The following is a 72089-nucleotide window of genomic DNA, read 5'->3' as shown; positions in this document are numbered from 1 at the left end:
TCGAGGGGAAAAATATGTATAAAAAAATCAAGTTTTAAAGCTGTCGATTTTGTGATTTCAAATAGTCTATATTAGAATTTTTAAGTATCCACATCTGATAAGAAATAATTTTAAGACTATTTGTTTTGATCCATAGGTTGCACCTTCTCATTCCAGAGTTTTACCAAAAAGAACTAAGGAATACGGAAGATAAATGATAAAATAGATATAAAATTAAAAACACAAATCAATCGTCTGAAAAATTTATATTGCAAATTAGGCTGAATGCTGAATAAAGAATAACCTAATCATGACGGGCTATTTTAAAAGATGGAAAAGAAAAAAAAAACAAATGTAGGATAACTGTGAAACGTCTCTAATTATGAACAAAAGAAAGGTGCTTGCAACCTGGAAGACAGATGGTATTCAAAGATCTCCCGAAGGAATGCTCAAAAAGCAATTGAAATGAGTAAAACAATCTTCAAATTCTGAGAATTTTGGCCGATTTTTGTCAGTTGTATTCAGTTGCATTCGTCTCCGGATCTGTATTTCTCGAATGCTTTTTTGTAAGATATTTTGAGCATTAACTAAGAAACAGATGGTTTACAATGGTAACATAAGATCACTTATTGACAAAACATGCAATTCATTTTTAAACATACAATGCTAATTTTAGAAATTCTGATTCGAAATGTTGCAAACATTGTGATATTGTATAACATTTACCTTTTAGAGCTATGGGATATAGGAGTAGGCATTGGACGGGATACTGCTCATCAACTGTTCTGCGGCTGAAGGACAAGATGCGATATCTCTGTATTTACTTGATTGTGAGTAGTAACCTTGATTCACTTTTAGTTTCAATTCTTGTCTTTTTCTCTATCCTTATAGTATGAATATAAAGCAGTTTAAGAATCATATCAAAAAAAAAAAAAAAAAAAAAGAGAGAGAGACTATGCACAAGTTACAATACTTCTGTTTAGCATAGCTTCTTGACGACTTATAATTGTCTTAGTGCTGTTTAAAGATAGTAGCCTTAGAACATGTTTACTGATATTCTGAAATAATTCTACTTTTGAGTTTTACAGTTAACATTTAGCGTATAATTAAATTAGACACGCACATTTATGAAGCTATAATTGTGCTGCTTTGCAAAATGATGCCTTTAAACCCAACTGTTGATGTCCTCTTTTTATCATCAACATGTTTTTCTATAGTTTGTTGTATAAAGCGTAAACTGTCCCTAGTTATGTCGTATCATATTCATATAAAAGTTAAATTAAAAAATTAAATTACCTTTATTTCTTATGTATATATCTAGGTAATTCAAAGTCAATATCACACAGGTTAAAATAATAATTATAAAAAAGAAAATTCATTTTCCAAATTTCATTTAACACAATCGCTTTCTGGATTTCATAATCCGTCTTCAGGTGAACATATTTGAACTTATTCGAATCTTGTCTGTTTCTCTACACGTATAGTATGAATGTAAAGCAGTATATCTATATGTGTATGTTTATATCTTTAGATCTATATGTGTATGTTTGTATCTTTAGATCTATATGTGTATGTTTATATCTTTACATATATATGTGTATGTCTATATCTTTACATAAGTAAGACTCCAAGGTCCGATGGTGACGCCAAAGTCCGATGGTCTCGCCAAACCCCGATGGTCTGCTCCAAATCCCAATAGTTTGTTGTCGGTACGGACGCCAAAGTCTGATGGTCACGCCAAAGTCCGATGGCTCGTTTCCTATGAGACACGCTGCGCTAAAGTGCGATGGCCTGACACACCAAAATCCGATGGTGTGGAGAAACAATCGACTCTTATTACGTCATAATAATTCGACGTCAATCCTTGGCGCCGTTTTCCTGCATTCAAACGCCATCATTTCCGAATTTATCCTTGCATGCGCTTTTATTTATTTTGTGTATTGCTTACATGTTTTAGATAGGATAAGTCCTCGCACAGCACTCAACTGACTAGGGTTAGTCCTTTTAATTTAATTGATTTAGGGTTAGTCCTCGCACACTAGTCGAGTTATAAGGGTTAGTATCGCACCCACCCAAGATATCTAGATATCTATTTACATGTAATTGTTAGGCCTACACACTTTTCGAGCGATTAGGTTAAGTTTCGCACCTATTCGAGAGATAAGGGTGAGTTTTCGCATAATGATAATTAAAAATACTTATTTAAAATCTTGGCGTGGTGCGGCATTATAGTTTGATGCATTAGTATTATGACGTCATAAACGTTAATTGTTTTTAGCACCATCGGGGTTTGGCGTGTCAAACTATCGGGGTTTGGCGTAGTCCATCGGACTTTAAGGTGACCATCGGACTTTGGAGTTCCATCGCACTTTGGAGTCCTACACATATATATGAGTATGTCTATATCTTTAGAACTATATATGTTTATATCTATAGATTTATATGTGTATGTTTATATCTTTACATCTATATGTGTAAGTTTATATCTATAGATCTATATGTGTATGTTTATATCTTTACATGTATATGTGTATGTCTATATCTTTAGATCTATATGTGTATATTTATATCGTTAGATCTTTATGTGTTTGTTTATACGAGGGTTGATCCAAAAGTAATGTCACAGTGTCCATATCTTTAATATTTTGCGTCATATTATCAAATACAATATACCAAAAGATGCACAAATATAAATCTAATTAACATTGAAATTCAAATTTTATAATGTTTATTTGAATTTATTTTATAGATGTTTAAAACATAGAGCATAGGGGGTATCGCCGCGTCACGTTTTAAAGTGTATTTTTCTTAGAATGAAAAAGAAAAAAGCATTAAAAAGATTCTAGAAAAAGCTCGTAATCTCCCATTTTTTTAAAAGACACAATTCTCGTCATTTTCTAGTCTTTAATTGAAAATAATTAAATGACGGCATTGATATTTGTGATCATAAACATTGTTGTTTTACTCTGTTGAATTGAACAAAGGGATTGTCGAAATGGGGAAAAAGGCTCGACGAGTTGTAATGCATTTTTGTTTCAAAATAGGGGAATCATCACTTGCGAAATTTTCGTTAATCAATCAGACTTACAGAAATAAAGAATGTAAATAAGAGACATCTTAATAGATGGTTTCAGCAATTTTAGGTGGGTGATTGGTAACTGAATGATTAGCAGAAGACAAGAAGACCGAAAGATAGGAGATCGGACGGAAACATTCAATGGCGTCTGAAGTTGTCAAAAAAAGACAGACGTATAGAGTAACATGTGAATTTTTAGTTTGTCGTATGCTAATATGTTAAAAAAAATTGACAGAGGGATAAATTATGAAAAGAGTTAGTGTATAATGGTTTAAAGAAAGTGGAATTGGTGAAAGTGTTTGCGAATCATAAATATTTTTTAATGAAATAAAAGGGAAACGCTTAAAAGTATGACGACGTGTATCCGTCATATGACGTTATATTTAGGTGCGGCGACTACCATAAACGCGCATTGTTTAAAATCCGATATTTTGAAAAGCATACATCATATTCCTTTGAATTTTTCAGGTTTGATTTAGAATAAATAAAGCTTGTATCATGTTTAATTTTGTTGTCTTATGTCGATTTATAGCAATTTTATCAAAGTTGTGACATTACTTTTGGATCAACCCTCGTATCTTTACATCTATATGTGTATGTTTATATATTAACATGTATATGTGTATTTCTATATCTTTAGATCAATATGTGTGTGTCTAAATCTTTAGCTCTATATGTGTATGCTTATATCATTAGATCTATATGTGTATGTTTATCTCTTTAGATCTATATGTGTATGTTTATTTCTTTAGATCTATATGTGTATGTTTATATCTTTAGATCTATACATGTATATCTTTAGATTTATATGTGTATGTTTATATCTTTAGATCTATATGTGTATGTTTATATCTGTATATCTAAATATGTTTATATCTTTAGATTTATACGCTACTGTGTCTGTCATTCTCCACGGCATGGTTTCGTTTAAATCAGCCTGTTTATATACCGAAATCTAAAACCAAGCGCGGGAATCCACTGGGTAAATATTATTTGAAAGCATTCCTCGCCTCTTTTGTCTGTTCTCTTTCTTTCTATAATTTATTTTAAAAAAAATGTGTGGAATTTCGCTTTTCCAATTTTAAATTTGACATTTTATTTCATCACAGTGTGTGTTTTAATGTCAGTAAATCTATGTTAACTATTCAAATGCTATAAAATTCCACTATAATAAGCAGATCCGAATTTTACATTAATCAAAAAAGAATAACTGTAATTATAATAGCACAAAAGACAGTCTTATATTTAGAGAGTTACTGTATATATATTAAAACAGAAAAAAATATACCAAAATTACAAAATTTTAAAAAAAATTAGCGGATCCAAATTTCAAATTTGAATAACTGTTGTTAATAAGAGCACAATAAGACAGTCTTATATTCGGAGAGTTCAAATACATGTTTATATATTAAATAGAAAAAAAATATTTCTAATGAAATATATTTGTTGAAGAAAGTTGTCACCGGTAGAAATATTGAAATAACATTTGATACAGACTACTTAATGTTAATTATGCTGTGTTCTACATTTGTTTTGATATATATTAGATCCTCCCAATTTCTTTCCTGGATCAACAAACATTTGTATTGATATTAATTAGGCCCCCTTTCTTTGTTGGATCAACAGACATTTGTGTTGGTATCAATTAGATCTTCCCCATTTCATTTATGGATCAACACACATTTGTGTCGATGTTGATATTTATTAGATCCTCACCATATCTTGTCAGGATCAACACACATTTGTGTTAATATGAACTCGATCCTTCCCCTTTCTTTCCCGTATCAACACTAGGCTGTGGATATTAATCAATCTCCAGTCTTTCATCTATCAATTATTTTTAATTCAGTCTAAGAATTAAATCAAACAGTAACAACTCCTTAAAACTTGTAAACAAACTGATTTAGTTTTGTTTGTATACCAATGATAAGGATAGAAATAGAAACAAATTAAGGGTACTTAAAATTAGCAAAAAGATTGATGCACGAATTTATACATATTTCTTGACTGATTTTGATTTAAATTGATATAACAAAAAATTCTAGAAATATAAAGAAATCGCACGTTTTGCTTGGTGCCTATATAAAAGACTGATTTCCATGTAATTCCATACAAAATTCTGCACATATTTTTCATTTAAACACAAAATCTTATAATACTATCCCACTATATTTGATACACATTCATGCGGTTACCAATATAAATGGAAATCTATGTGAAACATTGATTATTTCCAAAAAAAAAAATGTCCTGTTTGTGTTATTTATCCTGAAAACTGTAGAAGTACTTTTTCCGCGAAGAATTAATTTACTCTATGTACGCAATACAATTTTTCCGCGGAATTTTTTCCAAGCATAGTTAATATAAATGTAATTTAAGGCATATAGTGACAGTCTAAGAAATTCGCGTAATTTTCTACCTGCGGATTAATCAGAAATACAGATATCCCGCGAAATTATGACCCTGTTGAAAAAAAGTACGTCTACAGTATTAACAAGACGTTAAAACTTGGAATCAAACTGATTTAGCATTCACTTGTATTTCAATGATGATGATGTTTTACAGTAAATGAGAACCAACTTCCAGAAGGAGTGATAGCCGTGAAGTCTTTGGAGTAAGGATATATCATATAGGCATGCTATGTTTTCAGTTCATGGAATAACATTCGATCAACAAAATATCATAAGTTACTTTTTATATCATTTTTTATTGTCATTTATCACGTACTGCCAATCAGAATTAACTTTACTACTTATATCATTCATTTACTGCCAATCAGAATGCAATTTACAACTTATATTATTCACTTATTGCCAATCAGAATGCAATTTACTACTTATATAATTCACGTATTGCCAATCAAAATGCACAACTTATATCATTCACGTATTGCCAATCAGAATGCACTTTACAACATTATTATATCATTATTTATGATTTATAGCCAATCAGAATGCACTTTACATCTTATATCATTAATCACCGCTTCTTGCATATTTTAACCTACCCCGGTATATCATTTTTAGCACTTATTGCCAATAAAAATGCACTTTATAATATTATATAATTATTTATCATTTGTAGCCAATCAGAACGCATTTTACAACCTATATCATTATTTATCATTTATAACCAATCAGGATTCACTTTACTTATTATATACTTTCACAGGAAGAGGGGATACTACTTTAGTGGAAGAGACGGGCAGCTCTATTACCGAGAGTGACCGGAGGACATCTGAATAGACAAGGAACAGAAACCAATGCTAATGGAAACCAAGCTTTGATGTATTTGGTTGTCTGTTACTACATTTATAAAATTAAATTTCTCAAGCTTAGGAATTTATTCATTTTTTTTCTAAATTCATATGTTATGATCCAAAATTCCACACATGAATGACATTAATTAATTTTTCATTGCCTCATTCTTAAAAGAAAATACGATATTAGCTATTATGATTAAACTATTATCTTTTAGTAAAAGCATAGCAGAGGTATATGGAGATAACGAACAGTATTTAATATCAAAATAAAAAAAAAAATCAAATATAAAATCGGAATTAAGCAAACAAAATTCTCCAAAACATGAGAGGTGGGATCAGGTGCCATGGAGGAGTGAGCATCCTCTGTCGACCGGTCACACCCGCTGTGTGCTCTTTGTCAAGATCTGGAAATAAGGGAAACTGTTTTTCACGATAGTTCCTCATTTTGTTATATAAAGGCAAACATTAGCTGTATACATTTAAATTGTAATTGCCTCACCCTAACAAGGAAATACGATAGAAAACTATTATAATTAAGTTCCTTGCTGTATTTTTACTGTTACTGAGTTGTCCATTATGAACATCAATGGTGTTCAATTCAGACATATTAAATCTTATAAAAAAAATCTTGGATGAAGATTTATGATATATCAAAACATCAAATTTACAAAGTATCCAATACAGATGACTACAATTAATAATAACTGACTTACTATTCTATATTATTTATAAACTGGAGTAAATTTGAGTTTAATGATGGCACATTTTCAATCGGTTATAATCTCACGCACGCTGTCTCGTTCCATACATCAATTGGTAATACTTATAATCCAAATAAAAGCTAATTTCTTGGTATTACACATATTTCATTACTAGTATGTCATCTCTCTATACAATATATACCTCCATATATGTGATTGGGACAACATACAATTAAATATATCTGACTGTGGACTAACGTAACGAAAACAGCATTTATTCATAAAGAACAAAATATTATGTATACCGACACATGTTACTCTTGGACTAGTAGATAACTTTAAAGAAGAAGTATTTGGCTAATGCTGAGCGTCTTTGATACCAAAGTACCTGGGCTAATTACAGAATAGTGCAACATCAGTGTGTTAAGTAGGATTTATTTGATTGCAGAAATTGAAATTCTATGTTGATCTCTGTGGTTTTATTAGGGTATTTGGAATTCTATTTTCACTTTAACAATGCGGTTTGATTTTTTATAAGAGAGGTTCCTTCATAACAGCGCCAAATATTGCAGCCTGTTTCATACTGTAACAATAATTGTAAACTGTTTGCAATTAAATGTGGATCAATGAAGGATATGAAAATAACTAAGAGTCTTCAATATCAAATCCACAAAATCATACAAAATAGGAGCAGAGCAAATACAGACTTCGGAAACATCAGAAGTGGGATCAAGTGCTATGGAGGAGTGTATGTACCTTCTAAAACAGAAGGTCAAGATTTTCAAAAAAAAAAAAAAAAAAAAAAAAAATCAGTGAAAAATTCTCCAGAGGGACTTTAAATAACATACAATCAATCAATCAAACTGCAAAATCTCACTATTTGATATCAATTCTGCCAGGTATTTTGAAAACAGAACAAATGGGTACCAATTTTTTTCAGAAAAAGGATGTAATCTACTTTTCATCTGTATCAATTCTTCTATCAGAAAAGAACCAGATGCTCTAGCACCCTGTTATTTCTACATTCATCATATAAATTTAATTTTTACACCAGTCACATGACATAGAGGTAATGTTGTAAACAATGAAACTGGCATAAAGTAGTAAGCAACCCTATGCATTACTTGTAACTATATACAATTAGGGACTTGTAGGGGTGGCCCATAAATATTTACATTTAGAATATCTCAACAACGAATAGAAATCTCTGAATAGGTGTTGAACAAAAAATCGTCAAATTCACAAGACCATTCATTTGGTATCAAGGAATAGTGGCTGACCCCTCAAATTAGGGGTCAGAGTCTTTTATCTATAACTCTTTATTGATCAATATTTTGTGATACATTACTGAAGCAAAAGTATTTATCTTAACGATTTGCAACAATATATGAAAAAAATCGAATCATATGTTACGTAATTAGGGGTCACAAGGGGCCAGAATGTCAAATCTTCGACGATTTATATCTCAAAAAGGAGGAATATTTTGATAAGCAATATTGAACAAAAGATACCCAGAATAATGTTCTATAAAATAATCATCCTTTGAATTTATGTAAAACGGTCCCATTAAGGACTTGTAGGGGTGGCCCCTAAATATTTCCATTTCGCATATCTCAACAACGAATAGAAATCTCTGAATAAGTGTTCAACAAAAAAAACTTCAAAATCGCAAGACCTTTCAGCTGATATCAGGAAAAAGGGCTGGCCCCTACATATGTGGACTCAGAGGGGCCAAATGTACATCTTTAATAATCAATATTTGTGATACATTACAGAAGCAAAGGTATTCATCTTAACGATTTGCAACAATATATGATAATTTTTTTTATGATATCTTACGTAATAAGGGGTCGCAAGGGGCCAAAATGCTATATTTTTATGCTTTACGTCTCGAAAAGGGGGAGTATTTTTATAAGCCATAATGAACAAAAGATGGTCAGAATATTGTGAAAAAAATCAGAAACTTTTAAATTTAATGAAGGAAAACTTAATGCCATTAACGAATATCTCAGTCAAAATCACATCTCATCTTATCGAGAAATTCAACGGAAGACCTACTCCTTGCTAGCAACGAGATCTCATCTAGTTATTTTTACAATAACTTGATATAAATATGTAAACAATTGATATATACAACAACATATATATAATCATGTTTCTCTATTATTATTTTTGTACTGTTTTTGTATTGTTGTTATTTAAAAATCCTGAATAAAATCTTATTAGAAAAAAACAAAACAAAACAAAAAAAAAAACTCAAGAGAATTTCTGTTACTAAAAATAGATGTGGATAGAACTACGTACTATAACTCTTGATTCCCGCCTACATTTTGCACCCATTAAATTCAATTCTAATGGCAATTTGGCAATTAAATCTTTGTTTAATACAAAGAACAATTCTATGGTAGTTGATTAATCATTTTAATTCCAGCGCTAGATAGTAAATTATCATTAATTTCAGCTCTCGAAAAAAAGGGGGTAGACGATATATATTCCGTAGTGAAATCGAACTTTCAAGAATCACCGTATTTTGAAATAGTCTTAAATATGATAAAATGTATCTCATATCTTTTCTTATGTTTTATGCAAATAAATAAAACATATATGAATTAATAAAATACAATTATTTAGTTGTAAATAGCTTTAAAATTGGTGAAAAATCGGCATTTTTTTGTTTTTTTTTGTTTATAAACATATGTTCCCCCCCCCCGTGAAACACAAAAGGCTTTGGCATGAATTTGTAAAATGACAGTCCATACTACCTGTAAAAAGGAATTTTTGCGACACGGGGGGGGGGGGGGGGGGAGATGTTTTAAAAATATTTTCCGTTTTCCATTGATTTCTATAGTGAAAACCAAAATTACAGTTTTACCAAAATTACAGAGTTACCTCTCTTTGGTATCGCAAAAAAAAATAACGTTTTATTAAAATTCATATAGATATTTATAAAAATTTTGAAAATCATTCAAATATGCTAACTTTTGAGAATTTACTTAGAGGTAGGCGGGAGAACAATACTATCGTTACGTGGTTCTTACCCTCAATGACAAATGCGTATGAAAACAAAGAGAGATAACTCTATTGTAAAAATCACCACATCACATAAGTGTAACATTTCTTTTGTAAGGAAATACAGGATTTATAACATAACTTTAGACATAGCACGGTGAACTAAATAGCTGAAGGTAGTGTATTTAATTTATACTTTTAGATAGAATTCTCATGATCAGAGGATGTAAGTTACAGTAAACTTATTGTAAGATGACCTTTACACCTCATGTGAAGTAAGCATTATTTCTAGAGTATTAGGTTTAAAATATATGTCATGATACACCTAGATTCACAATACTGATGAAGCATACATGTAAATATTTTCTTTATGAATTCATGTGAAAAAAGATTTACATGATGGTATACAGTAAAACTTGAATGAGTATATATTATCAGAATATTTGTAATACTTTGTTTATTATAATAATGAGCAGTCATAGATATTTTGATAGACACAAATATTTTTGAGTCTTGTATATTAAGGAAAATGACTGGTATTTTCATTTTATTCTAAAACTACGCGTAAGAGTTATCTTTCTTGCAACGTTGTTTATTAAGCTTTTATTATGTTACAGGGTCCTGTCATTATTTCAATTCTTCATTTATATATTATTCCAAATAAATGATGTCAGCTCGACTGGAGTTATTCGTCCATATTGAATCCGAACTGCCCTAAGATCCCGGGTTTCCTTACATTTTTGAAAAGTAGGTTAAGCTTCAAGCTCAAGGTTACAGAGTCAAAAGTCATGATTTATTTAAAAAAGTCTTCTAACAGGTAATAATATACATGCATGTATAATATTAATGCCCTTACTTTTCTCTTTCAAAATGAGGAAAATACTTAACATGTAATGTTTTTGCAAGTAGGTCAAATTTCAAGGTCACAGATTAAAAAAAATGCCATTGTCACAGGTTAATACAAATACATATGTTTAATCTGAATGCCTTGTCTCTTCTCTTGTCTACACTCCGCTGAAGTTGTTTACATTGACGTCTGCAAGGATCACGATTTACTGATTAAAACAATATTAGGTTGATAGCGACATACATTGTTCTAACTAGCGATTACTTTTTTCCTCTACACAGTCAAAATCTATCACAGAATATATGACTCTTTACATTCCATTCAACGATTTTTTTATGCGCCCGGATAGATAGATCCGAGGCGTATATTGTTTTTGTCCTGTCTGTCTGTCTGTCTGTTTGTTTGTTTGTTTGTTTGTTTGTTTGTTTGTCTCCAACTTTAACTTTAACCTTCGCCATAACTTTTGAACCATGAAAGGTAGAAACTTCATATTTAGTATGCATACTTCACTAATAAGGTGCTTTCAAATGACACCAATAACAAGAGGCCCATGGGCCACATCCCTCACCTGAGAAGCTTTGACCATTCTGTTCTTTACCAGATTTCCCCCTTGTTATACATAATGCATCCGCACCCTACCCCACTGATCATAATTTAGACATTTTGAAATCTACACTACCCCATGATCCTTCCATGGGCACATATGTTTCAGCTTTTTTGGCTCAGTGGTTCCTGAGAATAAGATTTTCAAAGATTTTTCCTATATATTGCTATGTAAAACTTTGATTCCCTATAATAACCCGGCCCTTCCCCGGGGGGATCATGATTCCGACAATTTAGAATTTACACTACCCCAGAATGCTTCCACATAAGCTTCACTTTTTCTGGCCCAGTGGCTCTTGAGAAGAAGATTTTCAAAGATTTTTCCTATATATTTCTATATTAAACTTTGATTCCCCATTGTGGCCCGCCCTTCCCCCTGGGGTCATGATTTGAACAATTTAGAATCTACATTATACCAGGATGCCTCCACATAAGTTTCAGCTTTACTGGCCCAGTGGTTCTTGAGATCTTTATATTTTTAAGACATTTTACATCATATCTTTTGAAGTATAATTATTTTGTTAAATTATACTGAACAAAATTTGTGTAGAATGACAAGATCCTTAAAACAATATCAAGACAAAAGTGCTGACTCATCACAATAAGGGCCACAAGGCTCTGAAACTCTTTAAAAGTCAACATTTTGTTATACATTACTGAAGCAAAAATATTTATCTGAACAATCTACAACTGTATATTTTAATTTTAATGTCGTATGTTACATAATTAGGGGCCACAAGGGGCCAAAATGCTAAATCTTTGACGCTTTATATCTCAAAAGTTGGAAATATTTGGTAAGTAATATTGATTAAAAGATGTTCAAAATCATGTTCTTAAGAATATGCAACCTTTCATTTTTCGCTAAACGTCCCCATTAAGGAACTTAAGGACTAGCCCCAAAATATTCCGTTTGCGAATAATGCAAAAACGAAACAGAATCTCTGAATAGTTGTTGAACAAAAAGTGTTTAAAATCATGAAAGGTTTAAGCTAAAGTCTAGATAAAGGGGCTGGACACTCAAATTAAGGGCCTAGAGGGGCCAAAAGTCTTTAATCGATATCTCAACCATGCCATCTGACTTTGGATGTTATGGTGTGGTCCGAGTTTTCTTAATACCAAGCAGCTTGCACATATCGAAGAACAACTGGCTTTCATACTGGGTCCCCTGGTCTGAATGGATGGTATATGGGACATCAAAACCTGTGATCACTTGTTCCACGATGATGTGCGCAACAGTCGCTGCTTCCATGTTGCGCATGGGGAAACATTCCGTCCATAGAGAGGTAATCTGCGACAACCAAGATATATTTGTTGCCCCTCTCTGTCACCGGTAATTTTGAAGTTCAATAGCCAGCGCAAGGAACCATGATCAGTGTGCACTGTAAATCTTTTACCATAAAGGTAGTGTTTGAAGTATTTACAAAAGTGCACAACTGCAAGAAGTTCCTTCCTCGTGACACAATACTGTCTCTCCGCGTTGGTCAAAGTTCGACTGACGTATGCAATGGGACGTTCTTTTTCATCTATGCACTGGGAGAGAACAGCTCCTATAGGAAAATTACTGGCTTCTGTGTCCAGGATAAAAGGCTGCGTAAAATCGGACATGGCTTATATTGGCGCATTACACAGATGGATCTAAAGACTGTTGAAAGCGTCTTGGCACTCTTGTGTCCAGATTAGGGGATTTCCCTCCTCCGTCAGTTTGGTTAAAGATTTTCCTTTTTCTGCAAACTTCTCTAAAAATCGCCTTTAGTACCTGCAGCTACCTAGGAACGAGCGCACCTCAGATACGTTACAGGGCTCTGGCCAATTTCTAATAACATCTACTTTCTCGGGATCAGTGGCGATTCCATCTTCCGTGATTACATGGCCCAAGTAAAGTAAAGTACTCTGCGCGAAATGAGCACACATTTCTTCGGTTTCAATTTGAGTCCGGCATCTACAATGCGGTCAAAAACTTTTGCCAGGTTTTCAATAATTTCTTCAAATGTTCGCCCTACAACAATCACATCATCCAGATAAATCAGGCAAATTTCCCATTGAAGACCAGCCATAACGGACTCCATTAACCTTTGGAAGGTAGCCCGCGCAGCTGAGTCCGAATGGCATCTTACAGAACTGGAAAATGCCTTTGCGCGCAACAAATGCTGTCTTGGGTCGGTCTTCCTTTTTCACAGATACTTGTCAGTATCCCGAGCATAAGTCCAATGTTGAAAACCACGCATTTCCAGAAAGGGTGTCCAGCGAATCATCAATTCGCGGCAATGGGTATGCGTCTTTTGCGGTCAGTCCATTGAATTTACACAGAAGCGAGTACTGCATCCTTCTTTCGGACTAAGACAACACCAGCTGCCCATGGGCTAGAAGAGCGCTCTATGACACCTTCTTGCAGCATATCATTAATATGCGTGTCTATTTCCTCGGCAGCATGGAAAGGGACACGTCGCAAAGGTCCCTTTACGGGATGAGCATTGCCAACATCTATCCTATGCTCAACCACGTCTGTGGTGCCCAAGTCAGAGCCACTAAGTGAAAACGCATGGGACTAATACGCAAAAAGTCTCTCACTTTAGATATCTGGTCCTCTGTCAGATCGGTACTACTGCGCTTCAATAGATCTTCAAGTTTTTCATGCAACACAGAGTTATTCTTCAACTATTCAACACGCATTGTAGTTTCTAAAAAGTGCTGCGATCCTGTCTAAATTCTGCAATTTCATTGTTTAAATTATACTTGTATGACCGAATGCTAAATTTTTTAATGGTCAGCGGCATGAAATATTGATATAATTTAATTGTTTTTATTAGATTTAGACAGGATCGCAGCACTTTTCAGATACCTTAATAGTTCTATAGTTGAAATGTAAAAGCTTACTTTGATCAACAGAGTGTATGCCCTTGCACTAAATCGATTTATTAAGACCCCCACATTACCCTCCGACGTGCTTGCAAACAAATATACGACAGTGTCAATTAGATACGTAATGTACCGAAAATATATTAATAAAATAATGAAGAAGACATTAAATTCAAGTTATTGGCCCATAGGATATCTGTAAATAATATTTTATTTAATTAGAGAATACATATTTTGTAGAGAAAATATTACTTGATCTGTCTCTCACTGCATACAAACTACGTCACGTTGAAATAAATGACGTCATATTGACAAGTGTATTGCGATCAGTGACTTGTTTATTACTTGTTATGTGGGATTTAACTAATGACAAAACAACACGCTGTAGTAAGTTTTTATGTTGTTTGATGATTTCTTACTGGTTAAATTAGCAGATAAACTCATTTTGTGGTATTTTAAAGAAATGTTGTATGACGTATATTGTGAATGATGTCACAGTCAAGTTTTCCCGTACAAATTAGGCTCCGCCTCCTTTTTGTAACCTTAACTGTGCTGCGCAGGTCTGCAACGACAGCATCCAATTTGCATGAGAACCCCCTTATCTATGTTGCAAAGGTTCCCTTACCGTTTATCTTGAGACACAGACGTTCATTTCAATGAATAGGCCAGCGTCCATTCCGACTGGACTTGCTCCTATGGATGCTTTCTCTCCGGTTTTGACACTTCTACTGGAGGACTTGGCTTCTTTTGCATTTGCACCTTGACTTTCTGGGCGGTCTCTTGTAGAGGACGTAAAGGGAGGTTTAGCTTTCCTTTGCGCATGAAAAGCTCTGCAATCCTTGCGTAAATGTCCCTGCTTACGGCAAAAGTAGCATATTTTCTGTGCCCCCAATGTTTGGTTTGCTTTCCATGGTCGGGATTGTTGTGAACTTTCATTGCGCTCTGCTTTCATTTCTCTGAGTTCTCTCTGCATAGATTTAAACTTCGCGCTTAATTCCTCCAACATCGAGACAGTCTTTCTTTCAACGGATTCAACGGTAGTTGGGCGCTCATAGTTCTTTTTCTCAGCTCTGTTGTAAGCTTCTAATTCGACAGCCTATTGTATAGCGTCATTAAGATGTTTAGGTCGCGCCTGTTTAATGCGGATGCGCATTTCTGAGTCGACCAATGCGTTTCCCGAATCTCAGCTGATGCAGTGGGGTGGGCTAAGTTGGCAAGTCTGCGAATAGCCTGTCGTAACTCCGGAAGAGACTCTCCAGCTTCTTGGCGTTGCTCACGCATCTGCGCCCTGTATAGCTCAGTTTGACTAGGGGGTGCAAATCTATCTTCAAGGGCTTTAACAAGTGTTTGATAATCGGGCTTTGTCCCCTTTGGCATGTTACCTAACACTCCCTGTGCACTTGCCCGAAGAGAACTGCTAAATACAATCCTTTCTGATGATATTTCCATCCACCTATTTCCGCACATGCCTCGAAATGCGCATGATAATCCAACCAGGGGCTTTATCATTTGTCTTTGCGCTGGACTTTCATTGCGCTTTGCTGGAAACTCTGCTAGCGCGTCGTCTCCGCTATGAGGACTTGCAAATCTAACTCTGGATCTCCTTCTTGTTATCCCAGGGAGAAGAGGATCGTCTAGGTCGTCTCTGTAAAGTTCTTCAGGACGAAGTCTACGCCAATGTTTGTCGTTTTGCACCGCTTCTCTATCGAATCTTGTAGGAGACTCTGAATGAGTGTAATCGCGAGGTCCCTCTCCGGCTTCTCTAAAAATGTCCCTGAGATATTGTCCTGTAGATTTTTCTTCAAGGATAGGTGCGTGCTGGGTTAGCGCACCATCATGTTCAAGCGTTAATGACTTTTCTTCTGTCTGCCGCAATTCTCCGGAGATGCAAGATTCGCCAACACCCGAGTCTCTTACTTTGTCTTTTATACGCGATGTCACTGGAGTCGACGACTTGAATTCCTGATACTTTCATCCTTCAGCTCTGCAAGCTTCTCTTCTATAAGGGATCATTCTTTGTCTACGTCTTCCATCGCGCAGCTATCTCACCAGCGCACTTCCACAAGAGACAAGCAGGGATGACCACACACTTGCCCTTGCGCAGTGACAAGCAGGGATGACCACACACTTAACACTAATACAGTTCTAGTCTAGAGATACTCCACACACCAATGCTCTACCACAAGATGCAGGCAGGGATTTCCACACACCTGATCTTGCGCAGCAACAAGCAGGGATGTCCGGACACTTGCTACTAATAAATGCCAAATACAGAGCAGGGATTACCACACACTATGTCAAGCAATAAGCAGGGATGACCACACACTTATCACAGTACAATAAAAGCAGGGAAATCCGCACACTTACATGTACCAACAAGATTTGTCGAGTTTTACCTCTAGAACCTTTTTTTGTAAAAACGCCAGTAAAAACCCTATATATCTTAACACCATCTATAATACATAGTAATTATATATTTACAAACTAATTTAAACACTAACCAAGCTTCCAATCAACAAATTTTTAGTAACCCAACTAAAGTAACATACAATGATTATAATTGGTAACTTTATTTGGAATTCAACGCTAATTAAGGAATTTATTTTTAACACACATAATAAGTAATTAAAAAAATAACTAGGGCGTTAACTTTCGCTATAATGAACATATACGAACAGCTTTCCGTTTCAATAGTCGATTTATAAGTCTGTTTCCTTATTTTTTTTTCATATCATTTTTTTTATCGAATCAAAACGGAATTTGAAATTGCAGTTTCAGTTTCTTTGCTTAGATTTCTTTTTGTTGTATTCTATATGATTAAAACAGCTACTTTCTTTCAAAAGGTGTTATAAAATTTGAGATGGTAATCATGACCAAGGGCTACATGTACGCAGCAAAATCTGTTCCAGCGTATTTGTTTTCTTTTAGACTAGAGATTTGACGAATATATAAAAAAGGAAGCTTATTTTAGAAAACGAGGAGTAAAAATAACATTATATTGATGGAAATTGACAATTTAACATCATTAATCAGCTTTTATAGTTCTAGCAGATATCATGTATTTCCTTACTACATGTTAATATACATTGTATGATTCTTTCTAGTAATATATGTAGATTGTGCTTTTTTTCTGCTAAAGTTATTCCCATAGACTGCAAGGATCTCCAAGCAAATGGCTACTTTAATACGGGTGTGTATAAAATTTATCCCTTTGGGACCACGACCATTCCTGTCCGTGCTTACTGTGATATGACAACAATGGACGGGGGTTGACGGTATGTGATATATTTCAAAATAATAGTAAATTATCTAATTTGCACTCTGCGTTTACAGCTATTCAAAAGAATATAGGGTGAAAAAATTTATGAATGTCTTGAATTAACATCAGTACATTCTGATCATAAAAATTGTTCGAAACATTAATTTTGTATTGATCCTCATGATAATATTTAAAGGCAATTCAAAAACGTGTCAATTGATCCCTGAGTTTTGACAGGGATTAGGCGGCATATAAGAATGGTTTTGGTGTCCCTGAACAGAATGTCTGGATTGGTAAGTGTAAATGTCTATTACGTAGGGACTTTCAGTCGTTTCCAAATTTGACAAAATTGCTTTATTTAGACCAAACGAAAAAACAAAAAAAGTATCAATCATGTGATTTTAATACTGGGTTATATGTTAACACCAATGTCTACAGGTTAGGAAGATAAGTTTCTTCATTAAGATAAATTCATATTTAAAATAGAATTAATTGTGTTACGTAGACTTTTCCTTTGATTTCAAATACATCTTAATGCAGAAAATGACGTAATCCATCAGCTAACAAAATAAAAGACGTCACTCCTTTATGTATCCATCACTTTAATGAATGGTACAACACTGTATGAAATGTACGATCGATTCTTGGTCACCAATGAAACAGATAATTATCAACTCTTTCTTGAAGGACCTGCCACAGGAACCTTAGGTAAGTATATTGACCCTAGATTCTTAAATCCGGGTTCCAATTAAGTGCAACTTTACATACTTTTTAAATGAAGAAGATGGAGATAAGGAACGGTATTCAATATCAAAGTCCATAAAACAATACAAAAAGGAGCATAGCAAACAGGAACCACTGAAACATCAGAGGTGGGATCAAGTGACTTGGAGGATTGAGGATCCCTTGCTGACCGGTCACAGCCGCCGTGTTTATTAAGTTGTCACGCCAAATAATTGAAATAACGAATAGTTATGTTGAATTATTTATAACTATCTGAGATTGTAAGTTCATTTGATCCGCATTGCTATTTACCTTGATTTTTAATGAATTTTTATATTTCAAATTCTAACAAAAATTTTAAAGGAACTTATATGTAAAGTCGACATACCTTAACGAGAGCTTGATGTCAAAGAAACTAATTAGATCTGGAATATTTCAAGTGATCGTTACCAAAAAAAAAAAATCATTTTTTTTTTGTTTTTTAATATTATTTTAAAGTGTAAAATTCTCGTGTTAAATAACATTTGAAAAGATGTTATATGCATTGCACGCTATATTTTTGTAAATGATTGCTTGGTTGTACATTGTTTAACGTCCCTCTAGGAAATTTTTCACTTATATGGAGATCCCACCATGCCGATGGAGAGCTTCAAAATTTAGCCTTATATTTTGCACTTGAGACTTTTGAGCAGTGATCTTTTTCGTGGCATCACCTAGTGCGATACTGAACTTCGGTTTATTAAGTCTCATTCGAAGGACTGTCTCCACATCCAACAGTTGAATTTGAACCCTTGACGTAAGGATCAACTCCTTACTTTGCGACTCTGGAGCAGACACTCTCACCATTGCACGACTCGTGCGACTATATGTTTTTTGTGTTTTTATCTTTCTTTTCCAGAAACTGCGTCAAACTTAAACGTACTTCAGTATAATTGAGAGAATTATTACAGTGTAATCTGATATGAATAAATTATTCCTATTATAAATCTTCTTTAATTTACAGGTGATCGTATGCTACACACTGGTTATACTTATGGCTTTGACCTGTCTGGGATGTACTTCAGTACCCTAGACAGGGATTACGACAGATGGAGTAGAAGTAACTGTGCTGTTGGGTTTGGAGGGGGAGGAGGCTGGTGGTATAACGCCTGCCATCATGCCTTCGTTAACGGTCCATGGCCCCCTACAGAGTGGTACAAACCTTGGTTTCCTACATTACCAATGTACGGGACCAATGTGACGGGAACACTGATGATGATTAAACGTCATAAGGTAAACATAATGAAATCTGCATAATCAGTGCATTCTGGTATTTCATTTATAATTTAAACTATTATAAAAGAAATCCTTATTAAACGCATTCTTTTATTATTATTATTTTTTGAAACACTTTGAAATAATTTAAACACATTTTCTTTCATTTTCAAACAGATCAATATGTGAAATTGTGAGAAGTCAACTGAAGACCACCAATCAGTCGTCGAAGTATTTCTTTTGAAAAGAAATTTGTAAATTTGTCTTCATCTTAGGATACAATTCATTTAAAGAATACTTTTAAAAGAAGAGGAGAAAACTTGCATTTTTGTTGTTGTTGTTGTTTTAAAGGTGGATTGCGGCTGAGCAATTTGCTGGCGCAATTAAGTTTTAATACTTTTCTTTACGGAATATATCCAAACACTGTCACATGAAGGTATCTAGAGGAAAATTAGGAGGAAGATTGATTAATTTTTAAACGTAGTAAAATGAAAATTTTTTAATCTGATAGATGTATAAACACGTCAATTTCGATTTCAAATTTCATTCTCATTTTTACTTATGTCCATCTTCTCTACGGTGTTGAAACCAACAGCGTATTTTGACAAAACATCTATCTCCTCGTAAATTCAAAAAGCCAAGATTCTTAAGAGATACTTCCTTCGTTCTCTATACATACTAGTTATTTGAACTATTGAGCAAATGTATTTCATTAATCTACAAAATATTGTTCTTTTTAAAATTTCAAGGAAAAAAAAATGCTTAATAAATGTGCGTACCCTCAAAGGTATTTGATAACTCTTTACAAAAATTGAATTATACCATTGATATATTAAAACATTTTACGAGTGGCATATAACGCAATGATGCTACATGTATGTTTGTGTCCTTTCTGGTCTACATTTTTTTTTCATGGGCATGTCATAAACTTAAAGAAAAAATATCAAAATTTCTGAAGATCAAAATGTCTTATTGCTAGAAATAATCATTTCCAAAAATTGAGATTATAATTATCCTGTCTCCCGGTCATTTTCAAAAGTATTTTGTTAAACACATTCTGATCGCACAAACAAGTATTCTGAGTTTCTGATTGACAATATCTATGTGGTGTTTGGAGACCAAGTCATCCAACAACCTATTAATGTCCCCATGGGTATCAATTGCGCTCCGTTATAAGCAAACACATTTTTGCAATCATATGAATCAGAATATGTTCAAAATCTTATGCTTGAAAAGAAGAAAACACTTGTGACCTTCAACTCGATATTTAGATATATGGATGACGTATTGTCAATTAACAATAGTAATTTTTATTCCTAAGTTGATGAAATATATCCAGGAGAGTTGGAGATAAAAGATACCACAGAGTCTGACATACATATCTGTTTCATACTTTGATATTTCACTTGAAAAAAGTTACTTGTAACTGAGGGACAGATGATACAAACACATTTTTTGTTTGAAAAAAATTAAATATCATGTCACAACTTTAGAAAAGTGGATGGTTCTTAGAATTTTTTATCCGAAGAACTCTATTATTCAGTGCTAAGAGCATCCTGAGAAATTTTATTGGAAAATCGTTCTAACACTGATCATATAAACTGTCACTTTTAAGAAAAAAACATTCTAGAAATATTTCTGAGAAAAAATTCGAAAGCAGAAATTTTCAGAATAGGAAGAAATTGAGTTATGGAAAAGCAAAAATTTCAATATTGAAATAATGCGTATTGAATTAACGAACAATATTCAGGATCAAAAGTCCATAAGTCAAACAATATTCTTTTAGTTCTGATATGTAAATTGAATAAAAATTAGACGTGATATTTCAAATGGAAAAAAGTTATTTCTTATCACAAGATAGCATTCAACAATAAACCCATTTTATCTGACTTACAAAAGCATACCACAAGCAATACTGGCAAAGGACACGATAGGCTAAGATTCCATGCTGTCCCCTTTTTCGAGTTGTCTTTTAAAATAATACAACAATATATAAATAAAAATTTGTTGTCAATCATGACACAAAAATTAGTATAAGTTTTTTTTTTGTTTTGGGATACAGATGGCACAAAAAAAGCTAAAAAAAACGTGTAAATTTCCGAATTTTCTCACTTTTTTGCAATTTTTGTCAATTTTATGTCTCATTTTGTTTAAGAAACATAAAAAACAAGCTCGCAATTTTGATTGTGTCTTTTTTACATCATATAAGGAGCAATATTCAGCCGTTTTCAAATCTTGTCTTTTAAAGAGGTAGAACACTTTGTAAAAATAAATTAGTTTATAACCAAGAAATTCAATGCAATGTCGAAGAATTTATGTTGACCGAAACCCCTATAAAAGTTTATGTATGGCATGCTTAATACTAGTAAATCAGTTATTTGACTTCTAGGGATAAACAAAATCAATGTAAAAAAAATATAGCTGTTTACATCATGATTCATCCTGAATGAGAGTAGAGGGACATTTTCAAACGTAGTATTACATAATTAATAAATAATACAGTAATAGAGAACAGGATTCTAATTAAGTGAAACTGATAATTAAACTAAATGTTTTAAGAATTGTGTCGGAAATATTCCCAACTCTGTCTCCATTTAATTGCATTTCAAATATTCATGAGAAACCCACTAAAAATTCGTAATTAGCAGGAAAAAGATATATAATATTTAAGCTGCATTCCCTTTGATTTTTAGAAAACTTTATGTTTCTATGAAAGTTTGTTTTCCTCGGGAGTGGATAAATGTCAAACAAAGTCTGAGTGAATTTGGAAAATAATCCACAATTAATAAAATTCGACAAATATTTTAATAACTTTTTTTTTAAGAAAGAGGACATGTTGACTATTTCAAGATACTTTTGTGTGCTGGTGGTGGTGGGGGTGGGTACTTACTTGGTCAGTCGTTTGTATGCCGGGTATATGTAAGAACAGGGTATAGGCAATAAGATTGTTAACAGTATCAATTACATACCAGTCACCTCATATATACATAGATTTTACTATGAATATATGAATATTTTACACAACGCGTTATCTGATTAGTTCTTGGTCATCATGTGAAAACTTCCTATTTCACGGCCGTCGACACGCTATTTGTCATATTCCAATTCTTCGGAACACCTAGGTTATTTTCATGCAGTATAGTTTGTTAAACGAAAACTCCCGTGAGTAGTAGACGTCACAATAGTCTGGTTTACGTCACACAATTGATGATAATGTGTGGACCAAAAAGTAAAGGGTTTTATGATAACTTTACGTAAAAAATGAAAGCGAATTTGAGAGCGGTGCCAAATTTGAAAGTTAATGTTTATTTCCAAGGTTTTGCTTGTTTCGATATAATAAACAATTCACTGCATGAATGTTCGGGATACACGAAGACTTATTCAGCTATGAAATATCATATTCCCCTTGGGCAAATATGATTTTTCTTGGCTGAATAAGTGTTCGCATTTCCTTCACTATCATGCAATAAATGTATAAAATAAAAAAAAATCAAAAATGATTATTTATAAATTTCATGTTTGCCATAGAAATTTTAATGGCATGAAATGTATTCCATTAAGATGTTCTTATTTTCTATGTTTCTTAGGTAATACAGGAACCATTCATAGATTTGTAGAAGAAATCTTTTAAAGCTAATGTAGAGCCTGATTTGTTCAGAACCTTAGCGCAACCCTATATATAATATATCGATAACAAATATCATTAAGTACCTACCATTTTGACTGATCTATTGAACAAACTAAAAGCTTTAAATAATATTACTTTGATTACAGAGTAAATACCTATATGATATAAGGAGAACTGACCTAATGAATTTTTATTTTATTAGTCTTTTTATATAAAAAGGAAAGGAGTTTACATCAGATAGGGTACAAAATGTGTCCTTTTAAAAATTTGAAAATGAGATAGTTTTAGTCATATTTTTTCATTCTTATTTTCTCGATCTTACCTAATGAGAGTTTGGACTTTAAGCTTTGCATTGCTATTTTCCTCTTAGATATATATATAATACATTTCAAAGGCAGGATTTTAAAATTTAGTATATTGTTTCGAATGAACTTTTTGCAAGGAAGATCATTATTTGTTACGTAATGTTCTTGCATGTTATTGACCAAAAGTTGGAATATAGACGTTTTTTTAATAAGCATCGTTTTCACGTTTGTAATATATTATATACATGTAAATATTTAAATTTTATTTTACATTGCAGTTTATGCAATAAATTTACAGCTGTTATGTATTGCTTCCATTATATCTTGATTAGTTTTAAATGAAAATCATAAAAAATAGGCATCATATATGAATCATACTGTAAATCATATGATTCACATACATGTACTCGTACGATACACAATTATGAATCATAAAGTTTTTGCAAGATCCAAATCTCGATCTCTAACAAAACTTCTTTTACAACGTAACATTCAACAAAATGGTGTTCAATATTTTCAATGTCCATCTCATATAAGGAGCATAATGGTGAATCAATTAGTGTTAATTTGTAAGGATTGCATTTTATAGAATTTATTCTATGTGAGACTGAATTCTATCCATTGAAGTTTTGATTATTTGGTAGCTCAAAATTTATTTTCCGGTATTTTTCACTAAATTCTTCCCGATTATCACCCAATTTCATATCTGAAATTATTTTGCCCTTGTTTTACTCTGAATGAGAACATTAAACATTTACACCAATTTTTCTTTTTCTTCTTCTTCATATTAATTCGAATGAAAAAACAAAACTGTAAAAAGTTTCCAATGAAGTCATAATCCATGATAAAACAAAACCAGAAATAAACAACTTTTGATCCACCTGATCCCACCTCTGATGTTTCGGAGGTCCGTGTTTGCTCTGCTCTTATTTTGTATATTGTTTAATGGACGTTGAGATTGAATACTGTTCGTTATTTCCATATCCTTCTTGATGAGAATTGAATGGTCATCGATGGTAGTGTCAGGATTATTTCATACTGTTCTTGAAGAGGAGTTAAATCAGCTATACCTTTATTCTGATTTACTATGTCGTTCAATGTTGAAGCATCGTCATGTAACGTCACAATAGTGACGTTTATTTTTACCTGTTGACTTTTGCAATTGTGATATAGGCTTAACATTGTTGACAATCAATAACGTACACAATTTAGAAAAAGAAAATATATACATCATAAATAACAGTTTTATTTGATTAATGGAGTTTGTTGATTTTAGAAATCTCTTCCTTTGGTGGATAATTTATATCAATTTCAGTTGAGAAAAATAAATCTATAATAAGCTGTAAGTTCAAAAAGGTAAGATACAATTCAGCAAGAAAATGGGCTTAAATTAGGGAAAATTAATATGTTTACTATAAATCTGGCGGTCAGCCGGGTCTCGATCGCCGGTGACCAGATAGCTCAGTTGGTAGAGCACCTGACCGGAGTTTCAGGGGGACCGTGTTCGAATCCCGGTCTGCTCCGCTACATTTTCTCCTCTCCCGTTACATTTGGTGCCGTGCCATGTCCTTGATTTGACAGGTAAGAGACTTGCCAGGGATGAACCTGGGTTGGGGTCTTTGGGGGCGAAAGACCTTTATGGAAGGGGGACGTGGCGGTCAGCCGGGTTTCGATCGCCGTTGGCCAGATAGTTCAGTTGGTAAAGCACCTGACCGGAGTTTCAGGGGGACTGGGTTTGGTCCGCTACATTTTCTTTTCTCCCGTTTCACACGTTTACCATTAATTGAATGTATTTTTTTTTGGATAAAACTAAGAAACAAATTAAGAAATATACTTGTACTTATATTTGCTTAGTACATTTAAATGAAATTGTATAAAGTCATTCCTAGATTGATTCTTATTGGAGTTTGTTTTTTTTTGTTTTGCTTTTTTTTTTTTTTTTTTTTTGTTTTTTTTTTAATTTTATTTTCAGACACAATACATTACATTTATGTTCAGAAGCAAACACTTAAATACATTTAATGACACACTCACATACAGACATACACACACTTACATACAGAGTGAGACTCACACCTATAATATTACCTTTGGAAGGGGGGTGAAATAAATATCAGTCAATATACATGTAACAATAGTATAAAACTCCTATGCTTAGTCATTACTTTGAAAAAGACATTTCCAATTAGACCATCTTTTTTTCAAATTGTTGAACATCATATACTTTTTTTTCTATAAAAAATTAATTATTGAGGTACAATAATAAATCATTAAATAGAATGATACACTTTTTTCTTGATGTTTGAAAGATGTATTTCTTTACTAATATAATAAGAAAACTCAAACCCACATCAATGTCTGCAGTACAGAGGATTACATTTTGTATATTAAATTGCAACGCTCTACCAGATTTTAAATAAATCCAATCTTCTAAGGATGACCAGATTATCTTGACAAAATCACATTCAAAAAATAAGCGTTTTAATGTTTCAGGTTCCTGTGAGCACAGTGCACACTTTTGATTATCAATAATTTTTGAAAAAAAAACAAATATCTATTCACACCAAGTATTCTGTGTAAAATTCTGTATTGAAACTAAAACAATGTTGTATCTTTTGTAAGATTTTTAAGATTAATATAAACTTGATTCCAATTAAAGTCATCTTGTAGTGATAAATCATTTGTCCATTTCTTTTCACACAAAGGTTTATGTTGTCCTTGGGACATAAACAAATCATATATTCTTGTAGAACCTTTTTTATCTTTGCACAAAATTGTTATAAACTCAAGCTGGACTGGTCTTGTTTCTAAAGAAGGATCCAGATGTTTTACTTCTGGCATTGTACATAAAATAGCATGCTTAAGACCTTCATATATGGTAAAGGGCATTTTTACATTAAAATAATCTTTTATTCTATCATAAGAAATAAAAGTGTCCTGATTAATGAGCAAGTCAGAAACTATATGGATCCTTTTCTATATATAGATTTATAAAAACACTTTGGTTTTGTATTTTTATTCTTTCATTGTACCATAATGGTTCTAATAGTGTTTTATCCTGTATTGCAGATGTACAAATATTAATAAAATCTGTAAAATATGAGAGTGTTTCTCTCCAAAAAGGATTGGAAATTAACTTTACTTTTTGCCTAATGTATTCTGACCCAAACTGACACATCTGTGTGATATTACAACCAGTAATTTCTGTAAACAACACTGCCCACTGTGTTGAGTTAGTAGAGAGTATTCTCCGAAACCAAGTAAGTTTAAGAGATTTTATAAAAATTTCAACATTAGTCATTCTGCATCCACCTTTTTTAAACTCTGACTGTAATGTTTTTCGGCTGATTTTATCAGGTTTATTGCCCCAAATAAATTTAAAAAGTAATTTTTCTAGTTTTTTAATCCACTGTACACTTGGTGTAGGCAAAACACTGAACAGGTGAGTAGGTTTGGACAGTAAAACACTTTTAACAACTGTTATTTTACCTAATGGTGTAATATGTCTTTTAGACCACTGTGTTATTTCTTTTTGAATCCCAACTAATTTGCTATCAAAGTTCAGTTGTTCCATTTCTTTTAAGATTTGCAGTGTAAGTGATACCCAATATTGTAAATCGTTGATTAATCCAACTCTGATCTGTATTATCACACAGTGTTTCATTTGAACCAAGTTTTGATCCAATCCAGATAGCTTTAGTTTTACTAATTTTAGGCTTTAAGCCAGAAAATTTTGAAAATTGAAAAAGTAGGTCAAGTGCACTTTTTAGACTTTTTTCTGAACCATCTAAGAACAGTACTGCATCGTCCGCATATTGGAGTAAACAAACTTTATCCTTTCCTATATTTATTCCTTTAATATTTTTGTTTTGTCTAATCATTATACCCATAATTTCAACACAGAGATTAAATAAATTAAATAAGTACTTGTGCTCAATCCCTTTGTAATTATATTACAATAAAATATGTTCAAATCAAATAAATAAGGGAATAAGGGATCTCCTTGGCGACAACCTCGTCCAATTAAAAAGAAATTAGAAAAAATACCATTTTGTAAAACGCACAGTCTAGCTTTGTTATATAAAACTGATACCCATTTTATTATTTCTGGGCCAAAATTAAACAATTTTAGGGTCCTATACATAAATCGCCATGAAATTGAATCAAATGCCTTTTCGAAATCAATAAGTAATAAGATACCTGGGATCTGTTTTTCAAGAGTATTATGGATTGTATCAGAAATAACACGAGTATTTTCTCCTATAAATCTGCACTGAAGAAAGCCCTTTTGATTGTCATGAATTAAGAAGTCCAAGACCTTTTTAATTCTATTAGCAATACATGAAGAAGCAAGTTTATATGATACATTTAGTAACGAAATAGGCCGCCAATTTTTAAGGTACTCTCTTGGCTTATCCCCCTTAGGGAGAATAGAAATAATACCCTGTTTCTGGGTCAAAGATAATTCCCCTGTTAAAAATCCATAATTAAGAGATCTGATTAAAAAAGTTCCCAAGTCTTTCCAAAAAAATTGAAGAATTCAACAGTAAACCCATCACTTCCAGGACTTTTATTGTTTTTCATATTTTTAAGTGCTGTAAGGGCTTCCTCTTTCGATATCAAACCTTCAAGTTCTGTAGCGGTGTTTTTATCCAATACATTAATATGTTCAGTATTAATAATGCTTTCCAATTCCACATCATGTAACTTATTGTCCACACAAGAGTATAATGCCTTATAAAATCTTTCAATTTCGGATAGGATATCTGACTGTCCAGTGACAATACCATTATCTGTGACAAGCATATTTACAGTTTTATTTATATAATTTCTTTTCTCTAGACTAAGAAAATATTTAGTAGGTTTCTCTCCATATTCTATCCATTTAAGCTTGGTTCTAGCAAATAATCCTTTAATATATTCTTTTCTAATTTCTTCGAGCTTGGTTTGTGCTTGTTTTAATTTTTCAAAAGTGTCTGAAGAATCACTATTATCATTAAGATCACTTTCTTATTTAATTATTTCTTCCTCGAGAGATTTTCTTTTATTTTCTGTAAGCTTCTTTTTTCTAGATGATAATGCAATTGTTACCCCCCTTATTTCTAATAATAGTTGTTCAAAAAATAGTTGATCATCTATAGTCAAGCATATTTCTGTTTAACCGTATTTATTGTTTCTTTGACTTTATCAACTTAGACATGATCATTAAGCAATGAGTTATTAAATTTCCAGAACCCTTTTCCTCTTTCAAATTTACTAAATGTAATGCTAAGTTCAATCATTGAATGGTCTGATCTATAGCCCGGGCTTATGTCAACTTTATTGATAAGTGCCATTAATTCATTTGACACCAAAAAATAATCTAGTCTAGCTTTTTTAGTTGGTTTATTTTTAAACCATGTTATACCTCTTCCGATTATTATACTTAATTCTCCAAGGATCAACCAGGCCAAGTGTTTCCTTTAAATTCAATACAACTTTTCTAGCTTCTGGGCTATTTACATTGTTATAGTTATAGCAGTCTAAATTTTTGTCTTGTATCAGATTAAAGTCCCCTGCCATAATAACAAATTCACCATTAAATTATGATATTATATCAAACAAAGACTCATAAAAAGATGGGCTGTCCTTATTTGGACCATACAAATTAATTAACATAAAATGATACTTATTAAAAACATTCATTTCAAGTATAAGAAGATTCCCATCATCATCATTATTTTGCTTGAGAATATTATATTCAAAATTGTTATTAAATAGTATTGCAGTGCCCCTTGCATTTGATTTTCCTGGTGAAAAATATACATCAAAGCCCCAAAAAGACCTCACTTGTTGATAATCATCTTTAGTTAAATGAGTATCTTGAAGTAAACATACCGAGAAATTCTTTTGCTTAATATAATTTAATACATCCCTTCTTTTTTCTATACCACCAATCAATCCCCCTACAATTAAAAGAAAGCACACTGAAACTCATACTGGTTTAGGAAAGAAAAAAGATTGTTCCAGCTCTGTATTGTTGCAATAAGTTTTGAACACACCCCTTCCGTAGGTAGATTGACACAGGTAAGTACGTGCACACACACACACACACACACACACACACCCTCACACACACACACACACACACACACACACACACACACACACACACACACACACACACACACACACACACACACACACACACACACACACACACACACACACACACACATTGACAAACTTTCACACAACATAACTAGGATAAAAATAAACAAAAAAGAGAGGAAAAAAAAGTTAAGTTCCTTGTGACCCTTGAACGGCACGAGATAGAGTTCAACAAGTTGTGTTTACCTTCTCAACACCGGAAGTACACATCATCTTTGTAAATGTCAAGTAGATAACGATTGGACCAAAAACTTTCCGAAAAGACAAATTACTTGTTCTGCAGTTTGCGTTCAATATTGTCAAAAATGTCAAATTTTACGCGTTTGGTTCCATATTGTCCGTAGATCGAGCCATTAAAATACCAGGCTGCTTTTATCCGGGGATCCTTGGTCAGTTCGATTATAAGATCAACGTTCGCCTTTGTTACATCATCAGTCACCTTCCAGCCCTTTCTTAAGTCTTTTATGTCTGATCTCTTTCTCATGACACGGATTTTTGAGTCAATGTTTAGAAATTTTACAATAATGGGTTTGTGTTCGTCCGGCTTTCCGGGGATTCGGTGAATGGCCACAACATCATTGCCTTGAATTTCCACCCCTACTTCTGCTAGTGCATTATTAACAATTTCCAGGGGATTTTCTCCTTCGGTCTCGGGGAGACCATGGACTTTAATATTATATTTCCGTGAATATTGCTGGTTTTGGTTAGCCTTAGCGAAAGCAGCTTTAGCCATGTTTTCATTCACCTCAAATCGATTGTGTAAATCATTTAACGCTTCATTGCTCTCGTCTAGTTCACGTTTAATTGCCCTTTTATCTGCTTCAAGCTTTTCAATACTCTCTTTCAACTGTCGATTTCCTTGTTTTAAACACTCAATTTTGTCATTGACCTTTTTTTCAATCTTATCCTGATGTTTTTGAAGCATTTCCTCGACTACATTTTTATGAGCTCCTTCACATCGTCAGCTTTCAATGTTTTATTTAAGTCACTTTTTATTTCTTTTAATTGAACTTGAATCTGTGTCCACTCACCCTCACCTCATTTTGTTGGTGTTTTCAATAATGGACTCTGCTTTGAGCTAGATTTATTTGATTTTTCGCCTCCTGTGCTCATGTTTCGTGTAAGGACACCTGCCTGACTAGTCGACATTGTCTATTTATAGTAACTCAACTCACTATTCACGACAGCTCTACACAATTCAAAAACTGGAAAACACGTCTGCACAAGCATGCAAAGTAAATTATTACGTTTGCAATAGTCCAGCAGTCACAAAGGAAGCCTTCAAAACTTTTCAGGGACCCACCTCTATTTTAAACACTCATTCCCGGCCGAAAACTCCGCACCCTACAAAACACGGCTTCCCACTTCAAGCGCCATTTTGGAACCTCCAGGGGGGACAGAGCTAAGCGAACCTGGACCTCCGAACCGGAAACATCAGATATGGAATCAGGTGTCATGGCGAAGTGAGCATCCCTTGCCGACCTTTCATATCCTTCGTGAGCTCCTTGTCATGATCGGGAAATAACCAGGGATGGGGTAATTGAAAAAAGTAATTGTAATTGACCGTAATTGATTACATTTTTTAAAGTAATTGGACGTAATTTGTAATTGAACATTTTTTCAATTACTTGTAATTGTAATTTAATTAATTACACTGAAAAAATACCATGTAATTTCAATTACTTTTTCAATTACATTCAATAACTTTATACTGTGCACATTCATGATACATTGTCACCACTACCTCCCAATTTTACTGTCTTTTATTTGCAAAACATATCCTCAGTCCTCCAATTATAAAAAAAATTAAGACAATGTTTACAAGCAACTAAATGATTGATTTGATAATAATTATCTAGTGTCTTTCTTATAAGTATATAATTTTTTTTTTGGTATAGGTTTATCTAAATTTTGTACAAGCTAGCCTTCGTGGGTCTATTCCTTATGAAACACACATTTATTATATTTCAATTTTTCTTGTTTGATCAATAATAAAGCAAAAGAATGTGTGTGTCATAATTAAATTAATTCCCTCATGTTGTGAAGAAATAATTGCCCTCCAAATCACAGCCATAAATTGCAATCAAAACAAGTCAACTCCTCTAAGAAGGTATTCATTCCATGATTCAGAAAACAAATCCAATGGAGATAATTATTTCAATCATAATGCTCTGCTAACTTAAGAAAAGAAAAACTTTTAATTTGATAATTTATTTTAACATCTAAAAAGATTTTTATATAAATAAATTTTGTATTTGAGAAAATTATGTTCTGTACAGTCATCTATGAAGTAAAAATGTTCAACATAAATAACAATTTAATTAAAATGTTTAGGTTCAGAAATATTTGATTTGAGGGGTTACAGTTGTGACTCATTTTACACTTTATTAAAGATACCTCCTTTTAATTAAATATCATAAGCAATCAGGGATGCAATTTGTGTACATGTTAATATTCCGTGGAAGAAACTGCATCAGACTGTGATCTCGGATAGTTCTTCTTTTAAATAAAAGTTATAATTCAAACCACAAAGAATTGTGCACAATGCCTACATCATATCATTTCTTGTATTGTTTGAGCAGAGGCTGAGCTTATATACAAATGAATGTAGTTCTGTATATTCATTGACAAGGATTGGAAAAAAATCAAAAAATTTAAAATGTAATTTGTAATTTAATTAATTACTTTTGCAAAGTAATTGTAATTTAATTAATTACATGTCTTAGAAAGAATGTAATTTAATTGTAATTTAATTAAAGAAAAGTTAAAGTAATTGTAATTTAATTAATTAATTTTTAAAGTAATTGACCCCATCCCTGGAAATAACCGAAAAATCTGTAGTAAATTTAGTGTATAAATACTGGACTAACAATGAGTATGAAAAACGTCATTCAGCATTTGACTCAATTGCTCAAAACATTGAATAAGAAAAAAAAATAAGATACTGATTTTAATATATATATATATATATATATATATATATATATATATATATATATATATATATATATATATATATATATATATATATATATATATATATATATATATACCTTTGCCGTAAGATGTTATACGTCTAGGTTCGCCGATTTGTATTGTGTTTTTTTTTTTTTTGAGATCAATTGCTATCCATTATCGTTATCTTATTTTTTTTTTTCATTTTATCAATTTCTCCAGCATATCATCCCCAAAATAACCAATTTTACAAAATGATATGGACAGATCTATTTTCCACAAAAGTTATGACGTTTTATCAATAATTTAACTTCAAATTACTTGTTGTGAAATTAATTTCCTTGTGTGCAGGAAATATAAATTTTACGTTGGTAAAAATGTTCATAATTTGACGTTGAATTCATCGGTGTATAAAAATTACAGTTCTATGTAATGATCGTATCAAGCATTTTGACATTTCAATCTATTTAAAAACTATGAACGAGGAAACAAAATGCATTTTTATGCGTAAAGTGAATATTTTTATTCTGAAGGGAGCAGGATTTCCTGAAAAAAAGGTCTCCTAAAGATACAAAAAAAAGGGAGATAAAGTACACTACATTTTTTTCTACTTATTCTTAAATAAAATTTTTGACTCGATTATCTCATAACACCCACAACTTGTTTTTTTAGTTCACCTGAGCCGAAGGCTCAAGTGAGCTTTTCTGATCACATTTTGTCCGGTGTCAGTCTGTCCGTCTGTCAGTCCGTTTGTCTGATTGTCCGTCTGACTGTAAACTTTTAACATTTTTGAACCGCTGGCCCACTTTAACTAAACATGCCACAGAGCACTCGTGGGTGAAGGGGGTTTAAGTTTGTTCAAATGAAGGGCCACGCCCTCATTCAATATAGCAAGATTCTTTAAAAATCTTCTTCTCAAGTACAGAAACAGAAAAGCCATAATTGCTCATATTAATATTGAAGTATCCTCAGGTAGTGTAGATTCAAGTTTGTTCAAATCATGACCCCCGGGGGTAGCGCAGGGGCACAATGGCCGACTACATTTTATTTAGAAATATATAGGAAAGTGCTTTATAAATATTCTCAAGAACAGCAAAGCCATGATTGCTAATATTTATATGGATGAATCCTTAGGTAGTGTAGGTTAAAATTTGTTAAAATCATGACCCCCTGGGGGTAGGGCGGGTTCAAATTTTTTGATTTAAACTTTTCAATAGTAAACCAATTTCTACTTTTTCCTAGCCACAATGCTCGGGTGAGCGATGTGCCCCATGGGCCTGTTGTTTTAATTTTATTACAGCAAGGACATTGAAAATACCTCACTACACCGGCACTTACTATGGATTTTATAAGAAAATATAGCTTTATCCTAAAAAACAACTAATGTAAATTGTCATTTAAATATGTGCATAGCATATTAGGAAAATGAAAAAAAGAAGAGATCAGGAAAGTTTATCAGTGTATTGCTGTTAAAAATAAATTAAGAAATAAAAATCACAATTTAAAGACTCCTTGATATAAAAAAGAAGTCCAGCTTCAAGAGTTATATGTCCTAATTTACCAAGACTCAAAACACTAAAATCCTGAACAAAGATATACATGTAAAATGCTAGAGTATACATATTTAAATCATGAAGCAAGTATATAAATCAACACCAACAATGTAAAGTATACAAGCAGATTTATTTACTTATTTTCAATTTGAAGGTTGTAGATTTTATATCAATTTTCAACTAAAGTCTTCAGGATAATGAGGAAGTTTTTATGACTAAAATTAGTACTCATTTTTTAAGTTTTTATATATGAGTATAAAGTCACTGACGACAAGGCAAATTTCTACTGGTTTAATGCTGTAATTGATTTAAATTGCATGTGATTGATGCGATGATCTTGTCAGGAAATTTAGTCTATTGTTTAGTACAATGTTTACTTAAAATATTATACAAATGTTATGCCAATTATCTCACACTAAATTGTTACATTCACATTTAGAAGCTAATGAATCAACGTTGAAATAAATTAATATATTTTAAATAATGTCTGAGAGCCAAATAATTGTTCCTTGGAACTTTTTTTTCGATATTTATAATTTTCAGTTTTTTTCAGAGTGAGGCGATAAAGAAAAAAAAAATATATTGAATTCCCATATTTCAAAGATAGCTAATGAAAACCAAAACACGAATCCGGGTCATTTCTCCCCAGTACTTGCTCCACCTAGGTTATTTCTGCCCAATTCATCTCTCTTCTGGGTCATTTCCCTCCATAACCCAGGTTGTTTCTCTCCACAACCTAGGTCATTTCACTCCAACACAAAAATTATAATGTAATAAGTTTAATTTTAATTAGTTTTATTAATTACCATCGTACCAATGTACAATATCACAACATAACATACTTTCACTCAGATAAAAACAACATAATTGTCATTGCTATATTCTAAACTGCAATCTAAAAAAAAAAACTTTTGTGAAAATTGATATTAACTTCAATAAAATCGATACTTTTATAACAGTAAAATATAGAAGATACATCACAATTAGCCAATCACTTTTCAGGCATTGATTAAGGTACTATATATATAATTGGCTGTTGAAAGACCATTTGGTATCATTTTACTGATTCACAAGAAGGCAGCAGATTTTTTCTCATAAAAGTAAAAAAAAAAATGAGCAGTCAGTTGATTATTTCTTTAATTGTCGGCTTCATAGCTTTATCAAAAGCTACAAATAATCTTAAAGAATATACCGTGAAACTTGAATTAAATGATAAGAAACTTATTTATGGACTTTTAGGAGAGCATGATTCTCGTTCAATAGCCAGATGCGCCATGATGTGTAAAAGGGAGTGCGTCTTCTTTGGTTTTAATACTCAGTTGAAGAAATGCCGTATCCACAAGGAACTATTAACGTCTGTTATGACTAATGAGGCCGGATGGAGATACTACTGGGATGACGGTATGTATATTTGATTTTTTTTTCTTTATGTTTGCTTCTTTAATCTTTTTAAGGTCCCTCTCAAGAAGACACGATTTTTTTCTTTGACATTTCTTTTTATCTAGTGTAAACTATTGTAATTTCAACACATTTGATTCTAATAATATTCTTATCTCTTTTTGTTCGCATTTTTTTTAATTTTAATCAATGATGAATTAGAGATAAATTGAATTATAGTTTGTGATTTTCTCTATTTTCTATTTTCTCAATTCTTATTACTGTATACAGGGTTATTTTCGCTCCCTGTTATTTTCGTCTTTTCACATCTAAATACAAATTTGCCCCGTTTTAAATTCGCCCCAAAAAGATGTTTGTTAAAGATATTATACAGTTTACTTTGAATTCGCCCCCTTTTTTTACGTCCAGGTCAGGCTAGGGCGAAAGGGGCGAAAATTTCCCTGTATAAGGTATCTCTTAGTTTGAAATGGAAAGCTTGAGATAAAATTCTCACACTGTGAGTATTTAACGATAATATTCATTTAAGCTTGGTGACAATGATCATTGTAAACCACCAGAAAATTATAGCTTGTAATTTACTAGACAATCGAGAAAACATCACTTTAACCTATTTCTTCGAGATTGCTACCTTGAAAACAGCTGTTCTGAAAGGTGAATCCTGTGCCATGAAGGAATAAGCATCCTCAGTCGATCGGTCAGATCCACAGTGTGCCCCCTGTACTGATCTTGAAATCGAACAATCCATGGACAATTCATTGTAAAAATAAAAGCCTTACAATCTGTTAAAGACATCAGTCTAAATATGATACGATATGCTGTGTTGAAAAAATGGTATTTGAATCGACCTTAGAGTTAGGAAATTTCATATACATAAAAAATATGCTGTATCATGTTTTTACTAGATTTAATAATACATGTATATGTAAGACTCCAAAGTCCGATGGTGACGCCAAAGTCCGATGGTCTCGCCAAACCCCGATGGTCTGCGCCAAACCCCGATGGCTCATTGTCTATACGGGCCCCAAAGTCCGATGGTCACGCCGAAGTCCGATGGCTCGTTTCCTATGAGACGCGCGACGCTAAAGTGCGATGGTCTGACACGCCAAAGTTCGATGGTGCGGATGAACAATCAACGTTTATGACGTCACAATAATTCGACGTCAATCCTTGACGTCGTTGTTCTGCATTCAAAAACAATCCTTTCTGAATTCGTCTTCGAATACAATTTTTATTGTTGATTTTGCTTATTGCTTGCACCTTCCAGAGATATTAGGGTCTTTCCTCGCACACCACTCCATTGATTGGGGTTAGTCCTTGCATTGCACACAACCTGAGTGAATTAGGGTTAATCCTCGCACACTAGTCGAGTGATTAGGGTTAGTCTTGCCTCAACTCAAGATATTTAGGTTATTGCTAATACACACTTTTCGAGCGTTAGTCTCGCACCTGTCTGAGAGATAAGGGTTAGTTTTCGCATTTCTTTATACTAATTCTAAAGACCTTGGCATGGCGCGGCATTGAGATTTGGGCGGAGTGCTACTATGACGTCATAAACGTCAATTGTTTTCCGCACCGTCGGACTTTGGCGTGTCAGACCATCGGGGTTTGGCGCAGACCATCGGACTTTGGCGTGACCATCGGACTTTGGAGTCCCATCGCACTTTGGAGTCCTACATATATATTTCAGAGTGGAAATGGTTTATCATCAGATCCACGAAATAATATCTCTTTTACATTTCCTTCAATTAACAGAGTATTAAAACTAATTTTATTTCATTTTAAATATATGTCTACATGTACTTTTCACAAATCTGATCCTCAGCCAGGAAGGATAACTCCAAAAGTTGATATTTAATTTGCATCAAAATGAAGCTTGAAAATATTTTTATGCAACAATTTTCATTTTATTCCTCTTTAAAAGATTCAATGTTTTAGGAAGTCTTAGAAAAGGTCTAATAAAAGTTGCATTTTACCATATGAAAGGGAAAAAAATACTGTAAGTGTTAGAAAAATGAGATTTTCTCTAATCCAGCCTTAGTTACCGATGATTATTAGCATGATGTGAAATAAGAAGTGATTTGTGGTGTCTTGCAATGAGAGCAAAAGCCTTTAACATTATGTGTTACAGAATAAATGATAGAAATAGAAGACAAAAAATATCAAATAAATATTAAAATCATGACAATTTCTCTAAATGCCTAGATACTTTTTTTTTCTAACCAAAAATATATTTGTTGATTAATTTGCAATTAAAAAATACCATGCTGATATTCAAATTTGCGTTTTCTGCAAAAAATAATGGAGAATTGACATTTTTCACTATATAATATTATTAACTTTAATATACAACTTTTAAGAAAATATGTGGATAAATTTACAAAACTTTGTGGGTTCAGATATTCTTTTATGAGTATTTTTGATTACTTAAATGTTAATTTTATAAACCTGAGGATTGGACTACTTTAATCATGTCATAGATCAGATATCTGCAGCAATTGAAAATACAGAAAATGAATTTAGATAATGAGGAACAGTTTAACATAATCTTCATTGTACATGTACTTTACATTTTAGCTTTGACAAATAACCTTAATGCACGTATAAGGTATCCTCTCACTACTTTTATTCATTATGTGATTCTGGTATTTTTGTTAAAGTTATTCCTTTGGATTGTTTTTTTTTTTCAGCTTTAGATTTTTCTTCCATGCCCAAAGATTGTAAGGATCTTCACGAGAACGGACAAACCAGTACAGGGGTGTATGATATATACCCCTACAGTACACTAACAGTACCAATCACTGTATATTGCGATATGACGACAATGGGCGGGGGATGGACGGTATCTATCTTATTTTAAAATTAAAAGTGCATAAGATAATTCACGTTGTCTTTGATGATTTATTGATTGCAGGATAAAAAGTAATGTGAATATTGTATGATTGTTTGAAGCAATAAATCAAATAAAAAAATACGCAAGTATAATTTTACAGGCAATTCAGAAACGGTTAAACGGATCCGTGAGCTTTGACAGGACCTGGACGGAATATAAAACTGGTTTTGGTTCCCCTGAACACAATGTCTGGGTTGGTAAGTTGAACTCGCTTTTAAAAGGGAACTTTTTATTCCTTCAAAATTTGAAGAAAAAAATCTTGTGGCAGGTACAAAATTTATGAGCAGTAAAGATCTGAAATTCATACTAAGTCGTATATGTTCTACGATATTCAAATATTGTGTTTGATTGAAATTTCAATTAATTTAAAAAAGGAAGAAAAATGTTTTGCGGTATATTTTTCTGAGCCCAAATTTAGCATTACAGTACAACTCAGGTATAACCAAGTCACTAGGACTTATTAAATTATTTCGTTATATGCGTAATTCGTTATAACCGTATAATAAATTCATTAGATTTATACAGCTTGGGGGTCAAGATGACTTTGCTATATCTGTAAATTTGCGACACCCGTTTTCATACTAAATGAGTTTTGCTGTATTGTACACCGCTAAGGAAAATAATTTGATTTTTCATTACTGAAGGCAAATATTTTTAATAGAAAAAAATATATTGCAATGAATTTTTCAGCTAATTTCAAATATATTTTAATACAGGAAATGACGTTATCCATCAATTAATAAAAGAAAACTCATCATCCCTTTATGTGTCCTTAACTCTCCAGAATGGCGAAACACTGTATGAAATGTTTGACCGATTCTTTGTCTCCGACGAAGCGGGAAAATATCAGCTCTTTCTTGCAGGACCTGCCACGGGAACATTAGGTAAATGTATTCACGTTAATTTTTAAAACTTTGGTAAAATTGCTTTTATCATCGAAATTTTACTTTTTCTGCATTGACAGGTAATAAAGTTGTTGAAAAAAAAGATACGTCTTTTTTTCTGATATCAAGTTTATGTTAAAAAAAATTTTTGATACCACGCTAATTACACTTATTTGATATTTCAGAAAATCATTTGCAGGTAAAATTCACGAATACCGCAGACATTGAATTCATTATTGTCAAGTAACTAAAATTTCAAATAATATATGAAGAAAGTTATAATAAATTGATCTTAACAAACAATTCCGGTAATTTAATAAGTCAAAATTGAAATACTACAGATAAAGAACTTAACAGATTATAATTGTAATCTATAATGTTGACATCTTCACAAAAAGTTGTTTAAAGAAAATTATTTGATTCGAAACATTCAAATAAAAAAATTCAAAACACCAATAGGTACTGCATTAACTATGCTCTTTTTCCCCTTTAAATGAAAATCTAGTCTGATTTTTCAATAATCTACATTTTTAATTATCTACTCTGGAATAGGAAGTGTACAGAGCGTCCTTAATCTAAAATGTCGAAAAGCTAAGGAAAACTTGATGATAAAATGGAAATTATTTGATCCAATACACATTCAAATAAATAGAATTTAAAAAGCCAAATTTAAAACACCACAATGCCTTTCAGAATTACAATACATAATTATACTTTATTTAGTGAAAATACAATATTATCTCTTTTTTCTTTTGAATGATTTACTTCGTATTGCAATTTATACATTTTAAAGGCATGATCTCTGATATATATCAATTTCTCATTTATTGATGTTTACTGATATTTCGAATGACCTTTACACCCCCTCCTTAAAAAAATCGTACTTTAAAGGATTAAAAAACCGTGGGTTTATTGTTACACTAGAAAGGATACTATAAGATAGTTAAATGTTTTATTGCCTTGTGTTTTCTTTTTCAATTATCTCTCTTCACAGGAAGCACTGTGTTAAACTTCGTGTTTCAGACGTACGAGGGTTTTCTGGTAAAATCATGAACAAAGCGTTTTTCTCGAAAAGTATTTGGTGCACAAAGCTGAAATTTTCAGTAAATGTTGAATCATCATATTTAAGTGCATCACAATGTTTGTGTATATAAAAATTAAGATTTTATTTTGCTTGAATTGCACAGGTTAAAATAAAAAGGTTATATCAGGGAATGCACAAGTATGAATACGTAATAAAAGATTTCAATACATAAGGTTAGAATGAAAATTATCCTTATTCGATTCCTTAATAAATTTTGTCGTCCTTTCAATAATTCAAGGCATTTGGTTCATTTTTGGCAGTTTCCTGAGCATCCGAAACGGAAAAAAGTGGTAAACACAATGAACAAAAAATGGCAGTTATTGTTGACGTTACGGCGCATCGGAGAGCAGTTCAGTTAGACTAGGATGTTGACATGACACCTTAAGAGACTTGAATTCAGAGAGAGAAAGTAGATATTAAGAGGTTGAATACAGAAGCAAAAAAATATGAAAACTTTTACCAAATCTTTAGTATATAAATGAAATGAAAGTTTTCTTAGCGAACACTTTTAAATCGAGTACCCAGGTAGTACAAAACGTATGGACAGACTGCCATCGTAATATCAAAATAGCTGTCACTGTCGACCGTCGATCTGAGATTCTCTGTTAGTTGAATAATGGTGAGAATACTGTTTGTAACTTGCTTAGAAATGTTCAGAAGATCGCATGTCTTTGCCAACTTGGTTCCTTAACTGGTTATAAACAATCATATATGTAAATAAATGGAATTTCTAATTTTACATATTGTAAGTGGAACTTTCACTTATCCAACTTTATTTTTAGCAAAGATGAAATGTGTCGCTGTTTTAGACACTGACGGTATTATCCGTGTGCAGTAGGTCGATGCAGTAAATAAAATAAAATATCACAATTTTTTTTATTCATGCATATATATATATTTGAAATTTGCTCTGTCTGTACATAATATATGTCCTATAGAGTAGTGAAAATTTCAGAATGCAGCAATGGTTATCTTTCAAATTAGACAATTTGTCCCCGATTTTACCAGACAACCTTAATACTTCAGTATTAAGATAAATATGATGTAAATAATAAATAATATTCATTATCTCTATTCTATATTTTTACTAATTCTCCACTAGCCAGTATGATAGATAACTGGGATTTTAGGACGTAACTAAATAAATATTATCTCTCTTTCCAGCACCTCTATCTTATAAGTACCTCAGTATTATTATCGACAATTAGATTAAAAATGTATAAATAAATTATCTTCGTGATTCCTTTTTTTAAATTTTACAGGAGACAGTATGTTGAACACGGGTTATCCTAACGAAAATCAAGCTGGGATGTACTTTAGTACCCCGGACAGGGATAATGACAGGTATAGTGGAAACTGTGCTGCTAAATACAGAGGAGGCTGGTGGTTTAATGCCTGTCACCACGCCTTCCTTAATGGTCCATGGTACCCAGCAGAGTGGGCTTCTCCATGGTATCTTAAAGCAAGGAGTGGGTCGTCTGTCAGGGGAACCACGATGATGATCAAACGTCACTAGGTAAATCCTTTTTTTTTGTATTTTCGTGAAAATTTCAAATAATTATTAGAGGTTTTTTAGTTGAGAAAATATGCTATTGTTTCTGTGAAACATTAATGTATTATTTTTTTAACAGACAAAGGATCATCCATCAACCAGGCAAACCCTGCAAGATTCAAGAGACGATTTTAAATTAGTCAATACCTTGTGGTTCTTCTTTTAATAAAATTTTGACGTCAAGAGTGAAAACAAATATGTTTTCAGTAAAGGCGTGATGAACTATTCTGTAAAGCAATAAATTAATTTCATTTGTTTTTCTAATTAATGTATTCAGTAAAAGATGTACTCTATATGTGTTGTAATAAATTTGAAGTTCTTAATATATTTCTTTTTTTATATACAAAAAATGATAAATGAAGATTTCTAAAAGGATAATAAGGATGTGGATTGCTTTGCTATTAAACCTATTACAATACAACCTGTATTGATCCGACACATTGACAATGCTCTGTAGTGATTTTCACCATTCAATTTTATTTATCATTCGTACTTATGTGCATGATCTTTACCCGTTGCAATTCTACACCTTGTTCATTCTGACAAATACATTTCCCTCCCCTTGCTCCCCTTGTATGTCGGGTAAGACGGTTTCATTGTAATAAAGATTTTAAGATATTTATAAAAAGAATTATAAGGTATTTTTCGTGATTATTTTCTGTAGTATAATACGTCTAATATTTTATTCTCTAAAACCCTCTCCCTATCTTTTTTTCATCCAAGCAGCATTTTGAGTGGATGGGCATGTATTATCCGTAAATCTACTCAGTATACAAAATCCGTTCCAATGGATGTCATTCTTTTTTTATATGATGGAAAAAATTTGCGAAATATTGGACATGAAGCTTACTTAATATTTCTTACCACAGATCTAATATTATACCATAGATATATCTAAAAAGCTTGAAATTTACGTGTGGCAATAAACACAAAGATGCTAGATTCGTATGCCTGATACGTGTTACGTTTTTATCAAGGGTTTGTAATGAGCTTGAAGTCAAAAACCCACATTTTAGGATCAATATCATATTGCTACGGATTATCATTTGAAATACAAAATACAATTTGAAGTTTTCTGTTTCTGAATTCATAAGATACACCATCGTAGACATATCGATACTGTATTTTTTTGGGGGGAGGGGTTATTTCAAAAACACCATTACACATAACGAGGGTCAAAAGGTTACTTGCATTTTATTATGACGTCACAAATTCAAGTTTGCAAAACAAGACAAAATATTTGATAAATAAAAAATTGACATTCTTTCATTTTTTTTCTGATAGATGATTTTTGATATTTGCAACTATCTTTGCAAAAAAACTTTCATTACGCGAGCCAGCGTTAAATCAATATGTTGACAAATACATTTGCAATATGAGACTACTTAAGTCTTTCAAAAAAATGATTTAATACTAAAGTAGCAACACAATTAAACATAGATATATGTGTTACGTCACGTAATTCTCTATAATGCGATGTGTAGACTATGGTAAATATATCACAACATTTTATGGACTACAACTTAGAATAAGTTGTTAAATAAATATGAAAAGTTTACCGAAGCTCATGATAAAAATTCAAGATGTGTTTGTGAAAAAAAAAAATGTGCTTTTGTTTTGCAGCCTATGATGAAAAATGTCGTTTGCAGACCAAACACCAAGGTCAAGAAAAAAATATTTTTCTACCAAAATATTTTATTTTTTTTTTAGCTGTGAGTTTACCCTAAAAAAATTAAAAAGACATAAGACAGCAACAGTTCAACTATGACCAATTTAGAGATTTTCAAAAGTAGGTCACACTTGACAAGGTCAATGAGTCAATAATAATGATGACCCAAAGGAATTTCACAAGGACGGTGTATTTGGATTTCATTCTACAAATGATAATCCTATTTTTACCCATACTTCCCTTTCTAAGAAAAAAATTCTTCAAAAGCATATGTCTGTTTTGAGTATTTTTCATATTCCACAGGGCACAAAAAAATTTGAACTACCCTATATATATTTTGGATTCTGAAATTTCATAAGAATCCTTAGAAGCAAAGATACATTGTGGGTCCCAGTAAACGTTCAACCAAGCGTTTTTTGTTATTCACAGATATTAACAGAAGTGAAGGAAAACATTCAAGAGTTATGTGCAACATTTTATTGAAGAAGTTGTGTGAATGAGATGTGGCTACTCAAAAATTCCAAATAACTTTTAGGCAATTTGAAATTACACGATTTTGTCCACATCAACGGCTTGAAATTCTTTCAATTTTATACACAAATATTTCCCTAAATAAATTTAAGTCCAGACGTTTTGATATCATTGACAACTGCCTTTTCAATGAAAATAGAACTCGTAAATTTACTTACTGGCCGTTGGTCTATTGCAAAATTATTTTCTTAAAACACATCTGGATTGCACGCCTATGATGCAAAATTTGTGAATAATATTATGCGTGAAAAGAAGAAAGCACTTGCTGTGGACTTCAACTCGACATTTAGATATATGGACGATGTATAGTTAACTAACAATGGCCATTTTTATTATTACATCGATACGATATATTCTGTGATACCACAGAGTCCGACACATCTGATTCATACTTGGATATTTTACTTGAAAAAGACGGTAATGGTAATCTAACTACCAAGGTATATGATAAACGTGATTACTTTAACTTTATCGTCAACTTCTCTTACTTATACAGCAATATACCTTCAACATGGTCTACGTAGTTTATGACCATTGTTGCTGTATAACTCTGTTTGTAAATAGTGAGTACGATTTGTTTCGGGTTATAATCTATTTTATATATTTATTAAATATTTTACTGAAATCCAAATAACAATTTACATGAAAGATTATTGTTTGCCTTTCTGTGTATAATGTTCATATATGGTAATGTAAATCTTGACGACATAAATCAGGTAGAGTTATCGCTCTTGTCTCTGAAAAAATATTTTTAAAAGAAAAATTCTGACACAGACAGACATCAATTAAGTAATGTAATTACTTATTTCCTTTCACTTTACGAGGGTTGTTCGAAAAGTTCGTGGACGATGTCAATACTCATTATATAGATCACTAGAAATTTAAAATAAGCTTTGTTGATGTGTAAAGTTTTATTCCATTCGATTTAACAGAAATCAATTTACTTCATTTTAAAATCAACATGTTTTGTGCCCACGGAGCACACTTAACGGCAATGTAACGTCAAAACATAGCGTCGAGAATTTCTTTAAAATATTATCTTTATAAATAAAATATTTAAAATATTTCTACCAAATTTGAATAACATATGATGTCAAATTAAAAAGATATCACAGTTGTCCACGAACTTTTAGAACAACCCTCGTATTTGAAATTTTCATAAAAACGTGTTGTCCAACAAGGAATGTAAAGTTTTTTGTAGCAATCCAATTAATCAAGTATATCCCTGCACCAGAAGTAATTTATCACATATACGTATGATGAATGATTTTCTTGAAGAAAGTATATTTAAGAAATAAGGTATCATTTTTAAACATCTATCGGGATATAAATACGGGAAAAAAAATTGGTCAATAAATCAATTTCCATAAAGCCCGAAGGGCTTTATGATGAATTTAATCTCGTACCAACCCGTATTTATAGCCCAATAGATGTTTTGAAATAATACCATATTACTTCTATTTACATTTGTGACTTATTCATACTTTATATTTGCCTGATTGTGACTTTTAACGTGTGAAATGCTTTATTTTTCAAACCCAACGGCATGTATGTAATCCACTGAACGCGTTTCGACCCTTTATGACGTCACAGAGAAGTTACGTCAAACGTTTATCCATACGCACATCTATGACCTCTGGACCCCGTACCTGTATTTATACAGTTATAGATACACATTGCTTTCCGTAGTGTTATATAAAGGAAAACATTTGCAAATGTAAATATTCATAATTAATAATCTATAGAATAAAGATAAGCATTTAATGAAAACGTCCAAACAGTCAAAAATAAAAATGACATAACATTAAAAAAAAAATCTAGATAGAAAATGAATTATATTAGATATTGTTTTAAATATGTTTTCAAATACAAAGAGACATGAAAATATATTTTGAAAAAAAAAAATGTCCGTAGTTAAGAAACACGTGTTATTATCATTGATTTTTTAGAGCGATGATTTTTTGATAACAAGTTTTAAAAAAGAGCAGCAACTTGAAAGTTCAAGGTGTACACTGTAAGGAAAACTAATGACAAAGAATTTAGATGAGGAAAACAGCAGTAAAAAAACATCTTCTCTTTGTAATTACAATATTTTTTTTAATTTGGCTTCTTTTCAGAACTGCAATTCTGCATGGATCATTAAAGATTACTTTATTATAATCAATTATAAAAATGACGATTTTGATTCAAAAAGTACCATCATTAAATAGAATATTGATTTTTTTAAGAATAAAATATAAAAACCAAAATGAAAATTCTTTACAAATTCAACATATCACCAACAAAAGAATATTTACTGTAACATCTTGATAATTCTGAGAATTATTAGGTAAATAAAAATAAAAACTGTCATGATAAATATTTTATGATAGACAATTGCCTTTTTTAATGAAGAATATATTTATTTTCTAAGATAAATCAATATATAGTTACCAAGAGAAGGAATGCTTCATAAGTTATGTATAATTCGTCTGATGTTTGAGTCATGGACTATTGGCAGCAAATATTTTATAAAGTTTGTTGTAGTTAGATATGAACAGTATTATCTGTTTTAGGACCTAATTTTAGGAATATTCTGTTCTTGTTAATAGGTCAACAGAGAGCATCGTATCAATATTATTGAATGTTAATTTTGTTTTACAATTTGGATTATTGTGAAAGCTGTCATCTACGAATTTTTTAAAACGCAACCTTTAATATCGTCATTTTTTAAAATTTCGATTACTTAATTTGATAAAGTAGAAATGAATCGTTGAACTAATGACGAGGAATAAAGAGAGGAGCTGACTTGTTTATCTCACATGATGTCATATTCTTGTTTTGGTTTGTCACAAATACTAATAATTTCATGTAAAGAAGATTTCATTTTTTTTATGCAAATGTTTTCTTTTCACTTGATAATAAGGTCTTTATTAGTACATATTGCAGGTATTAAATGTTTCCTAAATGTTGTCTGAATTTTAAGAGTGTGTGATGCCAGGGATATTTTCTTTTTTGGCTTTTTCCCCACATATATCCAATACATAAAAATAATTCACTAAATATATCACGATAAAAGAAACAACATATTTTTTCATAAACTGAATGTCAATAAATGTTTAAATTAGGTTGGGCTTGTCAGACCGAACGTGACATTGGATACGTCAAACGGCATCGTATATATGTTGCATTACAATAGTCTGAACAATGCTAATTTTAATCACGAAAGTTTAATGTTTTAATCTGCAATTTATCCATTCAATCAAAGTATGACCCTCCACTTATTGTCTTCTTTTGAAGTGTGACCCTCCACTTATTGTCTTCTTTTGAAAGGGGGGTATGATCCTCCATTTAAGTAAACGTGCATCCCTTTCACTCGAAAATACAGTTTTAAGAAGTCTGATTATTTTCCTGCTTTGGATTTCAGAACCTTTAACGAATTTTATGGTTATATTGTGATAAAATAAGAATTCTCCATTCATTATGTTATTATGTATGTAAACTAGCACAAATATCCTTTACAATGCATTTACGGGTCAATATATAGAAACCCAATGGTGTCCTGTTATATCTGGGGGTGGGCAAGGATTTGAATACTGTAAATTTCTTATATTTCGTGGGTAGATATCGCCAAACTTCTTATCAGCGTAAATTTTTAAATCTAAATTTTTTTAAAAAAATCTAAATTTCCCGAGAAATGATTTGTATACTTACTTATCATACCCGCGTACTTACGTCATTGTGATGTAAATAGCAGACCACTGAGAATTCCAATTAGATGCTTACATTCGTTTTACGTCCAGCGTCCAGTTCAAATTGTCATAGAAGTTCAGTTCTGATACGTCACGTATGTCCAGATACGCCACAAGTGTCAATTAATTCTAATACGTCACAAGTGTTCGGTTTTGATACGTCACATCGTGATAGGTCACCGATGTCCAGTACTGATATGTCACAAATGTCCAGATCTCATGCTTCACATTTTTGATGTCACTGATGTCCAAGTTGTTACATCACAGATGTGAAGTTGTGCACGTCACAGTCATTGGTAGGCTATCCGATTCTTATAGGTTACAAGTGCCCAGTGATAGAAGTTCAGTTCTGATACGTCACGTATGTCCAGATACGTCACAAGTGTCAATTCTAATACCTCACATGTGTTCGGTTTTGATACGTCACATTCTTATCCAACTTCAGTTTGTAGCAAAGATGAAACGTGACGCTGTTTTAGACACTTTGACGTTATTATCCGTTCGCCGTAGGGCGATAAAATACCTAATCTAAAATCCCACAATATGTTTATTTATGCATATATCTATTTAACATTTGCTTTGTGTATTCATAATACATATACTACGAAAGACTGGAAAACATTTCGTACTGCTGTGACGATTATTTTTCACACTAGACAACTTGTCCACGAATTTACCGGACAACCATCGTATTGTTGATTAGAAGGGAAATTTATTAAATTTTTTAGCTCATTTGAATATAAATCTTGTATTTTTTTCGTTGAAACTATATTAGATCTTTTTTTACGACACGAGAGATAAGTCTATGTAATTTAGTTCGAATTTCACGTTTTGCGTCATGACATTTGATTTTTTTTTTTTTTACAAAAAAGGGAAGCAATAGTGCGTACAGGCAGACTAATGGTGTGACCTTTTTTGTAAAATAAATAATACAGTTTTTTCAAGATTCTAAAATTTTAGACGATTTACATAAAATTCTCAGCTATTTTTTTTTTTTTTTGAAAAGAAAGAATACATTACGAAAAGAAATGTAAAAAACACCTTAATTTTCCAATCATGCATTATGATAGGAAACGAAAATATTTTGGATATCTGATAGAGAATATAAATGTAGACTAAATTTCCCAACGATATGTTGGCTATTTCATGAAGTCTAATATCTTCAATATTTAATTTAAAGTCAATATTTTGATGATGTAGAATTGATTGATTTGTTTTGTATGTGAAGGATATTATTGCCGCTACTTACATTTCAGCATAAGACAATTTTCTGAAATATTGTTTGCTTATACATTTTCATTTTACTTTATAATTTTAGCGACAATTTAGTACAAAAATAGTTTAGATTTTGAATTTTTAATATAAAATCTTGTCATTGCCTAAGAAGACAAACCATGATAAATTCCTTAAATTAAGAGAGAGAGAGAGAGAGAGAGAGAGAGAGAGAGAGAGAGAGAGAGAGAGAGAGAGAGAGGATAATTTATAAGTACTAGTGTCCTTAATATTGGTGCTGGTGAATCAATTAGCTTTCATATTAAGCTATAAATAGTTTCTCTTTTGCTTATATAAGGATTTGTTTAGCAGATTTATATGTTTTTGAAAAAAAAAGTAACATCACTCTCTTGAATTCAGACATGTGTTTTTATTTTCTTGCAAATTTTTGGCATTTTCATATAATATGTTGTCAAACACTGACTGTTCCATTCTATGATGCACATGTAATTCAATAAATCAATACTATCTCTTCAATTGATGCAGTTATCATATACGTACATGGCAACATTAAATTTCTACATTATTTTTTTTCTTTAAGAAAGTGTATTTATTGTCTATAAAAATAAAAAAGATGACGCAGCATTTTGTGAAAACAATAAAAAAAAATAATAAATATTGTTAGAGAGTCTAATACTGATATGGTGTCTTCCTCTTGGGAATTTTTAAAATTGATTTTAAATGAGTACTTTAAATGCAAGGAAAAATTGAAAGACACTTTGAAAACAAGGGATTGTAGTTTCGTTTATCAGGTTTATTGTCTTAGTAAAGAAACACGCGTGTTACGTATAAGGGATATATTTTCATATCACACGTGCAGCTTTGTTGCTATTGAAAAAATGCATTGAGCGAAACAGAAACAAGCAAAAGATCATAGGAATTATCTTCGAAAAAATAAAATTATATACAAACATTTACATACATTCAAATCTGATTGAAAATGATTTATTTATGCAATGAAACACAGGAGTTGACATTAATCTATTATTAAAGTATAATTGATTTTTTCGTTTACGACTATTCAGTTTCATGAATCACTGAGAAAAAAAGATAAATTGATTCCGAGTGTATATTATGTATGAATTATATTCCTTTGAACTGTGCTAAAATCAACACCAAAGTTGAATGGATTTTAATTATGTCCTAAGTTGCATGCATTTACCGGTACTCTTGATATTTTTTCAAATACTAAATCAGTCATCAAAATGTTCACCTTACCAGTAAATTTCATACACACTTTATGAATACAAACAATAAAGAATGAGTGCACTTAAACTTATGTTTTATAGGTACTAAACAATGTCTTAAGGGCAGGTTTTGGTATATTATATTACATGAAAGTATTAAATAATGCCGAACGACACTAGCTTTTGAGACGGGGGTATAACAGTTTTGTCTCATTTCTATTGTTATTCATATGCATACCAGTTTTCAACGACTTTGTTTACATCGAGCCGCAACTTGGCCATTTTTCTAATTTGCACAGAATATGTATTTTAACTTAAACTTATACATATCCAAAGGACAATGTTGGCCAAGTTGCGGCTCACATCTAATTTTCAAAAAAATGTCCCCACACTAGGGTCGAGATAGCTACTAAATTAATTGGTCACTGAGCAACAACGATTGATATTATAATCACCTTTCTCAAGTGACCTTCTGTTCGATACGCTAACGCTTTCATTGAAAATTTCATTGTGTTTAAGTCTCTGTTGTGACATTATCTATCGTTCTTCCAACATCAAACTATGGGAGATTTTTGCGCAATTTTTAATAGGGTTTGAAGATAATATATCTTTTATTTATCTTTATGCTTTTCATTAGGGGTGTTTTGAATGAATTCTGGCATTGACAGTGTCATTAGTAAGTACATGTATAGGCTTATGTCACCTCTGTATTATGGTCTGCACAGCGAGACATTTACCCCATCCCTTAACATTAGAATCATTTAATAATTGTGCACCATGAAATCAACACCATCTCTCTCTCTTCTCCATATCAATTCGCAATGCGAAAAAATCATATGTGCTAATGTTTACATTCTACAATTACATGTGTATGCGATTTAAATGTGTCCGCCTATTTGCGGATACCTTAGATTCGAAAGTGGTCCGGTTCACATTTCCGGAATTTAAGGCTTTTTCATGTTCTTTTCAATTACATTTTCTGTAATTATAGAAATATGTATGACAAAAAATTCAAGGCATAAATATCAAAAGCATACGCTTGCACAATAATCATAGATTAATTTAGCAATATATTGTAATGTAAATATTAAAATGGGTAGCCGAAAAGGTTCCAAATGACGTACCTAATTGCACTCATTCTTTCCACTTCTTTATATGGAAAAAAAATAGCATAACATTGAAAATGTGAATGTGTCAAATTACGTTGCAACACACTTTATACATTATATTGTTATATTTTCTGTAAATGTTGGCAAAATCTAATTTGGTACTAAACATTTCCTTATAGAATTATGGTCAATTTGTTCGCTGATCTACATGAACATTTTTAACTTTAATATCACATTATTTATTTTCATGGAATAGATACATCATGGTGATACAGATGTTAATTTGCTGACATTTACTTAAATTCAAAGCCGGCAATCATGACAGGCTTTGGGTCAATTACTTTGAAATGTAACAAATTACTTTCAAATACATTGATAATTTTGTCAATTACTTGCAATTACAATTACATTGATTTTTTTTTAAATGTAATTAATTACTTTCAATTACTTTGATCAATGAAATTAAATACATTTCAATACGCAAGTTTCGAGATTATCTCCCTTGGTGCACTCTTTCGTCGAGGAGGGAAGTTTGGTTGCCCCGTAAATAAACAGGTGGGACAGATATTTCATTATTTATATATTGGATATATCGCATCATCGACATACTGGTTTATCGTAACTATTTTATTGATAGGATGCACTGTTCAACTAGAGAATAACCGAAATCAAGTAGAGGTGTATAATTTTTTAAAGCAAACAAATCGGAACAAAAAAGATAATTCAGTGGATGAGAGAATTTTCAGACGAGAGAAGAGATACATATACCTCTAATAAATACGGTTAACATGAATCTGATCATTACATGTCGGCAATCTAAACGCACATTTTCCCCTTATGATAACTTCAAAAAACAGACTAACTTTTTAGAGAATGTTTGTACAATCAAGGAAATCTTTTACTTTTTATGAAGACCACGACGTTTATTTCGTTTTCGAGTACCCTATAATAGAAAGTAGATCTGTAAATATACACAATTGAGCTTGATAAAATCATAAAATGCATCACTACTTAACATTTTTATCTTTCTATAACATTGAATAAATTTTGAAAGCCATAAACATCGTTCATTTATTTATGCACGTTTGTATACATACTCAAACTGTCCCACCCCCATGCTGAAATGGATACTTTTTGCTCCTCTATCGTAGAAAAGTTACAATCTCGAAACTCGCGTATTACTTCGAGCTTTATTTATTATTTTTATTTAAATGAAGATTTTTTTTCTTAAATAAGATTTTTTCTATAGCGATCGAATTCAAAACTTTCATTTTTTTTTTGTTTTTGGGTATGATAGGGGGTTCACACCTTGTCAAAATTCGACCTTTACCTTATACTGAGTGTGACACACTGTATAAACAAATTAAAAATTATGAGACAATTAATTATTGTACAAACACAAACCCATGCTACACCAATATGGTGTGTGGCAAGATCTTTTTTGTTACTTTCTCGAATAGATATTTTAGATGAAAATATATAATATTTATCAAAATTCCATTCATTATTTTTTATCTCAAAATGAATAAAATACAGGTAAATCTAATTAACTATCTAAACAATCATTGTTATTTGCAAGTGGGAATAGGGAGAACTGAGATTTATAAAACATGGGAATAAGTAATATAAACCCACCAGTATAAAAATATGTACCAGTATCAGACACCTTTGTAAATATAAACTTTCATTTTGAGAAAAAAGTTATTGAAAAGTAATTGAAAATACGTGACCTTTTTAAAAATGTATTTAAATACATTCAATTACTTGTAATTGAAGGCTCGCTTAAATACAAATCACTTCCAATTACTTTGAAAAATGTAATTAACTACACTCAATTACAATTACTTTATTCAATTACCCCATCCCTGAATCATGAATTTTTATGTATAGTTGAAGGCTCTATTCGATTTTCAATCAATCAAAGGTCGGTTATAATGCCAAGTAACGATTCATATCCAGTTATCTGACATTTCGGGGGATCTGTCTTTTTCTTAAAAACGATCTTTCTTTAAAATTTCGCAGCATATCACATTCTTTAAAGATTTCACCATCAAATAAAACCTAACAACAAATATTCATCAAAGGGATAAAATGAGAAAATAAGAATCTGATTATTTACTTTAACAATGAGTAAAATTTTCTCTTCGGTGTTTTAATGATAATGGAGATAACGAACTTACTTAAATTCAATTACATTTAAATTATACATTTATCAGAAGCAGAGGAAACACAGACCTCTTAAAATATCAGAGGTGGGATCAGGTGCCATGGAGAAAAAAAAACATCCTCTGTCAAGCGTTTACACCCGCCGTGTAATTCTTGTCATTATCTTGGCAAAACTGGAAAACCCAGAGTCAATTCAATGTGTTCAATATGAAAATAATGATCAACAATTACAATGAAAAATCCCTGTCAACATTCCACTTCATGATAAATTATTAGAGTTATTGCCTCTAAAACTTGCGAATCTTTTATTTTTAAGAAGAATGTTGATATTCCCTGTTTCAACCTTTTTTACCGTTCATAGTAAAAAAGTCCGCAGAGCGCTCGCTCGGGAGGTCGTGAGTTTGAATCTCGGCCGTGACAGACCTAAGTTGATAAAAATATGGGCAGCAACTGTTCATTCGAAATGCGCTTGGCACTTTGAAGTGAAAGTTGCAGGTCTTTCTGAAGAGACCTGAAAAACCGAGGCCCCGTGTCAGCGGCAGGCGTTGGCACGATAAAGATCTCTCACTGCTCAATGGCGCTGAGTGCCGAGTAAAGGTCAAAATTTTGAAGCCCTTCACCGGCATAAGGTGAGGTCTCATATGAGTGAAAATTCTCGAGGGGGACGTTAAACAATATATAATCAATCAATCAGTCCTTTTATAGCTTAACTTCTTTTTCTTAGATTTACTTTAGAACTTGCATTTGCGTTTCAAATCAATTGAGACACATCACATAGAGGTTCTAAGGCTATATTACCACTGATGTAAAAGAAATTACTATTACTAGGTTACTATTTTCTGGTAAAATATACCAAATAGGAAATAGATATGTCAGACTCAAAGGTACTTGATATTTTGATTTCACTGGGATATATTGAGTCGAAATATTTTAGAGTCAGCAAAAGTTTATTGATTTAATTGTATTTGAGGATTTGACAGAAATGGTTTCTTTTAGACTTTCGGAGAAAATTACGACACATAAAGTTGTGCAAACTGAAGCAATTTAATTCATTTTAACCTAAAGTACATGCCTTAATTCTGTAGGGAAAAATGACAATTGAGTATGCATGAATACGGTGACTGTTGTTTTCTGACATTTTGAACATTTCTGAAAATAATTAATTCGATTACTTGTTTTTGCTTCTATATAATTCTTAGCATAATAACTTTACTATTCATTAATTAATTAAGAATAAATGTTTTTTTTTTCTTTCTATTTTTAAGGGCAGATCTCGCTAACAGTATAGAGGTATCCTTAATTTATTTCTCTTTAGCGTTCAGTGCTAAAAGCGTCCTGGAAAATGAAAATTGTGGTAAGATGGATCAGATAAGATGTTGCTTTTAAGACGGAAAATAATAGAAATATTTTAGCGATGTTCTGTAAGCAGGAATTTCAAGAATAAAAGAAATTAAGTTCCCCAGCCCTGAAAAAGCTGAAAAAGCACAATTTGATAGGCTAAAACGCATTTGTGTCCCGTATTTTACGTCGTCAAAATGATAATACAAGAGTTTATCAAGAAAAAAGTCTGTTGTCAACTTTGATACAATATTAGTATTGTTTTTAGTCATCCGAGACACAGAGGGCACAGAAAAAAAACTTAAAACGTGTAAATTTCCTACTTTTCTCAATTTTATGCAAATGTCTATATATTTCACGAACATTTTGTTTATTGAAACATATAGCATAAGCTTGCCTATCTGTCAAATTCATATACGCATATCATGCACTTTTATCAGATGCATCTTAAATATAAATATCTGATGTTTTCCAAAGTGGAATCTATCTCAAATTTTACCGAATTCTATCGGGATTGAGAAAAATCCGGAAAGCGCCCTCTTGTTGCCAAGGCCTCCGTTTGAGCTTAATATAAAAAAAAAATTAATCCTTGTTTTAAATCGAGCATCATTTAAAGTTCTTACCTACAAAGAATCAGAATCTTTACTTTTTGTTTTGGTTTTTACATCATATAAGCGGCCGTTTACAAACCTTGTTCCTTAAAAATGTTTTAAACCAGAAATTCAATGCAATATCAAAGTCTTTTTGATGAGAAAAAAAGGAGAAAAAACAACAGCAAAAAGTGTATGTATGGTATACTTAATAAATTTCTAATTAAACTTCTAAGGACGAAAGAAAAATAATTAATGTGTACATCTAAGTTGTCAATCACATGATTTTATCCTTAATTAGAGGAGACATTTTCAAACGTAGTATTACATAAAAAAGAATATATAATAAAAGAGAGCGGGATCTCCTTTGTATGAAAATGGATTTAAATGTTTTAAGACTTGCTGCGACTCTGTACCCACTTCAATGCATTTGAAATATAAATGAGAAATCTACTCTAAATTTTTAACAGTAAGGAAGAGGATATAAAATATTATAGCTTCATTTCCTTTGATTATAGAGAACTTTAATTATGTTTCTATGACATTCTGTTTCCCTCAGGACTGGATAAAAGCCGAGTGTAAGCGAGGTTAAAAACTAGATCATCAATTAATAAAATTCAACAAATATTTTTAGTTACTGTTTTATGAAAAATTCCTTTTGTCGTATTTATACTCGATAGTTTTTCTTACCTGATATGAAAATGATGTAGGCAATAAGATTGTTAACTGGATCATTTTCATAACATCTACATTAAGCAAACAAAAAAAAATAATAATAAAATTTATTAAATGTTCATACGCATGAACCATATTATTTCTTTTACATAAATCAGGCTCAAATTGTAACATTTTATGAAAAAAATAATTGATTCCATTCATTCCAGCTGGCCTTGTAAACCTCTTTGTTACCACCTTTTATGTTTAATATTTTTAAGAGTTTTATAAAAACCTTCATATTTAAAGTCACAAATCTGACATCTATTTTCTTTAAACATCTCATTATACAAACATAATATTTCATTAATAAGACCAGTAAGTTATGAATATTTTTCGTTTTACTAGAAATCTCAAAACAAAAGCTTGCTCTGTGAATGAAACTAGCAACCCTATGTTTTGCTTACATTATATTTCAATATTGTTGAGGAAGGTCTGTACATTATCATACTCTAATTAGTAGGAATTATCAATAAAGTTCCCTATAAAATAGCTACTTAGAAAAATAGAGGTACTGACTAGTACTTGAGAATATGAACCTTTGCCTTGAGATATTTTACATGTCTATTCACTTTTTTGTATTTTTGAGATCAATGGCTGTCCCTTTTCGTTATTTTGTGTTTTTTCATCTTATTACATCTATTTTTTTTTTACTGCATATGATCATCAATAGTACACAATTTGCTAAAATGAAAGGGAAAAAATTAAGTATATGATGACTTATCATTTTTTAAACTTTAAATCACCTGGTGTGAAATGAGTTTCCTTATATACAGGAAACAACGTTAGGGATGATAAAGATGTTCAACATTTGGCGTAGAATTCATTAGTACAAAAATTAACAATTCTATGTAATTATTGAATCAATCTTTAACATTGATACGTTTTAAGCCGTAAATATCTTGGTACAAGGAAACTAATTAAATATTTTGTTTAAAGACAACCTATTTATACATGAAAAGAGCATGATTTAATGGAAACACATTAGCTTTTAAAGATCAAAGAAAGGAAACGAAAATGTTACATATTATCTTCCTCATACAATGAATTACAGTCAGCTTTTGAAAAAAAGTAATTTATTTTGAGAAAAGTTTTCAAATCAATGAACAAATGTTTGAATGTTTTTTTTTTAATAATTATTATTTTACTTTACAAAGATATGCAAAATAATTTGAATTCAATTTTATCTAGTTGTCACTTAGCTAGAATAATTTAACGGTGTCTCGAACAATCCCTCACCACAGGTACAATGCCTCATACACTCGTAATGTAGCAAAAAATTGTAGAATGATAATAATTTCGAAACGAAAATAAAAAAAATAATAGAATTTTGTATTGATTGATTGATTGATTGATTGAATATTGTTTAACGTCCCTCTCGAGAATTTTTCACTCACTCTGACACGGGGCCGCGGTTTTTAAGGTCTCATCCGAAGGACCCGCAACTTTCACTTCAAAGTGCCGAGCACATGGTGAAGGAACAGTTGCTACCCATTTTAACGACTAGGTCAGTCGCGGCCGAGATAGGAACTCACGACCTCCCGATCACGAAGCGAGCGCTATACCGACTGAGCTACCGTGAATTGTAATTTTGTATTGAAAATATATACCAAAACTAACTCTTTTGAGGTTGACGTTGTGTATGTCTTAAACCTTATAAAATCCCCATGAAGACGAAAATTCAATTCATTTTTCAACGTCTTCTCTTTGCCTCATATATACCATGATGACGTTTGGAATTAGTATGCACTGAGTGTATTAAGATATCTCGTTTTTTTCTTTGATATATTTCCAATACAAGAAACCCATTTCTGTCGTTAATCCATGTCCTTAAATTATGTTTATCATTTTGATGATAAAACATTCTATATTAGTTTGTCACATAAAGCTACCAAATAAGTTTCCAATTAAGAAAAAATATCATGTTACTATATATATATCATACAACCATGTTATGAAAATAGATACAATTCCATCATTAAACAATGAACTGAAATGAATTAAATTCAAAGATGATCTGTATTTCATTAAAATAAATTCAACTCAATATATGTAAAAGTTTAGAAAAAGTGCGGAAAACCGCGTCGTTCAGACCTATAGACAGAGGGACAAACGGGAGACTAAGATTAATCCTATAGCCCGCTCCTGTTTCACCGGGAAGGTACTTGTATTTATGAAAACATATTGGCTTGTCCAAACAGTATGTTGATAATGATGTTTTTTAATCAAAATGAATGGTTCAATATCTTTGTTTTGTGTACATTTGTACTAATATATAAGTTATAGAGATCCTGGTTACAATAGATTGGTTTCTATGGATTGAACTCTACATTTATGTAAACATCTCGGTCATTATATGTTTAGCACTTAAAACTTCAAACAGTATTGTTAAAGTGGAAAATGTGTTCTATGTAAACTAAGAAATTATAAATAATAAGATATTGCTATACGTGAAATTTAATATAAAATAATACTGTCTTGGTGTTATGTGTAACACACATTGAATTAAGGTGACATAATTTATAAAAATGAATTGTCTTGATATTAAACAAGTGTTTTGCTTTATTTTGATTGTACTGTGCATCAGAATAAATAATATTTTGTTTTAATTTGAAATTATTTTAATTTTTTTTAACTGCGCATTTCAAGGATAATGATTATGATTATTTTGTCAAACCATTTAATATGAGGAAAATGTCAAAATATTGTAACCAATGATTTAAATATGAACAAAGTATGTATGAATTTTCTATCCCATCCCTCTCGCACTTTTTTCAGAAAAGGTATTTTATTACACTTAGATTTGTAAGAAAGTGTCTTTTAAGCCCATGCTTCCTTCTCTTCTTGTTGAGCCACCATTCATAAGTGTACATTATTCCAAGGTATTATTTGTTTGACAAGCATTTAAACATTATTTATTTTTCCGCAAGTCTTTTCCCTAACTTATTTTTTAAAAGTTTTTATTGGAATGTTTCCCTGCCTTTAAGACTTTGCCAAAGGCCAAGGAATAAAAAAAAACCCATAATTTTCACAATAACTCTAAATATTTGTGAGGTGTAAAGTTACGTTTTACAGTTTATATAATTATATCACAGATCAACAGTATCACTTGAAAACATATATTTAACATATTTTTGGAGAGAAAATGTATGAAGATATTTGCATATTTATAAAAATGCGCCTTCTTAATTCTTTACTTAGGTGAAAACCATTACTTCAGAAATAATATGTTTTTATCATTTAATATATCATGAAATCTAGATGACTTTGATGTAAAACTCTTTACATATTATAGAGTCTTTGTTGGTTATTTCTCCTGGATACATTAGATCTCAGATATTTTATAAACTTGCAAAGAATAAAACTGCTGGTAACGGTGGGAAAGTAAATACATGCATCATTAAATCTATTAAGGGTAGTGTATATTGGCCTTGTCTTCAGATAAAAAAAACTTTGGTGTAGAGAGTGTCATATTTTAGCAAAACAAAAACTGGTCCTAATTTTGGAAGTCATTCCTCTTTCATAAATCAGTAATAAGTGTTTTCTTAACAGGATGGAAATAGATATTCTAGATCCTTTGCCAAGAGCAAATAATGACAATGAGTATATCATACGGGGCACCACACCATATAACCCAGTCAATTGGTTTAGTTGAGGGAATGTATAGGACTTTTTTTTACAAATATTATCATTTTATTAGAATAAACACCAGGTTTGGGATTATAATATACCCTTTTCCTTACGGCATTTAGACCCTTCCGGAAAATACAGGTTGCGCACCCAATTTCGTCAAATTATAAGCCCAGTTGATCTTACGCTGGAGACCCCCTTCTACATCTTCTCCAACTTACCCTGTAGATTATGTAGAGTGGTTAGGAAAAGTTTTAACTGATTCTTACGATTCTCTGTCTGAAAATCAAAGCAGAAAACACACTACTATTAAGATACATTTGAAATATGTATGAGAAACCCATTGAGTAGAAAGAGAATATGTAATATTTTACTTTCAATTCCTTAGATTTTTAGTAGATAAGGTGTTTCTAGTAAATTCTCCTCGGGAATAATTGATGAATTATAAACAAGTACTCTTGAATTATGCTAAATTTTCTTCAAAGGTTGTTTTTTTTTTTGTTGTTGTTTTTTTTTTAGAATTTTTGTGAAGATAACAAATCTTTGCCCCTGAACTCATTTAAATTCCCTGTGCATGTGGAATATGTATAAGAAACTCTGAATTCTGAAGTTGTAATACAGCATGTAATATTTTTATCTTCTTGTCCTTTTATCTTAAGCAACCAAGGTGGAGATTCTTTGAAATTCTGCTTCGTTCAGGAATAAATAAACACATAATAAATAAAAATAACATTGTCCTTTTATCTAGAGCATCATGTTAAAGTGTATAGGTGAATACGGTAATTACTTAGAATCTGGAAATAATTAAGGTCACCTAGCAGGCACGCAACGTTGTTTCAACGTTGAAAAGAGGTGGAATATAGGCTGCAACATTGAGCAACTATATTTAAACGTTGTTTCAACGTTGAGAAGTCACCGTTGAATCTTCGACATTTTTTTTAACCATGAAACAACGTTGAAGTTGCAACTTATTTTAAACGTTGAATGTTCGTCGGTATTTCAGCTTTGAAGCTGGAACATACTTTCAACGTTAAATGTTTGTCGATATTTCAACTTTAAAACAATCTTTGATCTGCAACATATTTTCAACTTTGAAATTTTGTTGATATTTCAACGTTGAAACAATGTTGAAGATTCAACATATTTTCAAAGTTGAGTATTTTATGATATTGTAGAGTTGAAACAATGTTTAGAAATGCAAGGTTGAATTTTGGTTGATATCAACGTTGAAACAACGTCGAAAGTGCAACATATTTACAACTTTAGAAAAGTTTTGAAAATTGAACGTTGAAATAACAGGGTAATGAGCACCTTAGTTTTTAAGGTCAAATTAGAAAGGGGTCTTTAACTCTTTTTATCAAAGATTTTTGCAGTATACACACTGTTTATATTGTTGGAAAATATAACTATTCATAATAAACCAAATGCATGCATTATGAAATATTTTTTTCAAAAGAGTTATGTCATCAGTACCATTATAAAATTTTAAATATGAGTTTATATGGAGAATTGCATCCACATTTAATACTTAACTATAATTATATGTTTCATAAAGGTTACATGATTTTTTTTTTTAATCTTTTCCAAAATATTTTAAGTACATTTCTTTTACATCATTAAAAAATTTATAGATTTATAAGCTTTTAATAAGTAATGATATCTTTATCCAACATCTCACTGTAATTCCTTGTTTTTTTTTAATCATATTTTTTCCCAAATTAATAATATCTTCTTAAAATTAGGCTCATAGACTCATTCCTGTACAGAATGTAGGCAGAGCGGATCTAAGAAGTCTTATTTTATTAGATTGTGATTTCGTTGTGTGCATTATGGAAAAACGTAAAGTACATAAAGTATATTTCTATAATCTTTCTTTTTAATAAAATATTTAAGAAATCAAACAAACATCTAAAAGTTTTTCCAGTAACAATTAACCCAGGCCAGTTTGCATTTGTTAAGATCCACTTACCAAAACCATTCAGAATATCAGATAAAAAGTGCTTCTCGCTTAGTTGGTCAGTTTCAGTTAAAATGTACATTAAACTGATGGACAAGAAATGCGTGTCTATTTGCTGTTCATATTTAATGTGGTTTTCAAGCTATATACACAAGAATAAAAGCTACATTATATACTTCTGCTCTGTAAGTAATTTGAATATGTATGTAAGCATACTTTGAAACTTAATTTTTGCTTCTATCTAAAGTTCTTATTCTATTGATTTTGGAAAGTGCTGCTAGAATCGTATGGTTTACGGGAATAAATGCATTTTTGTCGATGTTATGAACAAATTGTAAAAATATTGGGAAGGTTTCCTCCGAAAGTTTTGAATAATTATTTCTGTGAAAGGACAGTAGGATTCTAGCAGCACTTTTTATGGTACAGAGATGTTTTTACATAACTATGACTACAAATTGAAATTAATTATCCCCAGGGTAGTGTTGAACTTTTCACTTTTTCATTAAGGCATTTTTTCTAATTATAGACGTCACGTGGTGACGTCGTGTTGTATTGCCTCTGGTAGTATATGTCTCATTGACGTCTATAGAATGCATTATGATAGTAAAAGTTTTATCCACGACTGTTCCGATTTATTAGTGTTACATGTAATAAAAAAGTATTAATTCGCCGAATTCTGATCCATGTCCTGCCTTAACATACTCGCGCATCTGTACATGTACATCATTTAAATCTTAGTTTTTGAAAGGTATATTAGAAATCTGCGTTAAATGCACATTCCTTGGTTGCTGTATTATGTGTTTTGTTGATATACATTTGGTTATAAAATAACTGTATATAACTGTATTGCATGCTTAGTAATAGAGGATTTTTTGCATATGCGATATGCCTGACGTCACAATAGTCGTATCAGCGCTGCAGGGCTGATATGGATTTGCGGGACTCATACAAATCATTATCACACCCTAGAAAATTAATCCTTGATAAATAGTATTAGTGATCATACACGAATTTAGGGTTACATGTTCTCTTAATTTTCTTTTAACTTTTTGAACGTAAGGACAAAGTAATTAACAAATAATCGATAATTTTGAAATTACAAATATAAGTGCATATGTAGAAACAAACCCAAACCAAATGAGACAATAGACCATGTGCATGTAAAAAGTCTGTACATGATTATTTATACTTATATTCTTCTCAAAATAATGTGTACTGTATTCTACTACTAAGTATGTAATAAACAAAAAAAAACCCATACCTTTTTTCACATCACATCCTGTTGTGTTTGTTTTTAAAATACAAATGAAAATAAATTCTCTCAGAATCATAACACACACTGGAGTAAAACTTATATATTTTTCAACTGAAATAAAAAATATTAGAATTTTAAATGTATTTGTTTACAAAGCAAAATGAATTACGAATTCAACGTGATTTCAACAAAATATCAACATTTGTTCAACAGAAAAATGTCAACCTAATTTCAACCAATTTTTACTTTTTTTCAATGTTGATATTTGAGATTGGAACAACGTTCATGTATCAACGTTACCTCAACTTACGTATGCAACCAAAATTCAACATTGATTTAACATTGAAGTGCAACGTTTATTTAACGTTGAATCAACGCAGAATTTCCTGCTGGGTATATGTTTCTTGTCAATCAGTCAGGACCTGAAATTATAAAGTCAAACTTATCTATTGATGATTGATATTTTCTGAACAAATGAAACCCTTTTACAAGAAATCATCTACATTTACCAAAAGTTAAAATATAAAAGGAGAAGACACATATATTATAACTTAAACTTAGGATATCACGTTATCATTTTGTCCATTAATGATCAGTCTTTTGTATTTTCTTTTACGAAGTTCTTTATTATTTTGTTGCCATATAGTGTTAACATCAATATATAAACCTATATCGAGCAAAGTACGGAATATTTTAACGCATACTAGTATACCCCGCAATATTGATCATGCACTTAAACAAACTTCCAATTTTGAAGTTTTTTGCTCTGATAACGTTTTTTCATAATTAATGCCGTGATCGGGAGGTCGTGAGTTCGTATCTCGGCCTCGACTGATCGACCTAGTCGTTAAAATTGGTAGCAACTGTTCCTTCTCCATGCGCTCGGCACTTTCAAGTGAAAGTTGCGGGTCCTTCGGATGAGACCTTAAAAACCGAAGCCCCGTGTCAGCGGCAGGCGTTGGCACGATAAAGATCCCTTGCTGCTCAATGGCCCTGAGTGCCGAGTAAAGGTCAAAATTTGAAGCCCTTCATCGGCATACGGTGAAAAATTCTCGAGAGGGACGTTAAACAATCAATCAACAATTATAATTAATGATTTGGTAAACGATTTTGCAAATCAAGTATAAAAAAGAATACTGAATTCCCTTCTCAGTGTTTACGTTTCTATAAATTTATTTGAAAATGCTTCGCAGACGACAAGCGATTCTACAAACGCTAAACAAACTCAGCACTAAAATCTTTGTTATGATTATCTCTTTTTTTTTACATAATTTAGAAAAAAAATAACAATAATTTTTAATTGATAATTTTGAGGATAAAAATACGACATTGATTTCATACATATATATATTGCCTGTGAAGAGACCATTCTAAATATATCCTGACTTTTTAATTTTTGCATAAAAAACATTTTCCGACCCCCATCTCTCCGCAAATCTACATGACATCAACAACAATCTCCAACAAGAGGATTAAATGTAAGCTACTGTGTAAAATAAAAGAGGAGTTCAGATATCCTGGGACTATTAGATTATATAAAAAACTCGGCATTTTCGACCCCTTTTGACCCAAAGGTGTAAATGAAAATTCCAAAATCCTTACTGCTTATCTGCATGACACAACCAACCATCTCCCAAAAGAAGACTAGGCTACTATGTAAAATGAAGGAGTATAAGGAACCAGGATTGTTTGCTTTATACAAAATTATAACATTATTTTCGACACTTTAATGACACTATTATCCATTTTTCTAAATGATGATGATGATGATGTAAAAAAAAATAAAACGTCATTTATTGACCCTCATTTGACCCTAAAGCTAGGATAAGGCAGTCCGTAAAATATCGAACTTTTCTGACTGTAGTAACTTCTCTGAACTACCTAATGACGTCATGATAGAATATGACGTCAAGTTACTGCATACTTGAGCTGACATGACGGGGAAAGTGTCTTAGTTAATTTGTACATAGCATAAAGATTTATTTTGGTGCTTTCTTGTTTAATTCAAAGGTTAGGATTTATTTTAAGATCCAGTGTGCTGTTATGAAGTTGGACATTTGAAATCAAAATATCCATATTTCTTATATTTGTCTGATGTGCACATTTTTGTATTAATCGCGATGAAGAGTGGAAATACCCCCTCTTATGTTTGTAAGTTGAATTTCTCGCAAAATATTTTCTTAAAAAGAAAAAATTAAATCTGCCCCCAGCACTTTTTATGTATCAGAGATCAGGATGAATTGATCTTTGTAACAAACTTTGCATAATATTTTTGTTTCGCAATTTTACGAAAGCGATTTTTGTGCAACATATAGGAATATCATAAATCTCCGTCACATGATCAACACAGTCATGTGACATCACAAACATGCTTTATTACAATACCTGATTAAATTTTTATCTCAAGTTGACTGCAATTTCAAACAATGATTACATATTGAAATTAAAATCGAGCTCAAATTAAAATATATTTTTAAGGCATCTTAAGCCTTCGGACAGCCTTATCATAACTGCGCCCCAATGTGTAAATAAAAATACTGAATTCTTACTGCACATCTACATGGCACAACCGACCATCTTCCAAAAGATGATTTTGTGTTAAATGTAACAAAATGTAACAAAAGAACAGAAGAAAAGTGTGACGGACAGACATACGGACGGACGGACATGAGTATAAATATACTCGAACTTTCTTTAGAACATTTAGGTATAATTAAGCTATTAAATAATATTACCTATAGCTTACTTAGCAAATTATATGGTCTATACAATGATTGAATGCAAAAGCACCATTGTGGTAATAACTTTCGTACAACTTGTCAAGTCACTATCTATTTAAACCCCTTCCTAAAACTTTTATAATTTAGCGTAGAATAAAAAAAATTAAAAGTCTATGCAGTGATTGAAACAATAAATTACATTCATGCGTTTCACTTCATTAGCCAGTTGATTACAAGGAAAATCATTTTTACGTCATTTTTATCTTTTTTTTCGAAAAAAAAGAACATTTACTTTGCATTTACTATTCATGGAGTGAGCAACATTTATTAATCCAACTTATTTACAAAAAATCAAAAGAAATAGGAAAAATATTACATATCGACTGATAATTTCAAATGGGTTTCCTATACATATTTCAAGCGATCTTGGCACCCTCGTCAAATTTCAATCCTCGCTAAATATTCTGCCTATACGGTATATTGAAGACGTATAATTCATTAAAAATTTCCATTTAAATGACAAAACCATATGTAAAAGTAAGCTTCCATGAACTCTGCAATCAGATATTAAATTAGAGGCATGGAGTCTGTGATAAACAACACACTTTTCGATAGCTTGGTTAACTTCAATAAAATCAATTCTTAAACAATCGTAAAATACAGAATACGTTATATTTAACCAATCCCTTTTCAGTCATTGATTAGTGTTCTGATATATATTATATTTGTCGGCTGACAGATTATTTAGCAAGATATCACAGGAACACAGAAGTTAATTAAAAAAAAATAGAAGGAATAAAATGAGCAATCAGCGCATTATCTCTTTAATTGCGAGCTTTATAGCTTTATCCAAAGCTATCATTATTTCTCAGAATTTTAATGCGAAACTGGAATTTAATGATAAAAAATCAGATTACGATTTTTTAGGAGAATATAATTCTCACTCACTGGCTAAGTGTGCTGCAATTTGTCAAAGAGCGTGCATCTTCTTTGGTTTTAACAGTCAGATGAAGAAATGTCGTACCCACAAGAAAGTATTCACGTCTGGGATGTCTGATGAGACTGGCTGGAGATACTACTCTGATAACTGTATGTATAATTGTTATTTTTTTTGTCTTTGCTTGCTTTGGTTGTTTGTTTTTAAGGTCTTTTTGAAGAATTTTCACTAACAAGAATACACCATGAAATTCCGAGGAAGGGCTGCAAATTCATTCCTTTACTCGGCAATCGGGGGCCACCGAGCATTGATGGATTTTTTTCCTGTCAACACCTTCCGAGACATGGGACCTCGGTTTATAGGGTCTCATCCTAAGGACCCGTCTCCACGTCAAACAGGAGGAATCGAACCCGCGACGTAAAGATCAGCTCCTTACTTTGTGACTCTAAAGCAGACGCTCTAACCACTGGATCACTCTGGTGACTTCCTCTGTCTAAAAAAGACTGCAAAACATTTCAAACGCTTCTTGGGCTCTGATCACAATACTTTTCGGTCTGAGAATATTTATACGCTAGATATGATATTTTTCTATGAAACTTATGTTTATTGTGGCATAAAGAATTGTATTTTCAACATTATTAATTCTAAGTAATATTTTTGTCTCTTTGCAGATTTTTTTTCTGATTATTCTTATTTTGAATTATTGATTGTTATGGGATTAATGGACATATATTTTGTTATTCCACTATTTTTCTATTCTTTTTTCAGTATTTCATAAAATATACTTATGAAAAACGTAAGATAAAGTTTCCAGTAATAATATTCATTTAGCTTAATGGCAATGTATTCATTTTTTACCATAGTATATTTATAGCTTGTAATTGACAAAATAATAATTAAAAAAAAAAGAAATATTCAGTTTCACAATAGTTTTATACTACATATTACATCATCTCTTTCATAGTCCAAAATGGTTTATCTTTGATCTACAAATGTAAAGATATAAAATTATGTTTGTATTATAAACAGAGTATTGGAAAAATTGTATTGACTTTTAAAAATACTCTTAACCATGTAATAGATAAGAGATTTGTAGCAATTAAAAAACTAAAATGATTTGATTTGGAACAGTTAACACAATTTATATTGTGCATGTAGTTAACAATCTAGTTTCGAAAAATAAACCTTTATATATAATGCATGCATTATATGTATACTCTAACTACTTGTAAATACATTATATGATCCCCGATTCTTTTTAGTTATCATGAAAGATTGTATTTTTTTTTTTTTTTTTTTTGCTTTAGTTATTCCCGTAGACTGTAAGGATCTTCAATCAGATGGATACATTAATTCAGGGGTGTATGAAATCTACCCCTATGGCATAATGACCAGTCCTGTCCGTGTTTACTGCGACATGACAACTATGGACGGAGGGTGGACGGTAGGTTCTTCAAAAATTTAAATGAATAATATAACTCGAATTGTTTTTGACGTCTTAAGGATTAAAGATAAAAATGAATATATATTATGAAAACAAGAGCTTGATCCAAAGAGTCGTATCACTTCGAGTTGGCAGGCGCAGATCATCAGATCAAACGAGACTCGAGGCGGCTCTTCGGATCAAGTTATTGCTATAATTACAAATTTATTACTCCCTTATCAATAGTTAAATATGACAAAATGTAAGTTTATTGATCAATAGTGTGATAATTATCAATTAAAAAGGATAATTAGTAGGGACTTTTTGATGCGCAAGAAAAATGGCGTCATGCCTATGCGTATTACGTCATCAGTTTCAGAGTGGTGATATGGATTCAGAAAACCACAGTGTGGTGATCTGATAAGTCCGCGATCACGATTCACACAATTGCTTAAAATAAACAGTAATATTGAGTGATACACATTAGGTATGATATAAATTTGAATATTTTGAGTTTCTATCATAACATATAGTTTTTATGATTGTTCGAAGCAATAAATTGAATTGTTATTCATGTTAATTTCCAAAGGCCATTCAGAAACGCATAGACGGATCCGTTAGATTTAACAGGACCTGGACGGAATACAAAAATGGTTTTGGTTCCCCGGAACAGAATGTCTGGGTTGGTAAGTGAAAATGGATTCAAAATAGGAACTGATAAGTAAAAAATTAGAGCTTAATAAAGATCTGAATTTAAGATTAGGTAATATGTGTTCTACGATATTCACATATCATGAATTGATTACTTAAAAATGAATAGAAAAAAAGAGGAAAATCTATCAGAGGCAAAGTCTTAATAAGATTGAATTTAGCACCAACATCTACATACGTATGGAAAATGATTTGATTTTTTATCACGATATATTTATATCTTTGATAGAATTAATTGTATTTTGAGGATTTTCAGTTGATTTAAAATACATCTTAATACAGGAAATGACTTAATACATCAGTTAACAAAAGAAAACAACTCGACCCTTTATGTGTCTATCACTCTTCATAATGGCGCAACGCTGTATGAAATGTACGACAGATTCTCTATCTCTGACGAAACAGCGAAATATAAACTCTTTCTTGCAGGACCTGCCACGGGAAACTTAGGTAGGTGTATTCATGTTATTTTATTAAAGAGGGGTTCAAATCACGTATATCATCATTTAATTCTTTGCATTGAAATATTATTAAGTTGTTGAAAAGAGACACATATACGTATATTTTTCCTATCCTTTTTTATTCCACGGTAATTTTACCTGAATGAATCAGACATTCGTGATAAATGCTTTTAAACTCCGATACATGTTTGTTTACATGATTTTTTGTTGTTTCACTTTCACTCCGCTAAATACTGATCAGTAGTTATGGAATATTTGGTTGTAGCCTTAAGATATATGCACTGCCCTTTCACTCACAAACTGAGAATTTTAATGTAAAGTTGGAAAAAATAAGTTTAATTTTTATAATTCCAATTACGAAGATTAAAAATTGTTTCTTTTTTAGACATTCATACCATCCATTGTTTCTCTACAGCGTTTAATGAAAAATTAAAAGAACAAATTTAATAAAGTTTGGAAAATTGTAAACTTACTAATACGTTCGGATTTTAGTCTGCCGTAAACAATTATTATTCCTCTAATATACAAAACGTATAATTATTATTAAACATGGCCATAAAATTAAGTTTTACGGTCACATTAAATTTGTTCGTTTAATAAAATTTAACGTAGATCTTTACCTCATTATTTTTTGTTAAATTCACACTTTACTTTATAATACTTCCAAAAATAAAGTTATATACGGAGAATTGTAAACTTACTAATACGTGCAAATTTTATTCTTTCATAAACTAATATTAAATCTCTTGTATATGTGATGAAAATGTACGGATTATACCTTCCCATATAATTAAGATTTAAGGTTGTATTTGATGAAATTCAACATTATTATATTATTGCATAATATTTTTATTTTACATTTATTCCATCAATAATTTGTATGGTTTACAATTGTGGGTTTTTTGGCAAGTATTTTACAATCTTACACAAATCCATTTCTCATTCAATTTTATTTCAATAGTGTACAAACAATGAGTTCTAACAAAGTACAAAATATTTCAAATTTAAGCCTAAAAGTCAGAATTAAAAAATTTACAATCATGATTGTAGCTCAATTATAATGGAGTAAATTTCTACATACTAGTAGTAAGTAATATACTGAAGTAATTATAAATAATATAAGAATAGTATTGTATGTAAAATTCAAATCCGCAATAAATCAAAACACAACAGGTAAAAAATGTAGTCATTCTGGAGTCCAAAAGACTGCAAAATCTGACTGAAACTGCCCCTATTAAAACTTCTGCATGGGTTGTAAATGGCTTTTCAATTTCCCACAATAAATTATATCATACTTTGCATAAAAAGAATAAAAGTTGCCAATAAAAGTTGTCCATTCTTTTTACATGTACATTTTAATAAGACACACTAAGCCACTAACAGAGAAGCCTCACTCGCCCACAAGCAACAGCAAAAGGATCGGTCAGAGACACCACCTTTCTCTTACTTGGGTATCAAGATCTGCAACTTACTGCCAGCATAGCTCTTTTAGACCACCCTAATATTGTTTCCCAAGTATTTCAACAATAGATGTCCATGCACTAATTAGCCAAGTTCAACTTGAAAAATACTTAATGTTGACTGTGAAAAATACAAGACCCAAAAAAATCCTTTATATCATTTGGTTATGTCAATTCAAATTAAGGAAAAAGTATCACAATTACACAAAACAATAGCAGCTTAAATTTGTTTACAATACATGTAGCTCATTTCTGTTCCAACTGCTACGTTTATTGCTTGATGATTGTAATATAACATATCATCATTAAATCAACGTTACATTGGAATGCAAAATATTTCGATAGTGATATTTTCAACTTTGCTTTAAAATATCAAAAATGAGCTCTGAAACATGCACATATAAAAGTGCTGTATAAACATATGTAAAAGTATATTTAACAATTTTTTAAGCCTTAATTACAATTCCATAACTCATAATTCATAAACTCTCTTACTTCAAATGGAAGGAAACAAATTAATATTTCACTCTTGCAATATCAATTGTAATATTTATTAAAATCACAATTTACCCCTTTTTTACTCAGAAATGTCTCTACCTCATTTGCCTATTCTATTTTTTACATCTATGACTCACTAAGCCACTGACAGAGAAGCCTCACTCGCCCACAAGCAAAAGCAAAAGGATCGGTCAGAGACACCACCTTTCTCTTACTTGGGTATCAAGATTTGCAACTTACTGCCAGCAAACTCTTTCAGACTACCCTTGATCATGATTGTCTTATTTTTTCCACAATAATGTCCATGCACTTATTATTTAAGTTAGACTTGTACATATATGTGAGATATAAATCAAGATTAAAATGTATGTGATTGCAGACCAATAAATGTTTTAACAATAAAATACATAACAGTTTTAATCTGTAATCAAGCATAAGAAAAAACTTTCACTGTCAAAAATACAACACTAGGTATATTTTTCTTATCTAACATTGAATTTGTGCAAAACAGTAGCAACTCAGATATTTCATCTCTAATAGCCCATCTCTGTTCAATTAATACATCCATAGGTTTGACTCTTTTAGATTCTTTATTTGTCCTAGTTCTTCTTATGCTCTGTCTTTTAGAGTGCTTTGATTTGAGAATGGCACTTTTGGTGTCCTGTTCTTTGAAGACATTCTCACATTTATCAGAACGCAACTTCAGCTTTCTAATTTCATAGATAGTATTATCTTTAGAATCATTTTTTGTACTATGAAGAT

General features: G+C 31.5%; 3 protein-coding genes across 3 annotated transcripts; all 3 read left to right on the top strand.

The window, feature by feature from the left end:
- The first annotated feature begins 18197 nt into the window (after window positions 1-18197).
- LOC134267519 (fibroleukin-like) lies at window positions 18198-19611 on the top strand. The gene is made up of 2 exons (XM_062749714.1): window positions 18198-18300; window positions 19319-19611. Exons 1-2 carry the CDS (start codon window positions 18198-18200, stop codon window positions 19609-19611), a joined length of 396 nt encoding a protein of 131 aa, XP_062605698.1.
- A 15661-nt stretch (window positions 19612-35272) lies between these two features.
- On the top strand, window positions 35273-42283 carry LOC134267518 (fibroleukin-like). Its single transcript, XM_062749713.1, has 6 exons — window positions 35273-35561; window positions 38246-38397; window positions 38549-38645; window positions 39165-39332; window positions 41667-41932; window positions 42048-42283. The coding sequence occupies exons 1-5, from the start codon at window positions 35273-35275 to the stop codon at window positions 41930-41932; spliced, it is 972 nt and encodes a 323-aa protein (XP_062605697.1). The 3' UTR covers window positions 42048-42283.
- A 24561-nt stretch (window positions 42284-66844) lies between these two features.
- Window positions 66845-71714, top strand: LOC134267517 (fibroleukin-like). Its single transcript, XM_062749712.1, has 5 exons — window positions 66845-66926; window positions 68082-68218; window positions 68787-68883; window positions 69191-69358; window positions 71707-71714. Exons 1-5 carry the CDS (start codon window positions 66845-66847, stop codon window positions 71712-71714), a joined length of 492 nt encoding a protein of 163 aa, XP_062605696.1.
- Window positions 71715-72089: the final 375 nt, after the last annotated feature.

This window comes from Saccostrea cucullata, unplaced genomic scaffold (assembly GCF_032062105.1).
Source record: "Saccostrea cucullata isolate Sc308-1 unplaced genomic scaffold, CSIRO_AGI_Scuc_v1 ctg3592, whole genome shotgun sequence".
Classification (NCBI taxonomy): Eukaryota; Metazoa; Mollusca; class Bivalvia; order Ostreida; family Ostreidae; genus Saccostrea; species Saccostrea cuccullata.
The sequence above is the reverse complement of the archived record's forward strand: the minus strand, read 5'-3'. Positions and strand labels throughout refer to the sequence as shown.

Bases quoted from the DNA above. Each gene is read 5' to 3' on its own strand.
- LOC134267517 (XM_062749712.1), top strand. From the start codon at position 66,845: ATGAAGAAATGTCGTACCCACAAGAAAGTATTCACGTCTGGGATGTCT. The intron at 66,927-68,081 runs GTATGTATAATT...TTTTTGCTTTAG, and splicing joins GAGATACTACTCTGATAACT to TTATTCCCGTAGACTGTAAG. The intron at 68,219-68,786 runs GTAGGTTCTTCA...TAATTTCCAAAG, and splicing joins CTATGGACGGAGGGTGGACG to GCCATTCAGAAACGCATAGA.
- LOC134267518 (XM_062749713.1), top strand. From the start codon at position 35,273: ATGAGCAGTCAGTTGATTATTTCTTTAATTGTCGGCTTCATAGCTTTA. The intron at 35,562-38,245 runs GTATGTATATTT...TTTTTTTTTCAG, and splicing joins GAGATACTACTGGGATGACG to CTTTAGATTTTTCTTCCATG. The intron at 39,333-41,666 runs GTAAATGTATTC...GATTCCTTTTTT, and splicing joins ACCTGCCACGGGAACATTAG to TAAATTTTACAGGAGACAGT.
- LOC134267519 (XM_062749714.1), top strand. From the start codon at position 18,198: ATGAATGGTACAACACTGTATGAAATGTACGATCGATTCTTGGTCACC. The intron at 18,301-19,318 runs GTAAGTATATTG...TTTAATTTACAG, and splicing joins ACCTGCCACAGGAACCTTAG to GTGATCGTATGCTACACACT.